Source organism: Alexandromys fortis, unplaced genomic scaffold (genome assembly GCF_014885135.2).
Source record: "Alexandromys fortis isolate MF-2015 unplaced genomic scaffold, M_Fortis_MF-2015_v1.1 scaffold_107, whole genome shotgun sequence".
NCBI lineage: Eukaryota > Metazoa > Chordata > Mammalia > Rodentia > Cricetidae > Alexandromys > Alexandromys fortis.
In genome coordinates, this window is record NW_026067987.1 from 612,233 (window position 1) to 684,321 (window position 72,089).

General features: G+C 40.2%; 1 protein-coding gene across 1 annotated transcript; it reads left to right on the plus strand.

Moving 5' to 3' along the window:
• The first annotated feature begins 567 nt into the window (after positions 1-567).
• Positions 568-40,240, plus strand: Txlnb (taxilin beta). The gene is made up of 10 exons (XM_050159514.1): positions 568-673; positions 3,341-3,783; positions 10,567-10,658; positions 16,351-16,521; positions 24,800-24,994; positions 27,572-27,691; positions 29,725-29,799; positions 35,369-35,461; positions 38,018-38,113; positions 39,312-40,240. The coding sequence occupies exons 2-10, from the start codon at positions 3,354-3,356 to the stop codon at positions 40,068-40,070; spliced, it is 2,031 nt and encodes a 676-aa protein (XP_050015471.1). The 5' UTR covers positions 568-673; positions 3,341-3,353; the 3' UTR covers positions 40,071-40,240.
• Positions 40,241-72,089: the final 31,849 nt, after the last annotated feature.

Here is a 72,089-nt window from a genome sequence, read left to right on the forward strand (position 1 = left end):
CAGAGAACCACCTACCTCTGCCTCCAGGCCTGAGCAAGGTGTTTTTAGGGTGAGTGGGCTCATGGAAATAACAGTGTTAGACACACTTGTGAAGTCTACCCGAATCACAGTTCCAAAACAGCCAGCCAAATGTGTGTTTCAAACTTTGCAAAAGCAATAGTAACAGCAAAAAAGCATCTTTCGGTGCTGGGCCGCATTTCATCTTCAGTGATTCTTAAAAGAAGTCCAGCCCACGGGACAGGGACTGAATCATAAACCACACTGGAGATAAACCAAGAAACAAAACAAACAAACAAACCCCAGTTTATCCGAAAGAAACAGTGGTGGGAAACCGCACCAGGAGGCCACTCATCTAGGCTTGGATTTTCAAGAGGACTGGCCAGGGAGAAGGTCACAGTCCGCCAGCTGCTTTTCTTTGAAAGGATATTTCCCTGGTGATGCCCACTGAAGCGTGGGCGGACTTCTGTCTTGCTGCGTCATGGGATGTTCCCTTCCCCACCCCCTCCTTTTGTGGGCGTGTGTGTGTGTGTGTGTGTGTGTGTGTGTGTGTGTGTGTGCAGTGTCTTGCTCCCTGTAAGAGCACAGCCCCGCTGCCTGCTCCTGCTGCCGCTGCCCTGACTCTCTGCCACTTTTTTCCTCTCTTTTCTCTTCCTGCTTAGCTCCCTTCCTTCTGGTAAGTGTGGCAAACACTCCCCCAAAGCCCTGCCAGGTGCAGCCTGTAGTTTGTAGAGAACGGTGGAAGGGTTTGCCATTGTTCAACTTCTAAAGACAACTTGTGGATCAGGAAGGGATGGTGTGTGTGAGCAGCTGTAAGGGGCCTAGGACAGGGGAAACATTCCTCCTCACAGGGAGGGCCCTAGAGCCAATAAAGCTAGTAAAAGACAGATTTCTTAGCTAGAAAACAAATTGCTATATAAAAGGGATCATTTAAAGCTCTTTGGTCTTATTTGTACTTGTTTTTCCTTCTTACTAATTTGCTCTGGAACTGTGTTTAGTCACTAAACTGTCCTGGGGTGGGGAAGGTTACTCTGAAAAGAAAGTTGGGGTTTGGGGATATAACACAATAGTTGAGCAGTTGAGGTCCTGGAATTGATTCTCAGTGCTACACACACACACACACACACACACACACACACACCAATCAACATAGAACAGGAATTTAAAAAACTATCCAGGGACCTAAGTATAACAAAAGAACAACCGATGGGTAATGGACCACGCAAACGCTTTCACGAAGCCTACTCACAGGAAAATGCCTAGGGACTGTTTGAAATAGCTGCCTTGACGTTGACTTGACTTTAGATGTCATCCAACAATAATCTCCCCTCCACGTACAAGCTCACGAACGGGTTCACACCAGCGAATGTTCCCTGTGCTCAGTCTGACTTAGTCACTACTGTTCTCTTGACTGCAGGGACGAGGGTAAATGTCAGGCTCATTTTAGAAGAGCCTAAAATAACTTCAGGCTGGACAGCAGGTGCCACGCGGCTTTCTCTGCGCTTGGGAGAGGCAGGAGTTATATATAGATAGGAGGATAGAAAGGAGAGGTCAGGATACAAACTGCCCGGCATGGCGGAGACGGTCCCACATTATGTGATAAGAAGTTGACGACGACGGAAAGCTAGTGAACTTCCGTCCAAGTCAGCGAAGGCTGGGTGAGCACCACAGGTGGGTGGCAGTGTCTGCACGCTGGCTTTGCCACTCTTGGCATTCAAGCATCCTGACACCTACTACCCTAAAAATGGGACAAGGAAGCTGGGCCGTTTGGAGAAGAGCATGCCTTTGTTTTCACTGTCATGCCAAGACAGCAAAACCTGCGAGGCCTGAGGGTTTTGCCATATTTTGGGGCTGCAAATTAGCAGCATCGCCATTAAATTCTATTTGCAAACAAAATGTACCAGAATTTAAAAAAAAAAAAAAACCTAAGCCAAATCTATACACCCCTCGAAGTGGTAAGAGCAAAGCCTGGGTTCTTTATTGCAATGTATTATATTGCTCCATATTTCCCAGAATCTGTATTCTATCTGGGTGTTGTTGTTGCTGCTCTGGGGGGGGGGGAGGAGGAGGAGGAGGAGGAGAAGGAGGAGGAGGAGGAGGAGGAGGAGGAGGAGGAGGAGGAGGACAGGCCTGAGGCAGGCCTGGGACTCACTATACAGCTGAGGATGGTCTTGAATGTCTGATCTTCCTCCATGTAGGATAACAGCCATAGCCCACTACGCCTGGTTTGAACCCACTTTGTATTTGAATTATTTCTCTAGTTGATCTTTCTGTTTATTATACATTGTTTTTTTTCTTAAAATTCTTACCATTTCCTAAAACTTTATGACTTAGAAAACTGTAATCTCTTTTCTTCTAGAATAAAGTCAATTTTAGGAGTAGAATAGTATAGAAATTTAAGGAACTAGTATTAAAAGTGGGTTGGAGAGATGGCTTAGTGGGTAAGAGTACTTACCCTACAAGCACAAGGATTTGGGTTCAGACCCTAACAACCATGTAAAAACCCAGATGTAGGCAGATGCACCTGTCGCGGGCCCAGTGCCGGGTTCAGTGAGAGACACTGTCTCAAAGGAAGAGGGTAGAGAATGGTATGGCAGGACACCTGACACCCTCCTCTGTCCTCCACCTGTGCACACACGTGTGTATGTATGCACCACACTCATGCACATATATACACATCAAAATACTTATAAGCACCAGCATTCTTCCATAGTATTGGCTTATTTATATAATCCCTCATTCCCTATTTTAATTAAAAAATAATGCTAGTCTGAAGCTCAAAAAAATGTTTTTGCTCCTTGATAATTGCATGGTGCTCATTATCAGGAAAATACAAGAAAAGTGATTTTTTACCTAATAATGTATTCATATTAAAGTATGCAAATTAAATTTGTACTTAAAGATTAAGAATAGCTTAGGAATATGACTAGTATGAATGATTTTAAGTAAACACAATGGTTCTTGTAGTAAATATTTTAGCTTTGAAAGAGAATGCCTATGTGCTATACACACACACACACACTTTTATAGAGAATGTCTATACTTCTGAGGACTGTAAAGTCTACACATGAAAATCTTGATTCAAATTAACAAATATATCCTTACAAAAAACAATACCATGAGTTAACTCAGATGATTTCAGCAATTAGAAATACTCCTAAAATGTGAAGATTACACTCAAAATATGGCAGTAACGTGACTTGATTTTTAGTGTCAGTGGTATATTAAAGTTCATTTTTTCCACGATAGATACTAAAATTAGTTGGTACCTATCTGAGAGATACCTTTATCATTAATCTGTAAGTGGGTTCATTACATAAAACCTAACTGTGCTCCCCACCAGATACCACTCCCATATGGAGACTAATCACCCTAAGCAGCTCTCAGCTGAAGAGCCAAAACCTGCAGGAGACAGCTCATCACTCAATCAAAATGGCCTGGAAAAGCAAGCTGGCCAGCAGCCCTCAATGTCACTCGGAGCACCCGAGGAGACAAGTGTCCACCCTGAGAAGGGAACCCACGACATCTCGGAAGAGTTGAACCAACAACTGGAAGACATCATAAGCATGTATGGGTCTGCTGCCAGTCCCACGGGGAAAGAGGGCACCCTGGAAACTAAGGAGCAGCCCGAAAACACAGAGGCACTGGACAATGAGGATGGGGACTACGAAGAAACCACTGAAGGGGCAGACAGGGAACCCACTGCTTCTGAAGAGGCAGCCACAGCCAAGGAGCCTGCCAGCAATAAAGAGCAAAAGCTGGAAAAGAAGGTCCTAAAAGGATTAGGCAAGTATTATCTTCTAATACATGGCTTTTCTCCTACTTATTCCATTTGCTTTAACTTCACTAAGATCTATATCTAATAAATTTGGATTCATAGAATACCCTCTTTGGGGGCAGTGTTTGTCCCTAGCCCATTCCTTTAAATAAAACTAAAGTAAAAGTTTACCATGATGCCTATCTACTCTACCCACATGGCTTCACATTGCTCTTAGAAATTGAAAATTCTTAAGACATTTTTAGTCCCTTAAACTGGTCTAGCCCTAAGCAGTTTAAGCTTCCCCTCATTTCACAGTATCCCCAGCATCTCTTTCTTTATCATTCTGTCCTGACCCCACCACTACTACAGCCATTCTATTTTGAACTTCTATCTTTGAACTTCCCTGTTCCCTTCTCCAAAGGCCTGTGCACATTCTATTTAGAAACTTCTGTCCACTTCGCATAGCCACCCTTCCAGAGCGTTTGGAGCATAGAACCCCTACTTACCACTCAGCTCATAACCAACAGGCAGTTCCTTAGTGCAGTTCTAAAGCTCTAACTTCTTCGGGTCTGCACTGTACCACGTGTCTTCTTTTCACAGTACTAACCAGCATCGTGAATTATACATTTTGGGGGACAGTATTTGGTTAATGTAGCTAATTCCTAGGTGAATTTTTTTTCAGTCTTAAGAACAATGTGTGTATGTGTTTCGAGCATCACTGGATGCCTGTGCTATAAGATGGGAGATGACATATGAAAGGCTCAATAGATACTTACTATAAGGATGAATAAATGGATGGAAAATTTAAAGCAAACCTAGTAAATAAGCAAAATATAATAAATAGGGATGTTTGTTGATAAAATAATTGTCAATTAGATCACTTATGATAAAATATTTTTGATTAAGCATAGATCACAAAAAATATGGTTACTTTTGCCAAGAATAGCAGAAGACACTTACCTGCGCTCAGCCATTCGTTAGTCTCATGACTATTTACTACCTGGTTATGACGCACTATGCTGGGGGCACAGACCGAGATGATTTGGTTAAGATTCTCTCGGTACAGAGAGAAAAGCATGCACGTGAACTGTTGTGCAGCAGAAACAGGCAGAGGTGAAATGTGTTTGAAGAGCATGAGAGATTGGTAGCACCAACAATAACTGTGGATGAAGGGAAAGAAGGCTAACTTTGTAGCTATGGCTGAAAACACATTCTTGTACAGAGGAAACTCCCTCAGTCTGTCCCCACCAGTGACTGTCTCTGTGGGTGGGTTCTCAAGAGTAGCAGGCACATCTCATTCATTTGTACATCACGATAGAGTGAAATACCAAGGGCACTGGGTCAGCACTTCGGTCACACGCCACACACTCCAGTAACAGAGTTCTAGCTGTAAACCCCCAGTATTCGACACTTGAGTAGGGAGCCACTGTGTACATAAAACTCACCATGAAAAGGGTTTCCGCAAGGGTTAAATGATACCTTCCAGTAATACACCTGACCCCCCATACACACAATAAACATCACAACAACATTTAATATATTTTCATATTCCAAAAATGCAAGACGGAATCATTCTAGAACACTGGGGATCATTCTAATGTCCTTCCGTGTTCAAGAGCAATTTTTTCACAGGTCATCGGGGATGTGCCTCTTGGCGCTGTCACACTAAGGACCCAGATTGTTCCTGAACCGTTGTGCATATCATCCTAAACCATTTGTACAGGGATTTATGTGTGTCTGCTATACGAAGGGGCAAAATATGAAGAAAATAAGGGAGAATTAAAGACCACCAGTGGGAGCGTCTACATTCTCTCCCATGAATTATTTTATAAGCCTGTATAATACTTATAATCACCAAATAATTAGGACAGTTTTTAAGTGTGAGAAAAAAAATTACACCTTTTTTTTTTTTCCATGCCACTCTCTACAAATTAGCAAACTCCAGCCCAGTGTATCTGGCTAGAGTTTCTGTTTGTGCATCCGAGGCCAACTCTCAGCGTGTGTGGGCTGACGGCCTCTCTGTGCTCTCCTACTCTGCATCATTAACATATTCTCCTGCACACAGTACAGTCTCGGCCATGCTCCTAGTGATAACAGCATTTTCAGACAAGCCTACACACAAAACCACGACTTCCTACTTAGCTGCCTGCGAGTGGCTACTGGTTAATTACGTGGCGCTGCAATATTGTCTACACACTTCGCTGTGTGTCTAAATCAAATTCAGAACCTGCCAAAACTCTGCCGTGCACAGCAGTTCAGAACTGGTGTGCATAAAGCCAGCCCAGGGCACCATGACAACTCGGCAGGAAGCAGGTTGTGGGAGAAAAGAGGGCTCTGGCCTCAGAAACTGTTTTTTCCAACCTTCAAGTAATAAACTTCTGGCTGTGGGCTTCTTCCTGGGAAAAAAAAAAAAAAAAAAAACCTCCCCTGGGCAGAAGGAGGTTGCCAGACAAGATAAGACTTTATCTGCATCTGCCATTTACCAAAGTAGACACTTGTAACTGTCTTTTTTTATAAAAGAAAACTTCTCAGAGGCATCCCCGTGACTGCAGAAGGTGGTCATTTCTCTGAGTAATAATCCTAAATAATGCCAGAGAAACAGGTTTGCTGTGGAATATTTCATTCACCTTCACCCTCTACAGGTAAGTTTCAATATGCACACTGGAAAACCCATAAGCAGGACACTGTTAATTCTGTACTGTAACATCTTCAGATACTCATTTACTTCTCCTCATCTTCCATAGAAGACACACACACACACACACACACGCACACGCACACGCACACGCACGCACACACACACCAGATGGTCTGATCCATTTCTGGTTGGTTTATATATAATCTGAGAGGACAACAACCAAACAACCATAGCTTTGTTATGAATTCTGAATGTTCTTGAGGGAAAGATGAGAGCCCAGTGGAATTCAAGGAGAAGAGGAATGGGTGGGACTCAGAGATGGATGAGCTGGTTCACAGAGAAACTTGGGTCAGAATTGAGTAGAGAGAGGAGTTGGAGAAACAGAGTCAGGGCTCCAGAAAGCAAGTCTCGAGTGAAACGACTCTGTCTTCTGAGCACAGGAGCCAGTGTGCATGTAACACCTTATTACTCTCTCTGAACTTTACCATGATTGGTAGTAGTGTGAGCATGTCACCAGATGACCCCATGAGAAATCCAGGTCTGTTCTCTGAGTGAGTGGAAGCGTGAAGTTCCCGGTGCAACTCCGACGCGGTCACTAAAATTCCAGAGGCACAAAATGTCAACGTAAGGGAAGATGGTGCGACTGGAAAACACAGGCAGAGTAGATCTGCCAAAATTGATTGGGGATTAAAACCCAGCTCAGCAATCAAACACTGTTACTATGAGAGGTGACAGTGGGGGTAAGGGTACTAATTTAAAATGCAGATCAACGTTCAAAGTCCTAGGATGACAAAATGGTTCAAACAATGCTGTCGTTTGGCCTTCGTTGCTATTTATACCAGAAGATAAATGGCAAAACCTATGTCATTTGTGGAGTCACCAAACCCTAAAGACTAGGTTCAGAATCCATTTAGTCAACTCATTAATTTAATTTGATATTCAGGGAAACTGAGGTCATAAAGTTGCTCAACTGGTTGATGGAAGTACGGTTCTAAAACTTAGGTCTCCTAGCTAGATGTGTACTTTCCTGAAGAGATCTCTATTAATGTTTAGAAATTCTCTAACACTCACTGATTTTTTAGTTGTATTAATAGGAGGGCAAAAATAACATTAAAATGTGGCTCTGGGTGTAACATTGAAAGAGGACACACTCATCCATAATAGATGGACAAGAAGGAAATACAGAATTGTACAAGCCAGTACACAAGAACAAATTTTATCCCCTCCACCAAAAATAAAGAAAACCCATTGGAAGAGGAAAAACATAAGTTTAGGGATACGTTAAATCTAGGCAAGCACTCATGACATTTAGTATAAGTGAGTATCACTGTAATTGAGAAAAGGCCTAGCTCACATTTCTACAGCTGCTTCAACTGTCTAAAAGTTAAGGTTTTACATTCCTTTTCCAAATGATTGACCAAAAATGATTTTTTTATAAATGTCCTTTTTGTAAAAATAGCCCCTTCACGCTCCAATACAACTGTGCCAGCGGTCACAGCCAAATGCCACAGCCGCAGCGCAGTTCTCAGTGCACAGGTGCTTCAGCTTCCATACAGCGTCCCAACAAAGAGCATTTTGCACTGCGGTAGTCATGTGCCCGTTGCATGCCTTCCTTTGCTTTTACAGGAAGAAATGAGGCTTCCGTCGGAATGGTATACTCAGGAGAAGGCAGACGATGCCCACCTGATAAAAGGTCCTGGAGTAAAACGAGGTTTTCCTCTTGTCTAATAAGTCAACATATGGCTCTGTTTCCACGAAAATGCAATAACAGCTCTCTTAGAGATTGAGTACGTCTGTTACTCTCCTCTATGAGTGTTCTACACAGCACTCTAGTCCCACAAAACCCATGCAAGTTTAAAATTGAACATCTCTGATGGGTTCTGCACACACCTCTCTCTTGTCACTTGAATTTTCTTTTGAGGCTGGGAACAATGTTTGAAAGTGTATAATAGATAGACATCTATACAAAATGATAGATTACTAGAGCAATGTGGTCACAGTTAACATGAAGATTATACAATAAGTACAACAAAATGCTCTGTGAACAGCTACAGAAATTATAACCTAAAGAGACAAACCCTTTGCTCTTCCAATAAGATATTCAATTGCTCCCTACGTTAATGCTCACCATGAGAAGTGTTCCCACACATTAAATCTCCAGGTAAAGGGAAAGGTTTACCTTCTACTTAATCAGGACAATGTCATTTGATTTATCTGATGCCTGTGTCTGCTGGCTGGCTTTATTTTGCTATACTATTAGTGTTATTGAGCATTTGCCATGGACCAAACACTATGCTGGGCTCTGGCCTTAACCCGAGAAACAGAGCATTTCCCTGCCTTTAGTAGGTAAAAATGGCCCAGGAGAGCCACCTTCGCATGCCTACATTCATGGCTCTGAAGCCAAGGGTGAAATGATGGTCTGACCAGGGCAGATCACCCAAGCTGCCAGAGGAGCAGCTGAAGTCCATGCCCGGCAGGGGCAAGCATCAGTGATCAGCAGCTGCAAAGGGCAGCATGATGTCCAGGGGCTTTGGAGAGCCAGGGGCTGAGTGCAGCCCCGCTCACAGCCACCTTCTCTCCTGTCTTCGGCCAGTCTCAGATCTGAACTGACTCCCTGAGCCAAGAGAGACTGAACATTAGGAATGAGGTCATTTTCTTCTAAAGACGTTCCTCTTTTTCACTAGATTTCTCTACCACCAAAACTCCGAGTGAAATCTTAGAGCAAGCCACCTTGGATTAAAGTCTTTGCAAGGCCAGGACTAATCATGGATTGTTGGTGTTTTCTGGGCCGTTGATATTTCATCTAGAAAATTAAATTGGCTAGCCTGGATGTCTTTGAAGATCCTTCTAGACCTAAAATTTTGTAACCGCATGTGAGCTTGCCATATTTAATGAATAAGAGTATAAGGTGTCCACTAGAATTGAGTCGTGAGTAAACAATGGACATATTTGTATACATGTGTTCTCATACCCTTTCTTTGGAAGGCCATCCTAATTCTCCAGGATGCAAACAAGGATTCTAGCCCAGGGGGAATATCAGTTCTTAGGGAAAAGTTTGCAGAGTTGCTCACATTCTTCAGCAGGTTTGTATCAGTAAACATGGGCTCTCCTCGGTGGCCTAACCTCCTTTACTGTGAGTAGACCGAGTGGCTGTCGCAGAGAGGGGAGGAAGGGAAAAATCCTATGCCTCAGCAGGATGGCTTACAAAAATGTGATTAGTAGTAAATGCGGGTCCAAGCATCCCAGACATCCCTCCTGATACTGGCCAGATGGTTAACTAGCACCACAGAGAGGCGAAGCTAAAGGAGACAGAAGGAAGAAGGCAGGGGAGAGCCTAAATCTCTCTGTTAAATAATCAGGAACATATGAGTTTTAAAATGTAGCTTGATGTCCAACTGGGGAGGAAAAAAAAATGAAGCTGCCAGCAGAGATTAAGGTCTGGGTAGAAGAAACGACTGCAGGGGAAGACTAAAGTCACAGACCACACATGCACACACACACACACACACACACACACACACACACACACACACACACCCCTGTGAAACATCTCTGAGGTTTGCTTCTTTCCCCCTTATATGTTGGTTTTTATTCTCTGGTAGGCAGTATGGCTAGAGTTATTCCCACCCAAGCCTGATGAATAGGCTTAGCAGGAAGGACTGGTTCAACGGGACGGACCAAGACAACAGAGGCTAAACAGACTCTGCTTGGACCGAAGTTCCCAACATCATGTACTGACACTGGCTGTTTCTTCTTCATCAGGAACTCTAATTAGCTTTACTGTTTCCTTTTTATTAGTTGACATAGGAAATGGGTAATTTATCATTTCCTAAAGTCAGTGTTGTTGCACACTTACCTTTAAAATATTAAGGATACATAAGGGGGAGTAATGGGGAATTTGAGGAATACTGTTTTGACAAACATATATTGAAGTTCTACCATGAATTTGACCCTGCATCACACGATCTAATCCTCACTCTGAAAAGCAGGGGTTATACTTTCTTATAGGAAGGGAAAATTGTATCGGAGGCTCAGGAAAGTTAGTGGTTTGGCTGAGATTGGTCCTAATTTGCAGAAGGTTGATCCTAATTTGCAAGTGATCAGTGGGAAATACCAACTCCTATCATCCTACTACAAGGTCAACACTGGTTCTTTACATTTTTTTTTCAAGGAAAAGAAGCTAACTTGCTAATGCAAAATCTGAACAAGCTGCAAACAGCCGAAGAAAAGCTTGATTTTTTATTCAAGAAGTATGCTGAGTTGGTAAGAGCTTTGATCTGTTCTTTCTGTCAGAAACTCCCAGCTCTAGTCAGTGCTGAGACAAGGAAACCGTAGCTTTTCATGGACATCATTATAGAACACAGCTAGTTACCACAAACAAGTCCAAACCTGATTCTCAGAATTCTAGAAGGAAAGTATTTTTAAGGAAAATGAAAAGCTGAGATGTAACAATAGAAAGGAAAAAGAAGGTCAGGCAGGAGGCCTATTTTCCCAGCATTCAGGAGGCAGAGGCAGGCAGATGGGTGAGTTCGAAGCCAGCCTGGTCTACAAGAGCTAGTTCCAGAACAACTAGGACTGTTACACAGAGAAATCCTGTCTTGAAAATCCAAAAAAAGGGGGGAGGGGAAGGTAATGGTCTCTGTTTAATTATGTGCATCATTTGGGGGGCAGGCAAGAAAGGGGAGTAGAGATCATTTAAATCTGTAGACATTTTAAAGCTCCTGTCAACTTCAAAGAAAAAAAATATTGTCTCTGTAGTGGCATTTCATTTGTATTTTAATAAATAAAGCTTGCCTGAAGATCAGAAAAGTATAACAGCCATACTAGCCAGCCTTACAGACCAGGCAGGAATGATACACACCTTGAATCCCAGTAGCCACTATGGCCTGGTTTCTATGGCAAGCTAGTGTGGCTACTGGGATTGAAGGCGTGTGTCACCCCTGCCTGGTCTGTAAGGCTGGCAAGTGTGGCTGTTTTACTTTTCTGATCTTCAGGCAAGCTTTCTTTATTAAAATGCAAATAAAATGCTACTACATGTCTCTATAAAGATAGATGAATATTAAGCTTTCATTCAGATTCTATAACCACGTTTCTCAAGGGCTACAAGGGAAAGTTCAGAGCAGAGTTAAGGCCACTTAACAGTTCATGGCGCTTTCTTGTCTGGCCTGAGCCATTTCTTCAGTTCTCTTCTGAAGAGTGCTCCCCATTCTTTCCCTTCCCTACAAAGACAAGGTCATCTATGGGGTTGCTTAGTGTCCAGCTCCATGTCCTCCACCGACTCCTCGCTCTCCGTACTCAGGGTCCTGGGAGCAAAGGAAGCCGCTTCAAACCATCCACAAATCCCAAAAGGTTGTCATCTTCTCTTCTGCGCTTTAATTGGCCTTTGGAGAAAAGGGAAGGGCTTGGTGAGGACAGTGCTCTGGTATCAAGGAAGCCTCACAGACACCTGCTGTGATGAGCAGGGTAGGGCAGCCAAATGGTACCATCTGAGGTCTGTACACCACTCTCCTCCTTTACTCCCAGAAACGAGACAGCAAGCTGCTTTTTAACTTATTATCATTGTTATTGAGTACTCTTTAAGAAAGTCACTGACCTGTCTCTTCTGGAGAAGCAGCAGCATACAAATGAGGCTCTACACAGTACAGAACTTTGTCGCCGCAGGAGTTGAACCACCTCCCCTCCCTGGGTAGATGTATTTTACATCTAAGGATGCTCCAGGTGGGGGCCTCCCACTAGTAGCATGTTCCCCCTGTCACCCTATCCCAGGAGGCCTCCCAAACTGAGTAAGCATCGAGTCCACAAACTCTGTGCCTGTTGATGGTTTGTCTTTCAATGACTCTCGTCCTGTAATCGCTATGTGTTCTTTCCTTTCTTCTGTCTTGACACATGCTGGTATGCTGAATCAGTGATGCCATCAACACAATACAATTCTAAACCCCCAAGTGCCAAGCTGATGGCCTAACTTTCAGTTATTTTCAATCATACCAACCACATCGCCATGGCGTAAGAGTTCCAAAGACACAACATGCTATCTCCAATCCACCATCTAAACACAAGTTCTGTTTTATGCCTGATGCTCTCCAGTTGAATGCATCAGCCGGTGATGGAGTCACTCCTGTCATGCGGTATGGACAAGCTGATATTTCGTTTTCTTGGCTCACGGGGTACCTTCCCATGTAGTTCAGTCTACATATACACATTTTGTTAAAGTTGGGTCATAATCCATTAAGTGACTCTATGTGCTGATCCACCCATGTGGCAGACAATGTCCTCCCACATCCAAAAACACTGCCACAGTGAACGCCATCATTTATTAGACTTGTTCCTTCTCCATTAAGATTTTAAGAAAAAGTTAGTTAGATCAAACAGGATGAATGTTTGTTTTTTCAGTTTTATGGCCATGTTGCTTGCCAAAAGAAGGGTTGAAATTTACAAAGCAATTTAACATTGGCTATTAGCAATTTAAATTTGCATGACTTAAGCTGGAAGCCAAAGATCTTTCTCCCCCAAATCTGGGCTGCATTCTCTCATGTACACCACACGTCTCTCACTTTTTATCATTGTTATGTTTTTCAGTACTGTCTGCCCATCCTCTCCTCAACTAAACTACTACACACCAAGGCCATTACTGTTCATTTTCTAGCACCATATGCTATGCTTGGCAGGACCAGGAAGTACTCCTGACTGGCACCCGACACCAGTTTACAACGCTACATTAGCACAGCAGTTCTTCTCCAGTCTGAGGGAGATTTCTCCAAGAGCCAGGGCTATTTATCCTGGTCCCCAGAAATCCCTGTACCTACCTGTTGTTCTAACCAGACCACCCCAACAGAGACAAGCCAGTTCAAGCCTTACAGCATTTGTCTTATGCCCTATAACAAACTTTAAGACCTAAAAGATAATTCTCAAAGACTGACCCAAGAGACCAATTATATTTTCTTTTCAGGGAAAAAAAATCATGAAAAATTCTAATTATTTACTCGAAGATAAAAGCTTATTTCCTTGCTCATTGATTAGCATATTAGTCTAGAAAATGTCTGAAATATAGTGGTTTAAATGGAGAAAATTGTCAACGCCAATTCTTCAAAGCAAGCTGCCACTTTACTTCACTCACGCTTACAGAGACTGAAGCCAGTAATATTATCTGCCATGTGTTCATCAATAAATAAGGACAAATTCATTAATAAGTAAGCATACTAAATGACTATATTCAGAAATGGCCTTAGAAAAATATTTTCTGGAAATTACCTCAACTTCTATATATTCAATTTTAATTTAGTCAATGGCACTAATGACCTATACCCAGTTCTGGGCTGAGGCTGACTTGGATGAATTATACTCACTTTCATTCATAAAAGCCCCTGCGTTCATATAAAAGCATAGAAGTCTGAACTATCTGGGAAAAAAATCACCTAGACACTAAAAAGTGCAGGAAGTTCAGTGTCTTTCATTTTAATAAATCTAAGGAAAATAGATCTGGCTAAAGTTTTAATGTGCATGATCCCATAACACAGTCAAAGATTAAATAAAGCAAAGGGTAAATCATCTGTCTTCTGACTTAGAAAGCACATAAAGTATATATTTGCTTCAGGACGCACACACACGCACACACACGCACACACACACACACTTTAGTCTTGTCTACCAAGGAGCAATAGGTGTCTCTGCCTGAAGATATTTCTGCATATCACAATTAGATACATTACTGTCACACAGTAGATGGAGGGGCCCAGGTTGGTGGTATCATAATAGTCTATAATACAGAGGATTTTGCACAATATAAAAATATGTCCCATTGTGTCAACAATGATGGAATTAAAAAGTTTTGACATGACTTAGCTCTCAAAACTAAATTCTAATGTATAATGGCAATAACAATACATCAGTTTCAAGGAAGAAAAATCTTGCTATAATCATGGGAAATTTTAACTTCTCTGATCACTATGGTACAAAATGAAATGACTACAGCTATTTTATAAACAAGAGTTCAGCATGAGAAATACACAGTGTAGGACCACAGGCTTTTCAAGAAGGATGATAATACAAATCATTATTTCTAGCAACATGGTTCACTTTTTACAAAATTAATTTCTAAAAAGTAGAAATTGCTCATAGGTATGAACTTAAAATATCAAATGTGCATACTCTTGGCTTCATCTGAAGAGGGTTTTTTAATGGTTATTCAACATGGTAGTAGAAAAAGAATAAAACAAGATATGAATTGAAGAAAGTGCAACAATTTTCAAATAGCTCAGAGGGGATAAAGACTTTTAAAATATGGAAACTAAGATGTGGTTAAGATCCACGTGGAATGTGCACCATTTCCATCAGGCTCTGTGAGGTACCAGGAACACCTGGCATCTAAAAGAACCCACAGACTCCCCAGGGATTTTCTTTGCTCTCAGCCAATATGGCTATTAATATAACAAGTTCCTTCCTGGCTTAAGCAATACCCAGGCACAAAAGAAACCCAAGTCCAATAGAGTGAGCAATTCTAGTCCAAAGTCTGCTGCTTGTATGTGATGGATCACACTAGTGTTCAGACTGACACTGGTACTCCTAGAGTCTACTGGTCTCTCTCTGGTGGCTTCTGGAGGCTGATTCCCATGCTTCTTCCATTAGAACTAAGATCTCATGATTAGGTTGCCAGATTTAGCAAATAAAGATAAAAGAACTTTACACTTTAGAGAATGAGCAATTTTTGGTAAAAATATGGCCCACTCAAGATCTGTATATTCTTATACTAAAATTATTCCTTGCTATCTGAAATTTCAGTTTATTTAGGCATCCTGTATTGTATCTGGCAACCCTACATTCATATTTTAGCATCCCGACACGGACAGTAGGGGAATAAAGTATATCTGGATGGTCAGAAACAAGGGTCATGATGTCTTTTCTGTAGTCACGAGAGGTTGGGGACAGAGTTGGATAGCAGGGAATGTTGTAAATCTTCGCCTTCTGTGCCACTCTCTTGTGCCATGGCTTTTTCAGAAAAAAAAAAAAAAATCAAGGCTCACAGGTTTAGGTGTTGTACTTTCTGTTGCTTTTCTCTACCCAACAAGTCCACATCTAAAGCCCCCAAATACAAAGACGATAACTGCGTTTTATGCTTTACCAGGGGGCTGTTTCTCTCACTGTTGGCTTATTTTGAGACAGAGTTATGAGAGTGATATGTGAGCCAAGCAAACAAATGGTTGGCTGTGCTCTGAATACAAGATAGTGCCATGAACTCCAGCAATTTCCAGATCCTCAAGCGTGTCTTTCTTTCAGAAACAAAGAAAACATTTCTAGACATCCAAAAATAAAATAAAACGGTCAAATAAAGAAGAGGCTAATAGAAGTAATAGTTATGAAAAATCACATATTATGATTTTTCATAAATCATAAAAATCATATTGTGCTCTACAAGCTTGTTATGGAACAATGCTCTTGTATATTATAAAGATTTGTCACTTGTATTGGCTTAATAAAAAGCTGATTGGCCAGTCAACCGGGCAGGAAATATAGGTGGGGCAACCAGACTAAGAGAATTCTGAGAAGAGGAAGGCAGATTCAGTCACCAGCCGGATGCAGAGGAAGCAAGATGAGAATGCCTCCCTGAGAAAAAGGTACCACGTCATGTGGCTAAACATAGACAAGAGCTTTGGGTTAATTTAAGTTGTAAGAGTTAGTTAATAATAAGCTGAGCTAATAGGCCAAACATTTTATAATTAATATAAGCCTCTGTGTGTTTCTTTGGGACTGATAGGCTGCGGGACTGGATGGACCAAAAGCTTCCATCTACACATTATACAGGAGTGGCACTTATGAAGTCATGAGATGCTAGAAAGGCAGATAATGACCAAAAAAAAATAGTTCAAATAACCACACAGAAAGTCCTTGGGCTTTGCCTCTTCCCTGTGAACCGTAAAGACATTCCTGGCAATTTCTTTGCTGCTTGCACCCCCATGTCTAGCTGGATGAACATCGCGCAGAGCAGAAGAAGCTAAAGCTCCTGCGGAAGCAGCAAGCACAGACCCAGAGAGAGAAGGACCAGCTGCAGAGTGAACACAACCGAGCCATCCTCGCTCGGAGCAAACTCGAGAGTCTGTGTCGGGAGCTGCAGAGGCACAACAAGACACTGAAGGTATGTGGTACCCTGGCTTGGGATGACACGTTTCTTAGCTAGTTGCATAGATACAGGCCTCGGCTACCTAGAGAAACGATGACTTACAACCAGAGAGCAGTGCAGTCAAATGCTGGATCTGACACTCGCTCATTTGTGATCTTCAAGTTTTTACCTCTGTAAATGGTTTCCCCCATCATCCGATTGTGTGGCTGGAAGGGAAAAACTAAATGAAATTCCACATGCAAGGGACCAACACACGACAGCAGTGCAGGCCCGGAGGAAAATAAGTGCCATTCCTCTCTTTCTTGCTAGGTTGAGTTTTTTTGTTTGTTTTGATTGACTGATTGTTTAGATAGCCCTTCATTTATTACTGAATTATTTTTATTTTTACTTTAAGCATTTGGTTATTTTCCCAGCATGAATGTCTGTGCATCACATGTGTTCCTGGTACCTGAGGACATCAGAAGAAGGCATAGAAACCAGCATCGTAGATAGTTGCACTCTGCCATGCGGGTGCTGGGAATTGAACACAGGTCCTTTGGGAGAGCAGCCAGGGCTCAGCCCTCGAACCATCTCTCCATCCTTCAATTACCTCTTAAAAAATGTAAAAATTCAGCATCTATAATTATTTACTGAATTCTACATAACGGGGCATAGACACAAAGCTAACTGACATGCTAAAGAGAGGTGGTGAGCCAAAAATATCAATAATTGTCTGAGATAAGAGGCTACTTTAACAAACACTGACTGGCTCTTTAAGATTTCATGACTCAATCTAAAAATAATAGACTAATCACCTCATTATGTCTGCATGGGTTTCATCAATTACAGCATGGGCCCCTAGAAGTGTATTTAATTTGATTACCAGCTCCATTCAAAAGTAAGACGTAGGGCTCTTCCAAATAAGTCAACTTGCCTCCACAGTCGTCTTTCCAGTGGTAGATCCCAAGGCGGCAGACACACAGTAATTAATCAGACAATATTCCTGCAGGGACATTATTACTATATCTGTTTACAAGGAGATTCTTTTAAAAAAAAACCCAGACATTAAGATCATTAACTATTTTTGACAAGCAGGAAAAAAATAGTGGTTCGTCATTGCTGAATTATCTTGTCATTTTGGGAAACGCGAAGTTCGTCATTGCTGAATTATCTTGTCATTTTGGGAAATGCGAAGCGAATGTGATGAACTGTGACTTTCACATTGCAAGGTCCAGAGGATGGACATCTGGGCTTTCTTCAATGATTGTGTTAAGACCCACCAGAAATCCAGGTTAGATGGAGGCCTGGAGACAGGTGCACCATCTTCAACTCACAGGATTGTGTTCTGTGTTTACAAAAGACCCCAGTCTTTCCACAATGTCATAGGGTGAAGAGATGGAAATTAGATCAGATAGGGTGGGGAATGTGTCCGTGAAAGGTTCCAAGGCAGAAGAAGAGTGTGGCTTTGACCCGTTAGGGCTTTGCATGTGACGTCACTTGGTCTGCACAAATGGCCTTCAGAGAGTTTGTATCTCTACTGACAAGGAAATGCAGTGATTCTAATCAATAATTTAAAGCCACAAATATTTGAAGTGTCAAAATAAGAATTTAAAAACAAAATACTAATCTATCTTGGATTATTTGTCCATGGGCTGGGACATGTTTAATTTGCATTGTTTATCGTGTATGGAGTAGATTTAATTAATAGTGCATTATAGGCGGAGACTGCTTGTTCATTCCCAGCTGCCCAGGCCCAAAATAATTACACAGAAACTATATTAATTACAGCACTGCTTGGCCTATTAGCTTAAGCTTCTCATGAACTAACTCTTACATCTTAAATTAACTCATTCCTATTATTTTGTATTTTACCATGAGGCTTATGGTTTACCAGTAAGGTTCCCGGGTATTTGTCTCCTTCAGTGGCTACATAGCATCTCCCTGACTCCACCTACTTTCTCTATATGTCTCTGCTTGGAATTCTCACCTTGCTCTATTCTGTGCTAGCGTAGGCTCAAAGAAGATTCTTTATTAACTAATGGTAACAAAGCACATTCACAGCATACAGAGGGGAATCCCACATCAGCCCCTCATGGATATTCTCTCTTGATGGACAACCAGTATATGTATTATTCCTTAAGCCACAACTAGCTTTGGAACTGTCAGTATAATCAACAGTCTACTTCTTTCAAATACATCATTACTTCTACTGACGTTAGTTTTATCATGGTCACCTTCTGTCTTTTTAAATAACTGATTGTTTTGTCATTAAGAACATTCCCGTAATAATCTTTATTTTGATATTTACATTATTTGATGTTAATACAGCCCCTTAAGTTTTCTTTTTTTGTTTGTTTGTTTGCACAGTATATCTCCTTTCATCTGCTCATTTTCTACCTGGGTCTATAAAATACATAACTCACAGAGACAGGATAAAGCTATATACTGATTCTTTTCATATGCACAGCATCTGCCTTTAACTGGGGTACCAGTACCTTAACAACAAACATGGTATTTACTATGTTTACTATGACTGATATGACTGAATTAAATAGTAAATACCATGTTTATTTGTTTACAACATACATAACCTCTCTCTAACCTCATAACCTTATAACCTCAACCTTTCTCTCTTCTGTTCTTTTATTCATTTCCTGCCTTCCAATTTGAAGAGTCTTTCTTTTTTAATTTATCTTTTGGATTTAAAAATTATACCTCTTTTCACTATTTACAGTGGTTAATCTATGGTTACAATCAACATTTTTAGTTAAATTCCTAGTCTAGAGTTAATATTAAACCACATCACATACATAGAAACACTAAAGCTAAGTAAGTGCAATTATTTCCATCTTTAAGCTAGAATCTTCCAAGTATATGTATTTATAAAGTCCACGAGACAACAATATCATTTTTTATCTTTACTATCATCTGTACTCCTTAAAAAATGAAAAAGAAAACTGACTTTTATCTGTTCCCAGATACTGGACTTTCCTGATGCCTTTTTTATTTGGTCTAAAACAACATTGCTCTGTCTGGCACCATTTCCTCTCAGCCTAAAGAGCTCCCCATTCGAGTTTGTTGGATTCTAGCTCAATCAATTCTCTTAGTTGTCCTTTATCTTTAAGATGTCTTTTATTTATTCGTTGCTCTTCCTATTGAGAACTGTAATTATTGGACATTGAAGCTGACCATTGATGGCATCTGTCTACGGATCTTCCCTTTTATTCTGGCCTCCATAATTCTGATGATGGCAGCAGCAGTAACTTGAGCTGTTACTCCTTCTCCTATGACATGTCATTTTTCTATGTCTGTTTTCAAAGTCTTTCTAGTAATTTTTTTACTTTAAGAAGCTTCATATCTACTAATGGTTTTATTTTTAATTAAAAAATGCTACGTGTATGAGTGTAAGTATACCATATATGTGTGGTACCTACGGAGGCCAGAAGAGGGTGATGGATTTCCTGAAGCTGCAATTAGATGGTTCTGAACTGCCCCATGGATACTGGGAATCAAACCCAAAAACTCTGCAAAAGCAGACAGTGCTCTTAACCACTGAGCCATCTCTCCAATACCTAAAGGTTTTCTTTACCTATATTCCACTTGGTATTTGCTGAGCTTTATGTATCTGTGTTTTTTTTTACCAAACTTGGAATTTTCTCATGTTATTTCTTCAAATATATTTGTTAATTCATGTTCTCCTCCTTCCCCTCTCCTGAAATTCCAATTGCATGCCTATCAACCATGTGACAGTGTCCCACAGCTCCCTTCTTGCCTTCTTCAAGTTTCTGATCAGGTCACTTCATTGTCCTTTCTCTGTTATCTCTACTATGCTCTAGGTCCACAGAATGATTTTTAAATTTCTAACTACAGAGTTTTAAGTTTCAGGACTCCGACTTGCTAAAGATTATTTTTCTTGTCTGAGATTTCCTGTTTTTAATTCATTAGAAACTATTTCCCTTAACATCACTGAAGAGAATTATAACACCAGTTTTATAATTCTTTCTTGTTCTTTTCACATTTGGACCATTGTAAAAAACAAGTTGTTTATTTGCTTGCTGTCTTTCTTTTGACAATGTGCCAATTTTTTTGGTAGGGCTTTCATATGTCAGCTCATTGCCAACTGTCCTAGATGTCATGGTCCTAGATGGTATGACAATATAAAGACTCCAGATTTTATTATCATGTTATTTGACCTTCTGATGCTATAATAGAACACCTTACAGAAATCAACTTAAAGAAGGACAAGTGTACTTTGGCTCACAGTTTCAGAGATTTCAGTCCATGGTCATTTGCTGCCTGATCCTGGGCCAAAATGAAGAAGAGCATCGTCATCAGGTGCACACAATAGAGAAAGTTGATCATTTTAAGGTGGAAAGGAGGCAGAAACTTCCAGAAAAGGGCTCCAGAGACAAGACAGAGCCGTCAAAAGAATGCACCAGAAGCCTACTTCCTCCAGCTAAGGCCCACTTCTCACCAATGATTCAGCTACAAAGGCATTAGTGGATTAATTCACGGTAGATGCAATTAGCATCGTCATGGTAGAATCACCTCTCAAAACCCAGCCATCTGAGGGACAGACTTCCAATACATGAGGTTTTGGAGTATACATTACATATATAAACCCCAACTATACTCTTCTGGAAAATATTGACGATTTTAATTCAGTTAGTATGGTTGCTTCAAATACAAACTTTTGTCTCTTGGACAGTGTAGTGCCTGCACTACGGGATGGTACACAAGCCAGGAACTAGGCTAGAGATTTAAAAACATACACACACAGACAGAGACACAGGGACACAGGTCATCCTTGAAACAAGAATGCCAACTTTATTGTGCTCCAGGGATCCTTAACTGATAACCACGCCCCAGCTCTGGGGATCTTTCAGCTGCAAAACCCACCAGAATTCACTTCTCTGCCACCAGGAACTCATGAGGATCTCATGCTCAGAGCAGCTTCAGGCACAGGAAAACAAGTTGTTTTGCCCAGTTCACTCCAGCAGGCAAAGGGTCTGAGGCAGGCAAAGAAAGTCAAGGGGCCAGGGGTCTGCAGCCCCCAACAGGACAGCAGTCCAAATGTCCGTTCAATTTTTTCCTTAGCTGGATTGCTTTGAGTCCATCCTGCAGAAGTGTAGATCAGTGTCACTCATGGATTGGAGAGTTTTCTTCATAGAATTCAGGTTTTTCTCCGTCTCTGACTCTTTTCTTTGAATTTCCTTCTCATCTTTCAGTGGTTATCCAGTTTCCCAGAATTTCGCACTCTTCTTCCTATCTGAAAGATGGTAGATGTTCTAGGGAAGGTGAACATATCCCAGTCTGTTTCCAAGACTTCCTACAAGCTCAAATCTGTTTAAAAGGGGAAAGGGCGAGAAACTTACATTATATCAAGTGCTAATTGGCCTCCAGAGTCCAAGACTGTTCTTTGTAGAAAACTGAACTTGGCATGGCCTTCTTTGGCCATGCTATTAGGGCAGTCTCAGAACCTGGCTTTAAAGTCCAAGCTTTAGAAGCTTGGGAAGGCATGGAAAAAGAATGCAGAGTCAGGTCTTTCAACCACCATACATTCCTTATAAAGTGTTGTCCCCCCTCCTTCCTCCCCAGTGAGCAAAACACAAATACAAACCTTAACAATTTGGGATAATTGGAAAAAGGCCAGTGAAGGGTCTTAGCCAGGTACTTGTTTCGGCAACTCCAACAAGTACTTAAAGGAGTACATTTTGAGCCTGGAACTATATTGAAAAAGAACATTTTGGTAAATTGTGGGTAGGTGGCTTAAGGAATATGATTTTGGTAAATAAATAAGTAGTATTTGTTAACAGACTATCAAGGTATTTTAATGTGGAAAGCACCATCGAAATCATCCCATCCAAGCTACTCATGTGTCTGCACACAAGTTAATAATGTATTAATCATTAAATAAACATTTACTGAATACCTATGGATTATGCGCCAGGCACGGCATCAGTTTTAAGATATGTGATGTTGCTTGCAAAGTCGTTTTCAGCTTTTGTCTCTTAGTCATAGTAATATCTACTTTGCATATACTCTTGATTATTTAAAAAATGATCTCAAACATTGTCCAAGTGACAGCAAGTTATTTATCAATGAAATCAATTTAATAACATTTGGCAACACTTTTTCATCTAGCTGCAAAAACAACATAGCTAGGAATGTTGTTATTTGGGAGGATGAGGAAGGAGGGGTCATAAGTTCAAAGATAGTCTGGGCTACCTCACAAGACCTTGTATTCCTCCTCCTATTAAAAGCGGGGGAGGCAATACAGTACAAGATTCAAGCTGACATTTAATAAAACAGAACCGAGTGGCTTGACACATGTTTAATAACTCGCTAACATCTGGAAAATCTCAAATGTTCTCAGGAGCATGACATGGCTTTTTCCACTCACACATGGAATCGTTATAAATAAAAATGAAATTAAGTACATGGTCTATAGTCCAATAATTCATAATTTTGGGACTTTTAAATATATCAGAAGCAATGAATGTCAAACGCTCTGACTTACTCTTTCACTGATAGTTGTAGTCATTTTTAGTGATATATGTAATAAGAATTGGTATACAAAGATAAATAGTATTTCAAATAGTCTTTAGATTAAGAAGTGTCGTTTTTCTTTTATTTTCTATTTATTTATTTATTTATTTATTTATTTATTTATTTATTTATTTGAGACAGGGTTTCTCTGAAGCTTTGGAGCCTGTCCTGGAACTAGCTCTTGTAGACCCATGCTAGCCTCAAACTCACAGATATCTGCCTGCCTTAGCCTCCTGAGTGCTGGGATTAAAGGCGTGCACCACCACTGCCCAGCTGCAGGAAGTGTCTTTTATAATATCTCTGAGAAGCTGCAGCATGAGGAAGTTACCATTCTGGTAGCCAACAAGTCAAGCAATATGCTAATATTATATAGAAAAGTTGGAGATGAGTGTTAAATGAAAATACTTCCAGAGCATATATTTTCCAGATCAGTTTCTGTTTTGATCACATTGTTCTATCCCAGTAAAGACTTGTGCAATTACTTTTGCTAAAATAATTTTCTCTTTTTAAATCCTGTTACATAATTTGAAGTTGGTAGGCAACTAAATGCAGTGTAATTTTACTTGCCAACAATGAAGCAAGCTTTCCTATTAACAATTAACCAGGACTGAAAGGAATCCGAAAAGTGCGTATCATCTGTCAGCAGTGAAAACGTGTCTATCTTGGGGATAATATAGCAAGAGCAAACCCTCTATTGTAAAGGGATGAAAGGAACAATTAATTACAATGCAGACAGTTCTTGGTATAGAGAGAGGAATCTGGGCACATTATTAATAGTCAGCAATGAATGTGGAGTTTTGATGTAAGAGGAAAAAAGAACAGAAATAACACAAAGCAAACTTCCAATTTCTTGATGGTAACAAGTGGTAAGAGGGGGGGGGCTGATAAACTGTTTCATTGTTACCATTTTAGAGTTAAAGAGATTTCAAACTTATTGCCTCCTAATTCAAAATTTACACCACAAGTATTTTAGTTATCCCAAATGACATCTAAAATGATAGTTCTGTTTAGAAATAAAACATCCATCATATGTGGGAAGATTCCCTTTTATATTTTTTTAATGCGTACCAAAGCTTCCTGATAATACTTTTTCTTATTAAGAACACTTGGTGCTCTTGCGAAGGGCCCAACTTCAGTCCCCAGCATCCATGTGCGACAACTCACAATCACCTGTAACTTCAGTTCCAGGGATCAACACCTTCTTCTGGCCTCTCCGGGTACCCGCATGTATGTGACACATACATATACAGAGACATACACATAAATAAAAATAAAAGCTAAAAGAAAGAAAAAAAGTTTATATTATGATCACTTATTCTTATATAATCTGGGTGGTACAATTATGTGGTCAGTATCCCATGGCTTTACACCATTTGCTTTCCGCCTCATAGCAACACAGCAGTCAAACAACTCATGATCTGTGACCATCGCTCGCCAAATCCCAGTGGTCTTTTTTCCAGGGCACAACTAAGAGATCAAAGTTTTGTGACTATGTGACTGTCTGTCAGAAGTCACTGCTGGCCGTCCACTCGGCAGGAGACTGCCATCTTTAAGGAAGCCTGTTCATCACTGAGCACAGCGGCTGCCTGTGACTGTACTGGGAGTGCCCTCATACATATATTTAGGGGTTGGGCAACTTTAGCTGCAGAGAACTAAAGAGAAACGCCCCACTTGCTCTGCTCACTGATTCTCTCTGAGACCTTACCCCGGAGGCCTCTAACCATGGGCGCTTCTAAACCCGCACAACTGTCCTATTCATCCACAGGAGGAAACCCTCCAACGGGCACGAGAGGAGGAAGAGAAGAGGAAGGAGATCACGAGTCATTTTCAGACTACCCTGACAGATATCCAGACTCAGATCGAGCAACAGAGTGAGCGAAATATGAAGCTCTGCCAGGAGAACACGGAGCTCGCAGAGAAGCTGAAAAGCATCATTGACCAGTATGAGCTCAGGGAGGAGGTGAGAACCACATCACATCACACAGCTCACAGAACTGTGCACAGGCCCAGGTCTGGGTTGTGAGAGGGAGGGCCTTGGCTAAGAGACAATTCATAGTCAGCCCTCTTGATTAATTAATAGTTAAGGTTGGGTTTCTTTTACTAACCAAAATAAAAGCAGGCAATCCTGCAAAAAACTTGGCTGAACTCACTTCAAAATTAAAGCAGTAAACCTAAAGTGATAGGCCGTGGGCACACTTATCCTGCACAGTACTTTGGCCCTTTAAAAATCCTTTCCATGTAGACAAAAGATAATTCTACTGTCTTCGTTAGGATCACCATGCCATATCAATTAACAAGCTGATACTAACATTAATAATGTAATAATTATAGTATCATTTATTTAGTGTTTAATTCATGTTAAGCAATGTATTAGGCAATATACTTTGTACACAATATGACATTTGTCTCAATTTTGCTATCAAACAGGAAACACTATCTATAGAAGTTACTTTACGTAACTTTTATTGTGTGACCAAATATCTAACAAAAAGCAGTAGAAGGAAGGCAAGGTAAATCCTGGCTTACAGTTTTGGAAGATTATTCCACCGTGGCATAGAAAACATGGGAGTAGGAAGGGAAGGAATGGTGACCAGAGCAGGTAGCCAGCTGGTTCCACTGGGTCCACAAATAGAAAATATAGAACAATGGTTTCCCATGCTCAGATCAGCCCAGGACTCCAGGCCATGAAATGGCACCATCCACAGTTAAAGTGGGTCTTCCCACCTCAATTAAGCTAACCAAGCTAGATAGTACCTCACAGGTGTACCCAGAAATTAACCAAATGTAGACAGTCCCTCATAGGCAAACCCAGAAGTTAACCAAACGTAGACAGTCCCTCATAGGCAAACCCAGAAGTTAACCAAATGTAGACAGTTCCTCACAGGCATGCCCAGAAGTTAAGTAAATAGAGACAGTCCCTCGAAGGGGGAGGCTTTTCTTTCCCAGTGAGTCGGGATCCCATCAAATTATCAAAATTAGCTACCACACTATCATTTCCACATTTTATGTATGAATTCAGCAGCCTGGAAACTAGATCACTTACGGTCACAAAGATGTTCATTTTCAGTATTTTACATTGAGACAACAAGCAGCTGGGTTGGTAATATGCTAGGATTTTATCCAGAAAATAATATTTGAGTCAGGACCGCATGATCACAGCAGTTAGGGAACCCCTCACAGCAAGCCATAATGTTTAGCTATCTTCTCTTGTCACAAGATTTGATTCCATCCAGGATAGAGGTGTAAAGGAGAAAGGAAGAACCAAAGGCAAAATGTCTATTCTCCTGAGAAAGGTCAGCTAGAAATGGCCTGGAATACTAGTTGTACATCCCCAGCACTGGTTATATGTAAAGCCCAATCCAATATTTCATATGTCCCCTTTCTGATGGGGGCATCCTAACAGTCAAGACAGCCTTCAAACAGTCTAGAGGTCAAGATGTGGAGGACAGAGACTGACTGCTTATTGGTTAATTAATAAGCCCAGGTCATGTCATCTCTCCGGGTTTCTCAGCTTTCCTTTATGGTAAGAAATGTTTGAGACACTCGGCTCACTGGAAGAGAGTTTGCTCTGGCTCACAGACTGAAAGGTTTCGGTCCAGAAGCAAGGAGCCCTGTCACCTTGGGGCCTATGGCAAGGCAGCGCATCACCATGGTGAGGGAAGTGGGGGTAGAGCCAAGCTGTTCACCTCATAGCAACTAGGAAGAGAGGGCACTAACTGCCTAAGACAAGAGGGTCTCCTAGCAAGCCCCTCCTCTTGAATTTTTACCACATCCCAAAGTGTCAAGCAGCTGGGCGGTGGTGGTGCACGCCTTTAATCCCAGCACTCGGGAGGCAGAGGCAGGCGGATCTCTGTGAGTTCGAGGCCAGCCTGGTCTACAAGAGCTAGTTCCAGGACAGGAACCAAAAAGCTACGGAGAAACTCTGTCTCGAAAATCAAAAAAAAAAAAAAAGTGTCAAGCATTTACTATTTGGGTCTTTGGGGGGACATTCAGACCCAAACTACATTAGCCTCAAACAAAGTAAGCAAAGCATTAAGGTGTCTGGGCCTCAGCCGCACACATCTAAGGACTACATGATGGTACTCCAAGGCTTTCTTACATCCCTTGAGACAAATACACAGAGAATTCACCATGATAAATTATGTTCATTTTATGGTTAAAAAAAAAAGGCTGTATAGTCACGAAAAGGAAAGGGCCATATTACCAAGCCAGAGAATAGTGGAGCACTGTCTGGGAGGACTAGCACAATAAATAGCATCATATCAACTGGTTATCAAACTGAGAAAAATCATGTTGTTACCTTTAGGCATTAATGCCTGTGACGTCTGTCACCTCCACCTTTTGAAGCTTCCTCTGAACAATGCAAAGAAGGGGGGGAGCTCCCACCAATTTAATATAAAGCCCTTAGTGAGGCCAGAGTGTTTATTCCTTAGAATGATAAAGACTAGGAAATTTGTATTCATGTGAGTTTATTTTCCATCTTTGCTTTTCTAAGCATTGCTCATAAGCCTGGCTTTTATGTGTTCTTTTCCCTTAGCATCTGGACAAAATATTTAAACACAGAGAACTGCAGCAGAAGCTGGTGGATGCGAAACTTGAACAGGCCCAAGAAATGATGCAGGAAGCAGAGGAGCGGCACAAACGGGAAAAGGAATATGTATTTATCCTTTTAGTCGGCGTTCATATGCAATTCATCTCATTGTCAGGGGCTCTCTAGGAAAGCTGTCTGACGATGGCAGATCTACACTCACTTAAAAGCCCAGGCATCTGTGGGGAAGTCAATGGGCTAGCCCAGTAGGAGACACTGGGCCTATCCCATTATTCACACAGAACAGTCATTCAGCATCCTCAACAAGTGTTTCTCAAGTGCTTATTATCTGCTGAGAGCATCTGAGGCGCTAGATGATAGCTGGGAAGAAGACAGAGGAGGGCCATCTCCTACCGGGCAGATTAGAGGCTGAGTGGGAAGAGACAAGCGGTAACAAGCAAAACAGGAAGGGTATTTAGATAATAGTAAGTTATTAGGCAAATAAGGAAGACCTGAGGTGGGGCTGAAGGGGGCCTTCCTTAGACTGAGTGATCAGGACAGGCGGGGAGGGTGTATGAGCCATGTCTTCTGAGGAACTGGCTCATGGGAGTCTTGTCACCAACAAGGTTTGATGTTAGACCTACCACGGCATCCCCTACACTCAGGGGAGGGCCAGAGAAGGTGGAGCAAGTGGAGAAATATTCAAGATGTGGGGGTAATCAGGGTACAACTGTGTAGCTTTGTAGGGTTTGGGGAAGCGGTTGGATCTTATTCCAAATATAATGGGAAATGACTGAGCGGTTCTAAAAAAGGAAGTGACATCATCGGCTCCCAAGTGTACAGGTTCATGTGTCTCCTGAATGAAAAGTGGACTAGAAAGAAAGAAGGCAGGGGTTCCCAGCACAGTCCATATGAGGTGTGATGATGGCCTGGATTAGGAAGGTGGCAGCTAGAAAGAAGAGATGGAGATGGCAGGGAAGTTCTGCTGAGAGATCAGTCCCAAACTGGAGGTTTCTCCATGCAAACAGAATAATCAGAGATAGCCAACAGACTGGCACTGTTGGCTCCAAGAGTGGGCACCAGCACTCCTCAACCACATCCTCAGATGTCCAGAGGGGCCTACAGGTCTTGTAACCAACAGTGTCTTGGGCTTCTCCTATGACCAATAGTGTATCCTTGACTAGTAGCTCTAGGTTATGGCACAATTATCTGGAAATCAACAACTAGCATTCTCATGGCATACTCTAGACATGACTTAAAAAAAATGAAAACCTTTTCTGAGCTCTGACCAGAAGATCCAAACCTAAACAAAGACTAAAGCTGTGCATCAAAACAGATAAACAAACATTACCTTAATTCAAAACAACATGCTTACCCATCTGCTCCCAGTTCCACCATGTCTAACCACAGTGGCTATATATGAAAGGCTTCCTCGTGGGAGAGAGATGGGGACTCTTTAGGGGACTCTTAGGTTCAGAATAACCCATTCAACTTCTCTGTTTATCAAATGTGCTGCATGGGTCACTGATAGCCAAACTGTCTTGGGTAATGGAAAAGCACAGATTTCAACCATGCCCTATACATCCTAGATTGTATTCTCCAAGGGGGGTCTACCCGTTAGTGATCCCCTGAGGAGAATCTTGACATGAAGGACTATGTCAAGAACCATGGATAAAAAAAAAAAAAAGAATGTGTATTTCTTAAGGCATCACGTGTGATGTGGTTGTGTTGGAGAATAACTAAGTGCTAATTTCATGGACCAGTTGCATGCAGTCAGGCCCAGGTGGGAGAGTCTGGAGATGCTCAAACTAAGGTTGATGGTGGTGGTGGGAGAGGATTGCTTGGGAAGCTCCTGCAATTTCTAGGGAATCTTTTCACCAATGAGACTGGAGAGAGGTTACATTTTGAGTGATTGATACTTGATTTGGATCCTTAATTTTTTTTTTTTTGTTAAAGACACTAGTTTCCTTGGGAAATCAAACATATTAAACTAATTGTTTTCTTAGCTTTAACTTTGTTAACTTATATTTGCAAAAGTCTCTCTCCTCAAAAAAAAATACTTAAGGGACAAAGCGTAAGAAGAAAGTTTTATACATATATGGTAAACAAATGGCAATTTGAAACAATTAGACTTTCTTCCCATGCATTCTCTTTTCTCCTAGTTGCTGAACCAGGCAGCAGAGTGGAAACTTCAGGCCAAAGTGCTGAAGGAACAAGAGACAGTGCTGCAGGCTCAGGTGAAGTGAGGAGACCAACATAAGGAGGGTTGGGGTAGTTCTCCTTCTGGTACCAAGGGGCTGGGACCCAAGATCCCTGTGCAAAGCTTACAGGTGGCAGGGCACGGGGAGTGGGGATGAGACACGAACAACCTCACATTTATTATATTTAAGAAAGTAGAGTATTATGTCTACGCAACAGAAATGATGCGGCCAACATTACATAGGCCAGAGGTCTGCAGACAAATGATGTCACTGAAGAGGTCAGCCCCAGCAAGCTAATGTCCAGCTTCCCACTTCTCTCTCCTATTTCTTTTCTGTCACCTGATCCACTGCACAGCTAAGGTGAGAAGAAATGTAAACCTGTTCAGAAGCATCATTTATAACTGTCTATCCTAAACAGTCATCACATTGGGATACTGTCTATAACACCAAGAAAATGAGAAAAATGGAGGCCAAGTTTCTGTGTCATCAGAGACTGACCTTGTCAATGGTGAATGGCTAGGAGGGGTGGGAAATCAGGAATCCTTCTGATTTGGCTTCAGGTGTCATTGGCCCTTTTGTCAGATTACTAGAATTCCCACTTTGGGCTCAAAACTATAACCTCCTGGGACAACTGGCTCTGTGCAGAAGCCAGGGCAATCCCTCTTCCCTACTGGCATGGGGCTCTGGCCCTCCTGGAAAATATTCTCTGTCACAGTCCACAGAGGGACTCTGTTGGGAGAAATGCCCAAGTCCTAAAGGGATGGGGAGTTCACAGAGAAAATGGATGGAAGGTGAGGGCATCAGAAGTTAGAACTTTATCTTGGCATTAAGACTGTAAATGTTTATGCACTGACTTTAAAATTCTACTATTTGTAAATAAGTAAATAAACAAACAAAAGGTGCATACTTACTGCATAAATGAGCAAATTCAACAAATGCCATTTACTGTAAAATACATCAAGAATAAACTTAAAATAACAAATTGCAGCAAACATACAGGTGACTTTGCCCGGGATAGCCTTCCTAAAGCATATTTATGAGATGTGTACAGAGAATATGATGGGAAACTATTGTCCCCTATAAAATACATCCTTTGAAAACATTCAAGAAAAGTTTTCAAACTAATTGAGGTTTGAAAGATAATGTTTCTGGATTTTCATAGAACCACAGGGTTCAGAGTTACAAGCTCAGGGCTACCTTTGAGTCAGTTGTAGAACTCATCAAATCATGGTGTTGAGAGTGGCAAACAGTGGTGGGCCTCTAACCCGTGGACAGTGGTAAAAAAAGGTGTGACTCTACTGTGTGAGATAGAGAAAACCCAGAGAGTCAAGCCGGAGCCTCTGGTCCATCTCTGCTCACTAAACACTGAGCTTGAGAGAAACATTGGGCAGTACTTTATGCAAGGCATTGCTCACATTGTCTACAACAAGAAATCACTTCGCTAAAGACCAATAATTAACTTGAATGAGTAGATTAATATTAATTTCTAGACTACAGAGAGACTTATTCAGCTGCCAACAGAGTCCAGGGTGTGTGTATGTGGCTGCCAACACTGTGTCTATGTGTAGATATGTGTCATGTCCATGTCCTTGTGTCATTGTACACATCTGCACATGTGTATGTGGAGGCCAAAAGTCAGCATCATGTATCTTCCTCAGTCACCGTCCACCTTATGTTTTGAGACTTGTCTTGAAATGAATCTGGAGTTACGCCATTTGGTCAGACTAGCTGGCCAGCGAGCCCTACCCATGGCTGCCTATTTCCATTTCTTTAGTGCTTTGATCACACTGCTGTGCCTGGCTTCTTTAAGGTGGGTGCTGGGGATTTGAAGTCAGATTCCCATGCTAGCATAGCAAGCATTTTACTAACTGACCCATTTCAATAGAACCAAGGATCTGGGAGTTTAATGGTGTGGGAAATGAAAACATAGAGATACAGCACAATTTCTCAGCTCTATCCATTCAAACTTGAGAAGTATTTACCAGGCAGGCATTCCTGATCCCCCACCCACCTGCTGATCCTGAATGAGTCCAGGTATTAAGATCAGGGTACTGGCTCTTTCCACAAAAGTGCCGTGCGACCTGGCCAACTTACATAACCGAATTCTATTACAGGCTTCCCTTGTTTCTAATGGTCCTTAAAGGAGTAGGAACAGCAGGAAGTCAAGGGCTTGAGGCCCACTTTTAAGAGCTGAGCGAGAAAAAATACCAAAGGACAGTTTACTTGTTTTCCTAGATTGGAAGTCACTTTCAATCACGAGGCAGCACTGGTGAGCAGGGAATGTGTTTCTCACTTAGGAGAGTGGTGTCTGGCTCTCAATTGTATAAACCGAGGCAAGAGCAGCTGTCATAGATGATCAGTTAGATACAACAGGTCATGACTAATGGGGTGTCGTCAGATCAGTAAGGATGAAGAGAGTAGCAAATGTGGAATGCCGGCAGTATCTGACAGCACAGACACAAACAGCTAGCACCCAAAGGGAAAGATCAGGGAAAAGGTATAATCATAGTCTCTAGACTGAGATAGCCTCTCCTTAGCTTGAGACAAGGGGAAAGCCCTCTGCAACAGCTCTGGGGACAGGACTTGTTTTCATGTCAAGTCTCATTTTAGAAGGAGCAGCGGGCTGCATTCCTGCTGCCCAGCTCACGGCCGCCTGGCTAGCTTATGCCCCGAAATAACAACACACAAAAAAAACTGTATTCATTTAAACACTGCCTGGCCCATTGTATCTAGCCTCTTCTTGGCTAACTCTCCTATCTTGCTTAACCCATATTTAGTAATCTGTGTAGCACCACGAGGTGGTGTCTTACCAGGAAGATTCTAGTGTATGTCCACCTTGAGCTGGAGCTTCATTGCGTCTGTCTGAGGCGTCTAACCTCACTTCCTTCTACCCAGCATTCTGTTCTGTCTACTCCACCCACCTAAGGGCTAGCCTATCAAATGGGCCAAGGCAGTTTCTTTATTAACCAATGACCTTCCTCCATCATCTCATAGTCTTACTAACACAACTTTTAGGCATAGTCCTATTCATTTCCTCCTCTAACTAGAACTTGGTGTTCAGGTAAAGCAATGCATGAGGACCAGCTCGATATCATTCAGTGCGTACAGGCACTGACTGCCAAGCTTGGTGATTCCCCAGATCCCATATGTAGAGAGAGCTGACTCTCAACCCTGGAAAGTTATACTCTATGCTCCACTGATCCACGTGGCATTCATGAACCCCCCAAACACAAATAACTGAATACAAAAACAAAAAAGTGAATAAAAAAAATAAAAGTGAGCCTTTTGGTCCATTTTAAGGTGATATTTTGCAGCAATTTTTGTAACTTTTAACCATGAAGTACTTGTTTATATTTCTGTCCCTGGCGTGTTCCTGGCATGACTTCTCGATTTCCTTTCCACATTTCTCTGAAACCCCACAGTGAAATTGGAAATAGCTCCTGTCAAATGAAACACACATTGTGTCAACATGATAATAGAAGGCCAACTCTATGGTATAAATATCTACCAAGGAAATAAGAAGTACAAAATTTTAGTTAGAATAAAATAACACTGGTTCTGGTTACCTAAGCAGTTGATAAGCTACATAAATGGTGCTGTCTGTGATAAAGAGGTCCAATAGAAAGGAAAGGAGAATATTAAAACATGACCACTTAAAGGAGTATATGAGAAGTTGTTTGATGTCTGTGGAATTGTTTAATGTGGCATTGTTTCTATTTTGCAACATGAAAACATTGTGGAGATGGCTGTACAACAATTCGAGCATAACAATATTGATCTGCATACTTCAAGTGGTTAGGGTGATTAATTTTGTGTGTATTTTTACACAATTTACTTTTTAAACAAAGCAAAACAAAAATGGCCAATTGGAATAATCTAGTAAAAACTAAAGATGATGAAGAAATACCCAATTCTTGGCAAAAATGTGACAACCTGAGTCTGCTCCATAGCACAACCCCGCAAGGTGCCTGGAGAAAAACAACTCCTCCACATGCATGCTGTGGCACACATGCATGCTCGTGTGCACACACACACACACTCACCACATACTAAATACATATATTTAAAATATTTGTTTTACTATTGTCGGTGCATCGACTTGAACACAGTAATAAATTCAGTCAATAATAAATCTGCATTGGTGTCACATGAAGGAAAGAAATCAAAGCACTGACCCTTGTTATTGTCTAATCAAGAGTGAGTCCAGATCTGACATTTCAGTTGTAACCCTAAGTGTTTAACCTCTGAGCTAGCATTTCAGCCCCGTGAGCTCAGGTTTGAATTCTCTACTTCACTCTTCCTGTGCCTTCTGTCATCCTGATTTACCTGTTGTATGAGCCTGAATCTGCTGCCTGCCTGAAAACTGTCTTGTGAGTCTCTTCCTGTCCCTTTGTCTGTACCCAATGAAGGGCTTTGCTGGATAATCATTGAACAGCACAGAAAACATCACATGGGAGAGGAATGGAAAGGAATTTTACAGAAATTATTAACAGTCTTCTAAGGGATTGGGTCATTGACTCCAGCTGATCCCGATGACCCCAACTGACCCAGATAACAAACAAACAAACACTGTCAAGTAATATCCAAAGGCCCCTTTCAATATTTCTGGGAGATAGTCATGTATAAGATAGACTTTGATCTCTATTTGCTGTTTTCAGCAAATGATTATCATATTCATTCTTGGGTCAGGATAGCTTAAGATTACAGCTATTTATTAGCTTAGGTATAAAAGCTGATCACATGGAAAATCCAAGGCAAATAAAGCTCTGACTTGGTAATTTGTATTGGAACATCTCATAGTCAAGTTGTCATTGAGTTTGTTTTCCCATTAGGAGTGCAAGTACCTCAAAAACAAGACCCATGTGCTAAATAAATATCTTTATGTATGCGGTACTTATGTATGTTCAGTGATCAATAGATGTCTGTAAAAATTAAGAGGTAATTAAAACTGTAATGATATATGTTATTTTATTCTTTAAAAACATTGTAGACAACAATAAGAGGATTCAATAGATTCTTCAAAAGATAGAGCCCAAGAAATTGGAAGAAAAAAGTTGTGGAGGGGGATAAGGGGAAAACTGGAGGGGGGGGGGAACGGCGGTGAGTTTGGAAAGATGGCTGAGTGAGTAGAGCACTTGCTGCAAAAGAATAAGAACCTGAGTTTGAACCTCAAGTACTCATGTAAAAGCCTGGTGACACATGCCTATAACTGCAGCACTGATGGGTAGAAGGGACAGAAAGATTCCTGGGCCTTTCTGGCCGGCCAGTGCAGTTGAAATGGCAAGCTCTAGACTCACTGAGAGACCTTCTTACAAATGGTAAGGTGGAGAGCTATAGAAGACACCTACAGACAGAGAGACAACAGACACACACACACACACACACACACACACACACACAATTTTTAAATGAAAATTTTCAGTCATGCTTACCAAGCTACACTGACCTTGTAGTAAACATAGTAAGTGAACATATGACTAACCCTGTATTGAGAATGCCTTTAAATCATTTTTCTTCTCAAATAATGAACAATGACATGTTTTTCCCCCCTGGAAGCATTCTGAAAGCAGCCCTAAAATAGATGTACTCTTTCCTCTGTTTATAGCTCACTCTCTACTCAGGAAGGTTTGAGGAGTTCCAGAGTACACTGTCAAAAAGCAACGAAGTGTTTGCCACTTTCAAGCAGGAAATGGATAAAGTGAGTACTGCGTATCCACAAAGATTGACATTTTTTTTGTTTTGACAGGCAATTCTTTGCATTCATTTTTCTTTGGCTAAGGTATTTTAATGCATTTCACGATGCAATGAAATTTTTATAAGCAGAAAAGAGACTTTCAGTGGGTGGGTTTTTTTTTTTTTTGTCTTTAAAAATTTTTCCAGTAAATCAATCTAATCAACAGTCTCAAAATGCTAGGATTCGTTTTTTTTTTTCTGGAATGAGCAATATTTATTCATCTTGATAGCTAGCTTTAAAAAGGACATAATTAGCATTAAGTTTAAAAATCTCACCTTTTAATGGTTAAAAACAAATGTTTAAGTACCTAAAAATACAACACTAGTGTTGATAGATTCCTTCCCATAATTGTAATATAACTGATGAATCAAAATATGAATAAGAAGATGGAAGAGTAAGTTCAAATACTGAATTTGTAACTATTCTCTAAGTACTGTTAGGCTATTTACTTACCTCTCTTAACTTTTATTTTTCTTATCTAGAAACTGAGATGTTATTTTTTTCTGCATAACTCACAAAGCTGTGAAGTCCAACTAAATCAATCTATTAAAAGTTTTTGCAAACCTTTTATAAATATAAGGTACAAATATTACCAACAGACGTGACATTAACATTCTATTTAGAACAGTATCTTTGCAACAGGAAGTCAGCGTCAGCATCCTGTCTCTGACGACAGAGGGTGAACACACATGCTGTACAAGTCTGATGACGAGTTTAGATCCCTGGAACCATGTTCAAAGCTGGGTGAGGTGGTGATACACCTGTGATCCTACGACTCCTCCAGCAACATGGGAAGCAGAAACAGAAAAATAGTCTGGAAGCTCATGGGCCAGCTGGCCTAGCACAGGGAGGCACAGCAGCAGACCAAGAGAGACCCTGACTCAAAACAAGGTGGATGACGATAACTAACTGATCCCTAAAAGTTGTCCTCTGACTTATACAAATAAAGCCTTGTGCACGCACACATGCTCACACGAGACACACACACACACACACATTGTGTTTCTGAACAGGCACTGGCATTAATTATAAGTGCAAGAAGTATCTTTCAAAATCTATTTTAGTGAAAAAAATGTAGCCTTTACACTAATATTTGTTGCTAGTTTTCTTGGTTCTAAGTAGATCTATCCATTAGTTATTTTTTTTTAATTCTAGAGTGGTAAGATTAAAATTTTATTTCAAGATTGACTATTTTGAGAGCAGAATATTAAATCAAGTTTTCTTAATCTGAAATTCATTTATGGACATTAGTTAATCCAATAATTCCCAGATAATAAACAACAAAGACCCTGGTATGCATGTTTGTGTAACTCTCAATATGGCCCTATATCTTTTATCAAATTATTAAAGTTACCCTCTTAAATTTACAAATGCCTAATCTGGCTGACATATGATCCAAACAAAAAAATCCACTCAAGACCCATCTACCTTTTCTTAGAGCAAGAGCTGATAGTCTGGGCTCAGCCTCTGGCCTCAGTGGGTGCCTAAGACAACTTGCTCAAGAAGGAAGCATATAGTCAGACATGGATGCACACACCTTTAATCCTAGCACTTGCCCAAGAGGCAGAGGCAGGCAGACCTCGGTGTGTTCCAGGTTAGCCTGGTCTACAGAACAAGCTTAGGCCAGCCAGGACTACAGAATGAAATCTGGTCTCAAAAATAACTGAAGTAAAAATTAAAAAAAAGCAAGCACCCAGGTATAGCTCGTGAAAGGGAATGATACTGACCATCACCCTTCAATTTATACAAGCAGAGAGGAGATTCTACAATAAATAATATCCAGTAATCTTATACTCAAAAAAAGAATCTTATACTCAAAAAAAGAATCTTATACTCAAAAAAAAGATTTGATCACTTCTATATCACCCACATTCATACACAGTGACTTCATTTGTTGCAGAAAATGAGGGATTTCTTTTGCTAACTCACTTAGATATTAATACATGTCCCTGAGCCTCAGTTTCCCCATTTATTAAATAGGGAGGAAAATGGAGCCTTTCTCATAGGACTGTTTCAAAGATGAAATAAATGTGTAATAATCGTTCTGTGAGCTTACCTAAATTTACCCTATAGGCATAAATAAAGAGAAGATGAAAAGCAGCTTTTTGTGAATATGCAAATTATCTACAATTTAATACCTAAAAGCAACCCCAGCTTTCTCACCGTGATAGCTTCTACTCAATAAAGTCACTGATTCAAATTGCAAGCTTATTCATGGGTCTCACGAAGGAAATTTTTTTTTAATTTTAAATGAAAGAGAAGTCAACAACAACAATGTGTTCCTAAGTAGTTTCCTTCCTCCTGAATTGGCTCCCGTGCAGATAAGTTTATTCATTACTGATCTCGAGGACTCAGAAATAAGTCACTCCTCTTCCACAATCTTCATTGTTGACATTGAACATTTGTTTGCTTCGCCAGCTGGTAGCAAAAAGACTGCCCTTGGTGTCACAAGTGGAACTAATTGCTTCCTCGAGACATTAGCTCCTCAGGATTAACACTAAAACACTCTAATTTCTGTAGACAACTAAAAAAATGAAGAAGCTGGAGAAGGATACAGCCACGTGGAAAGCCCGATTTGAGAACTGTAACAAAGCTCTGCTGGACATGATTGAAGAGGTAAGGCAATTCTTTTCTTAGCTTCTATCTCCATTCCCCCAATCCTATTGAAACAGTCAATGTAACCTGCTAATGCAAATGATTATGTTTGAATACAGTCTGAATTCCAAGGGAGATGTGACACATTAAAATATAGTGAAAATAAGATTAAGGGTCATTTAGAAATCTAAGGAAGAGTCAAAGACCTTTGTCAACCTTAGTCACAGGATTATTGAGTAGAAAGCTCTGGCACCAGGCCTGCTGGACTGTAAAGGTTTTGATGAAGGTTTTACTTGACCTTGAATTTCTACCGTTTAGCACCCAGCAAGTACAATGAAATAGATTGGTGTGACCAGACTGAGAGAAGACACCAACCCAGATATCCCATATGTAGATTATTTTATAGACAGATATGAAGAAAGCTTTTTAAAAACTCCTCCAACAGGTATTAGATTGCTGATATTACGCTGGACCCTGCGGTGTTTTTTCAACTCTAAAAGCAAAGATATATAAGCTCTGACATGAATGACAGGGCTTACATGGGAAGACCCTTCGTGTTAACAAGTAAAAAAGGTAACCGGGGTGGTAGTAAGTAGTAAGACGATTAGAATCACACCCATGCTCACACACACGCCACTGTTACCAGAGAAAAGAAGAACTGAACAGCTGAAGCAGCCAACATCATGAATAAGCATGTGGTGAGTGTCTGTGGTTATAATTAACACTTCAACTATTCATTCCAAGTTGCAACTCATTCCCAAGACACGTGTTCATGATTCATCAACACGAGTCAAATGGCCGCTGCAGTTAGCATATAGCAGTCTGTCTATGAAGAAGGCATATTCCCTAGAACACATACAAGAGTCCTGAGGGTGAAGTCCCTCCGTCTCATTCATTTCGTGCAAACGCTTGCTTCTACCCTCCAGTTCTTAGAAGCAGAAGATTCATGTAGGTTAAGATTTGACAGACTTTTCACTGAAGCAGAAAGAAGGTTTGCCATGTTCCTTTTTCAAAGAACAGGCAATGGTGATTAAAATTCTATTAGTCTAACAATCAGTGCAAAAAAAAAAAAAAACCAGAAAAACAAAGTGATTTCCATAAATGTCTGTTCAAACCTAGTAGACAAATTCTGGGACGAATAGTTTTATGTCTGGAGAGCATTCTAGGGAATTCACTGCTCATGCCATTTTGTGTGTGTATGTGTGTGTTTATGTCACAGAAAGCCCTGAGAGCCAAGGAATACGAGTGTTTCGTGATGAAAATCCAGAGGCTGGAGAACCTGTGTCGTGCTTTACAAGAAGAAAGAAAGGAGCTCTACAAAAAAATCAGAGAAGCAAAAATGTCTGAAAAGGAAGAGCAGGGTCAGCACACCTCTGACGAAGAGCCAGAGTCAAATGTCTCTGAAGACAAAGAGATAGATGCAGAGGAAGCCAACAGTGTTCAAAACGCCATTAAAAACCTGAGCACAGCCTTTACCATTCTTCATCATCCAGAGTCCACCCTGGACCAACCAGAGGAAAGACAACCAGCAGAGATGGGTCCTCAGGATGGAAGTGACATCACCCCCCAGGAGCCCGAACTAGCCCTTCCGAATCCTCCTGCTGCTTCGGGGAGTCCTGAACCTCCTGTGGGCTCTCAGGCTGGAGCCAATGTGGTCTGTGAGGCTGCACCTGTCTCTACAGCCAGCTGTACCCCTGCAGGGGCAGAGCTCCAAAGCCAGGGGTTCCCTGCTGGGAATCTCCTGGACCAGAAGCTCCAGAAGCCAGAGGCAAAAGCTTCTGATCAGACCCCAGGTCAGGGCTCCCTAGATGTAGTGAAGACAACAGGCACTGCTCCACCATCTCCAGAGTGTGAGGGAGTCCCTGCTGTGGTGCCTGGCTGTGAGCCAGGCAAGCAACCCCCACCAGCAGCCACGGAGATCCCTCCAGGCCCTTCCACCGGGCTCCCCATAGAGGCCAGTCTGGATGGAGTGGACTAAGCCTCACGCACCCTTCAGGCTGTTCGCCCTGCTGCGTCTTCCTCACAGCAGAATGTCTGTGGAAGGAACTCCAAGGACTAGGACGAAAGTTGAGTCTTTGCTGCTGTTCGCAATTTCTAAGTAACGTGAAAATTTTCTGTAATTGTATAATGTTTCCATTGGCAGCCAGACATATCAGTGGCAAATACACATTTCATTTCCATTAAGCTGGTACCTTAATTCAGTTTATTAACAACAGTAAGATTGTTATTTAAGGTCTCCCATTACAATATGTAAATATTCTGAGTGTTACGTTTTATTTCCACAAATAATAAGAGCTATAATGAATACTCAGGTTCCATTTAAATAGCATAATATACACTGTGCTTATGTGTGTATATAATATACATGTACATGTGTGGATAAATAGTACATTCATGTGTATATATACACAAGTATTTCCATACGTGAATATAAAGTCATCATACATTACAAGTATATTTCACTCCTTACAGATTGTTCCCTATTGCAAGATATTTATATGCTCATCAAAAGTTCTCTTACTGTGCCAGGTGGTGGTGGCGCACACCTTTAATCCAAGCACTTGGGAGGCAGAGGCAGGCAGATCTCTGTGAGTTCGAGGCCAGCCTGGTCTACAAGAGCAAGTTGCAGGACAGGCTCCAAACCACAGAAAAAAAAAGTTCTCTTACTTCCACTCTGAACTATAGTAGACTAATGCTTTATGAATCTGAAATGGGTTCATAAAGCAAATATTTAGGCCATCGCTACTTTGGCTGAAAAAAGTAACCTAATCTAAGATAAAGAAACTTAACCAACTGATCAAATGACAGAAATAGCAAGCATGTTAGAATTCCTGTAGAGATGTCATTTATACACAAAGAGGCTTGCAAGAGGCCCTAAACAGTAAAGGGGAAAAATCACAAGGGGGTAGTACCCTTCACATGTTTCTTCTCATCTTCTGAGCCAGCTTCCTCCCAGGTTCCTAGCATCACTTACCTGTGATGAAGCACCCTACTCCTGACTACCTGTGAGCAAATGGCTAGAAACGGGAAAAGAATCTAGGACTTGGGGGGTTGAATGTCCTCAGGCTACAGATTCTGGCCCTCATCCCTACCTCTTTGGCTACTGATATCTCAAGAAAATACCCACTTCTTGCTATCTCTTTGTCTTTATCTCAAAACATCTGTTCTTCTGAATTCCCTCCTCTGTATCAATGCTTGGCCCACATCTCAATTAATGCTAAGTAAAATGTTCTTTTTCCAAAACAGAAATCCACACACGTTTTCAATAGGAGTGATGAGGCTTACAAAGACAACACATTTTCTTCTCTAAGAATTTTTTGTACAGACAGACATACAAAAATTTTTAAAAAGGAAAGGAGTCTACTCATAATTCAAACACAACAGGACTCCATAGATGTCAAAGCCAGAGCACTAGGGATTGTCCACACGAGTTTTACACTCTCATTGTTGACAAGAACCTCTAATAACACTAACAGCATAAATTACTCAGCCTGGGCTAAAATAAACTATACTAACAAAACAGAAGAGCTGGGAAGACGGAAGACAGAAGGAGCTCCAAGAGAGGAATGTCTAATCTAACACTACTTTAAGAAGTTGAACTTTCTAGGTAGTGTGGTGCACACATTTAATCCCAACGTTCAGGAGGCAGAGGCAGGTGGATCTTTGTAAATTCGACCAACCTGGTCTACGGAGAGAGTTCCAAAATAGCCAGGGCTACATAGAGAAGCCCTGTCTCAAAAACAAAACAAAACAAAAAACAAACAAAAAGTTGAACTCAGGTAGGAAAATGGATAAAGGAAGATTCCTGACTACTCCTCCGGGAAGTCATTCTTCAGAGGAGCTTGTGGCTGTTTGCCAAGGCACACAAGAAGCTGGTAGGCAATGACCATGTGGTAAAAGAATTATAAAACTGTATAAAATTTGTTTGAAATAGACAGTAATGGAAATAACAAAAATACCATTTGAGAAAAAAATCAGAGGAAAAAAGGATGCCATTATTTGAGAATCCATGTGTTTTTGGAGGCTTCACATATTATAATCATAATGATATCCAGCCAAGTTCTACACTACTGAAAATTAAACATTCAATTAACTCAAAGCCAAATATTCACCATAATAATCCCTTCTGTTTACAAGCGTTGAGCTTCAAAGAATAGAGTAAGATCATCACAAATAGGTCTTGGTCCTAAAGCTTAGGAAGACAAACAAACAGGAGGTGCTGATGTCCAATAAATTAAGTATTCTGACACCCAAAGTTTAGTATTTGCATCCAAAAGGGGTTCACAGCAACGCATCACTCACAAAAATGTGTGTAACTTTGGCACAGTTTCAGAGGCTATAACTTCCCTCAAATCTGTAAGGCCTTAATATAGGCTTTGGGAGAATTATTTTAACAGTAAAGAATGTTTTATTGAGTTCTTTGTGTTCAAAATTGGCCTTACAACAACTCATACATTCTGAAAGCAGAAAATTTATCTCTTTATCAAGTCCATGCAACTATTTTTAGAGATGCCGAGTCTTTCTAGAAACACTAGAATTATTGTTTTCTAAATGTAATAAGATAATGTTTGTACCACTTAAAAAGGCTTCTCTCCCCAAGTTTTCTGGTGGTTTTTAATTTTTTTTTCTGTTTTATTCTTCCATGAGTCAACAATACCGAGTAAAAATCTGGCATTATTCTATTGTTGGTTGAGTTCGGGCTTTTTAAATAAAATGCATATGTAGGAAGACTTTGGGAGGCATAAAGGGAGAGGGGTGAAGAGGGGAGAGAGAGAGAGAGAGAGAGAGAGACAGAGAGAGACAGAGAGAGACAGAGAGAGACAGAGAGAGACAGAGACAGAGAGAGAGACAGAGAGACAGAGAGAGACAGAGAGAATAGCAATAAGGCTATAGTCAAAACACTGAGCTCTGTGAAAGAAGCTATAAATAGGATGCCCACGGAAAATGAACGCCATGCCTACAGGAACATCATGCTTTGCATTTAAACATTGCAGCAGCACACACACAAATCCCCACTCCACACACTTCAGGTTTACTTACTGGACACTGGATAGCTGAGAAAGTTAAACTTGACACAGCTGATCTGAGTGTGGTGGCACACGCCTTTAATCCCAGAACCTGGGAGGCAGAGACAGGGGGGATCTCTGTGAGTTCAAGACCAGCCTGGTCTACATACTGTGTTCTAGGACAGCTAAGACCATATGGAGAAAAAACCTTGTCTCAAAATATCAAACAAAAATAAAACTTGACACAGCACAAAAAATAAAAATGAAAAGGCCAATTCTCGAAACATACATACAAATGTAATTAAGAAAAGAAAAAAATCTGGGGCTGGAGAGATGGCTCAGAGGTTAAGAGCACTGGCTACTCTTCCAGAGGTTCTGAGTTCGATTCCCAGCAACCACATGGTGGCTCACAACCATCTGTGATGAGATCTGGTGCCCTCTTCTGGCCTGCAGACATACATACAAAGAGAACACTGTATACATAATAAATAAAAAAAGAAAAGAAAAAATCAAACTCCTCTTTATGAAATGATAAGAATGATAATTCCAAAAATTATAGTATTGACTACTTAGTCAATGTTCTTACAAGTCACAGTTCTTAAACAACAACAACAAAAGCCTATATATCCTCCAAAATTTGTGGAACAAAGTAGTAGGTTTGTGCTCTACTAAAGTGATTGTTAAGAATGACCAAGCTAGCAACCATTGTGATCACAGGAGTGTGCTAATATATCAACCAGAAGATGAAAGAGTCCAGAGACTCAGAGCCTTTATGTACTAAAGAAAATTGAGAATCCAAGTATGTTCAGATCACTTAGCATTTTAATCAAGGAGTTACCCTAGCATAGCATTGCCCAAGTCTAATAGAGGACACTACTCCAAGGGTCACTATTGAATTCCTAGTGTTCAGTCTGCTACCAGCTAGCTGGGTTACTTTGGAGAAAAGTCTAATATTTCTGGGCATCCGTCCACCTATCCATAAAATGACAACCTTGGGGTTATGGTTTAAAGAAGTATCTTTATATCAAGTTTACTTTCAAAGAGGAGGGTTTATAATGGTCAGTCTTGACTGTCAACTTGATGGGATCAAGAAGTGTTGGATGGGTTAGTGAAGCATGCCACTGCCTGAGACTGGAAGAGCACTTCCGGGGAGAACTACAACAGGAGGACCAGATATAGACACGTGCAGCCCTATCTCACAGCTGAGGGGTCTGGATGGAATAAAGAGGGAAAAGAAAAGGAAAAGAAAGAGCAAGGCAGTGAAGGCATTTTCTCTCTGCCTGCTTCCTGACCACCGTGATCCGAGTTCTTGTCCATCATCCTGGTCCTGCTGGGATGGATGGACACCTCTACAACCACAGAAAAGTAAGTTCTCATTCCCCTAAGTTCACACCACAGGTGTCTGGACACGGCAGTGTTGGCTAATACACTCGCACTGGATGATCTTCGAGAATTTGGGCATTTCTGATTGCATCTTCAAGACCATGAAAGTAGGTCAAGTTCCATTCTCTTTGATGAGTGTTTCCTTTTAAGAGATGAATGTGCGACCTTGATACTTCTATTACAGGCCTAAAAGGGAAAAGGAGACAAGAAATATCCAACCTTTTAATTTAAAAGTTACACAACAGAAGGATTAAACATTTTTCTAACATATATGGAGGTCCTCCTACATGTGAATGCAATACAAAGTGGAGGACTTGGAAAGACTAGTCAGCCCTCCTCATACTACGGTGTTCATCCGCGAAAAATACAAAAATGAACATTCTAAACATTTTTATTACAAATGGGATACCCAAACCTCCAAATGGAGAACACTCTCCTGAGAATGAATGCTTTCTAATAGTACATGGCTATTTGTGTGTCTATGTAAGGCTATGTATGAGTGTGTGTGTATATTATGTTCTGGAGTATATGTGTATTCTTGTGCAAGTATATGCATATAGTTATTTGTGAATGTTTATGGCCAGATATGGCCCTATATATGCATTATAAATTAAGATGAACTTATGTTAAGTATGTGTAGTTATATTTTTGTATACCCCTCTCTGTCTCTCTCTGTCTCTCTCTCTGTCTCTCTCTGTCTCTCTCTCTGTCTCTCTCTCTCTGTCTCTGTCTCTGTCTCTGTCTGTCTCTCTCTCTCTCTCTCTCTCTCTCTGTGTGTATGTGTTAGGGAGTGGGGACTAAAAGCTCACTCTGAAGATGTGATTTTGGTGATGCAGTTAACAGGTTTTTCATAGGATCACATCTTGCCACACTTTGCTCAATAAATCCTTCTCAGTTTACAATTTCACAAAGCTTACTGGTTTGGTTTGGTTGCTTCTGTTGTTTCGCTTTGCTGGCTGCCTATCTGCCTTCTGAACAAACAGGCAGGCGGGTGAGGCTGCAAGTGCACTGGCAGCTGTTCATCAGATAACTGCATCTGCCACCAGTCCAAGGTGACAGCTACCACTGACTGGCAGCTCTCATGCCAGGGAGCCAAAGAATGTGTCTTGAGAAATTCTCTATGCCATTCCTCATGGAGACCTACAGCTGGAGTAAGGAGCAGCACCCTGCTGGAAAGCAAGCTGTCTTCATTCCTGTCTTCCTTGGGGAGAGAGAAGTTCCCCCTCGGTCACTGTTTCTTACCATGGCGACAAGGTGAAGGGCTGAATTACATCTTCTCAGTCTCCGCTTCACTGCCTACAGCTAAAACTGAACCCCTGAGTATTAAGGATGTTTCCCTAAACCAAGAGCCGAAGAGAAATGTTTTAATCCATCTACGCTTTAATCATGAGTCAGAAGGTAGTAAGCCAGAGTTTATTGCAAATAGTACCAGCCAATCTGTCATGGCCATGACTCATTCTTTCTGCGGGGAGTTTTTTCCCCTGTGATACAATCCATCTCCTAAAAATATCCAGTATTGACTGGCTGTGCTATCACAGCTGGACCATCTGGCGGCTCGTCTGACATTATTAGGGAACAGATACAAGAATCTTCTAATTCAATCGGGGAGTAGATTGAAGCAATGTCTATTGCCTGCCGTTCAAGGAATTAATAATCTTCAGAGGTTAATGTGAGAGAGCTAAACAAACCATAAGCAAAATTAAATGGTGATAACAAAGACAATCACACACATACAAAAAAAATCATGACAAGGTACCAGTGTCCCAAATACAAAGAGTCCTATGACAGAGCAAAATAAACAAGTCAGAAGTATGTAGACAGTGATCCAGGTACACAGGTAGCTGATGCATTGTCTGGAGATAATGAAAACAATAATAAAAACAGACTACCAGCCAGCCTGCTTTTTATTCCTCATCATATCAACCCCAAATAACTACGGTGGTAAAGCTGCCCTCCTTACCAGAGGCATCCTGTTTGCTGTGCCCTCATCAGCACTTGTGAGCTTCCTGCCGTGTTGGATAAGGTGTAGGAGAAATACAGATGAGTAACATGCATCAGACACTATCGCCTTTGCTCATCCGGCCAACCTAACTTGAAATGTTTATCACATCTAGTATCAGCAAGGATGACAGCACATGGGCACACTCATACATTGCTGTTAAGGGCTGCATCTTCTCCCTGTTGCTTGTCCATTTCATTCAGGCAGTGGGCTAATTGGCCATATTCCTAAGCGGTTTCTAATGTGCAAAACTGAAAATAACTTTGCATACAGTGCATATATGGTATTTGCATTCCATCCTCAAAGGAATTCTTAACCTAGGATATATTCAGTTTGAGTAGGGCAGGCAATCACAAAGTCCCTCCCTCTCACCCATTCCTGGGAACAAGCAATGACTCGCTCAGCCTCAGGGCCCTTGCTACTGCAGCAGAAACACCTGACAGGGTATTTCATTCAGAAATAGTGATGACTGAATTCCTACAGAAAAGGTTCTTAAAAAGTTGTTAAGAGCACTTGCTGATCTTGCAGAGGGCCAGGGTTTGGTTCCTAGCACCCATATGGTGACTTACAACTGGCGGTAACTCCAGTTACAAGGAATCTGGTACCTCGTTAGGCCTGCCACCCTGGCCCTTACATATACGCAGACAAAACACTCATAACTATATAATAAAAATAAATCAATCTTTTTTAAAAGCTCAACACCACTGAAAAAGAAGCAGAAGGCTATTTGATAATGCATTTGCTTTCAGATAACACATTGTTTTCCTATAATCATATGTGACCTGGGGTTTGCAGGCACCGGAGCACCTAAATAGGCCAAGATTTCCATCTATGCTACCTGTTATTTCTTTCTGCAAAAAAAAAAAAAAAAAAAAAAAAAAAAATCTACCTGGCACTGGGTTAGCCTGCACGCAACATAAAATTGAAGAGGGGGTGAGTGGACCTCTGAGACCAGAGGAAGAGAAATGCAAAGGAGCCAGAGACAGGCCCCTTCTCCCACCGTTAGCAGTTCCACAAGAACACCAAGCTACACACCATCACATGTATGCAGAGGACCTAACACAGACCCATGAAGGCTGATTGTTGCCTCAGCCTCTGTGAGCCCGTGTGAGCCCCACTTAGTTGATTCTAATGGTCGTGATCTTGTGGAACTCCTAACCCCTCTGACTCCTACAATCAACCCTTCCATCTTCTGTTGGGTTCCCTGCCTCTTCTTAACTTTTAAAACTTGTCTTGTCTAAGATAAGAATTTTTGATGGGAGTCTGATAACATAGGTGACGACAGGCCTCTGTTTATTCCTAATTTTAAGTGAAATTTTATATTTTGTTATTAGATGGAATGTTTGCTGTATAATTTCCATAAATATTTTCTCTAAGATGAAGGATATAACTTCCTGTTCCTACTTTTTTTCTAGTATTTTTCATGATTAGATATGGTTTTTAAATCAAATATCTTCCTGCTTCTCTTCAGTTATAATTGTTTTCATTTGTCTTCTGTGATATAGTCTAGTGACTGATTTCCAATTATTCATCTAATTTTACTTTACATCTTTGGAATGACATCAACTTGGTTATAAAGTAATACCTTTTTTATTCAACTAGTTTGCTATTATTTTGCTTAGCAACCTTGTATCTATGATCATAGGAGATTATCTATAATTTTCTTTTCTTAGAATGCCTTTGTTATTACAAGTTAGAAAGCATGCCTGGTTTTTGCGTTTTAGAGGGAAAGTTTGTGTGTGTTATGTGTTCCTTTATTCCTAAATATTTGGAGGAATTCTTTTTTTATCCTTTAAAATCTATTGATTTTATTGTTTGATATTGTAGCATAATTACATCATGTTTTTCTTCCTTTAAAGCACTCCTATATACTCTATTTTCTTTAAAATTCATGACTTTTAAATTTTTTTATTGAAAATTTCCACCTCCTCCCCTCTTCCCATTTCCCTCCCCCTCTCCCCACCCCTCCCCCTCCCTTTCCAGTCCAAAGAGCAGTCAGGGTTCACTGCCCTGTGGGCAGTCCAAGGTCCTCCCCCCTCCATCCAGGTCTAGGAAGGTGAACATCCAAACAGACTAGGCTCCCACAAAGTCAGTACAGGCAGCAGAATCAAAACCCCGTGCCATTATCCTTGGCTTCTCAGTCAGCCCTCATTGTCAGCCACATTCAGAGTCTGGTTTGATCACATGCTTGTTCAGTCCCAGTCCAGCTGGCCTTGGTGAGCTCCCATTAGATCAGCCCCACCAATCTCAGTGCACCCCTTACGGTCCTGACTTCCTTGCTCATGTTCTCCCTCCTTCTGCTCCTCATTTGGACCTTGGGAGCTCAGTCCAATGTTCCAATGTTGGTCTCTGTCTCTGTCTCCATCCATCGCCAGATGAAGGTTCTATGGTGATATGCAAGATATTCATCAGTGTGCCTATAGGATAGGGCCATTTCAGGTGCCCTCTTTTCATCTGCCCAAGGAACTAGCTGGGGACATCTCCTTGGACACCTGGGAACCCCTCTAGAGTCAAGTCTCTTGCCAACCCTAAAATGGCTCCCTTAATTAAGATATATACTTCCCTGCTTCCATATCCACCCTTCCTCCATCCCAAGTATTGTAGAAAGGATTCAAATAAGAGATTTAGACTTCTAAAGGAAGCTTTCCAATTTTTTTTTGTGTGTGTGACCCTTGTTATTTGTTGTATTTCTAAGGAAATTAATCCATTGCATTTCAAAGTTCATGTTTATTAGCACAAATGGTTTATTCTATGCTTTTAATTTTTTAAATTCTGTATACGTACACTTGCCTCATTTTATGCAGTAATGTTTGCCTCCTCCTCGTCTCTTATCACTATCAGATGATCATCAGCCATAGTACATTGTTCCTCCAAACAACCATTAACTGTTAGTTTTCTGATTTTCATTTCCTCTGGTGTACATTTGCTTTCTATCTCATCAACTGTGTCTTATCTTGATGTGTAGCTTGTTTGGTTTTGTTTCTCAGTGCTAGGGAGTGAACCCAACATCTTATACAAGATAGATGCAGGCTAGATGATAAGACACTATGACTAAGTCAGCTTACAGAAGAAAATAATTTATTGGGCGTATACAGTTTCAGAGGGCAAATCCATGACTCCGGCAGCAGGCAGGCAGCCATGGAGCTGTAGCACTAGCTAAGAGCTTACAATTTAACCCACAGGCACAAGCCAGAGAAAGCCACGATGGGAATGGTGCGGGATTTTTAATCTCTGCCCCTAGCGATACACCTCTCCAGCAAGGACACACTTTCTGGCCATTTCCAAACAGTTTCGACAGGGGGACTAAGCGGTCAAACCTATACGCCTATGGAGCCAGTCTCATTCCAAGCACCACACTAGGGAAGTCTTTTCCTGCTGCACTAAATCCTCACTTCTGGTTTTTCCCCTTTCTTCTTCTTTCTTCTAGACTCCTAAAGAATGGTTTTAAGTATAGCCCACCACTTCTAATCAATGTTATCACATCACTTCAAAACATTTTCACTTTTCCTTAACATATGTTAAGAATTAGCACATAAACATCGGAAATGTTTATATTAGCTTTTCATTATGTATTACTGCTGCTATACTTATCAATCATGGTTGAAATCATGTGAAATATCTTGAAGCTTCATAGTCCAGCACATGGTCAGTTTGGGCAGCTGTGCCATATGCAATGCTGCATGGATAGGACTCTCTGAGCCAGTGGTTCTCAGTCTTCCTAATCCCGTGACCCCTTACTACAGCTCCTCATGTCATGATGACCCCAACCATAAAATTATTTTCATTGCTACTTCATAACTGTAATTTTGCTACTGTTATGAATTATAGTGTAATATCTGATATGCAGTATATCTGATATGTAAAGGGACATTCAACACCCCCCAAAGGGGTCAGGACCCACAGGTTGAGAACCACTGCTCTAAATAAACTATGTGGCTCAAAATTTCAGCCCCATTAATTCATCTGGCCACTTGTTCTATGAGTCAGAGTTCCTATTGTTATTTCAGATTTTCATAGTTATTCATTTTGTTCTATCAAATATTATCTTACAGATTACTATATATATTTATAGCTGCAACTATTTTGCATTGAAATGATTATTTTATTATGTAACATCCTTTCTTAATATTAGTAATGTTTGTTGCCTTAATGTCTACTTCATCTGATATAAATGTAAATAATGAGTTTCTCATAGTTAATACTTGCATGTGTTAATACTTTCTACTCTTCTGCTTTCAATTTTCTGAATTATTTCAAGTTACAATGTAGAGTTCTATAAAACACAGAATTGAGTTTTATCCTTTTTTGTTTTACCTTTATACAATCCAATAATCTTTGTCTACCTGAATTTTTATCCATTTATGCATAATATTATATGTGTAAATTATTAGCTTACTTGTTTTATAGCTGTCCCACCTATTTTGTGTTTCAAGTTTATGTTCTTTTAAAACACCTTCCTATGCTGTTTTTATTGTCTCGTTCCTTCTCTGTTAACTATTTTTAGCATTAGATTTCCATTATGCTTTTGGGGTTACCATAGGGATTTCAACGTTCATCTTTGACTTACTAATTGGCACACACCTTTAACCCCAGCACTTGTGGCAGAGGCAGATGAATCTCTGTGAGTCTGAGGCCAGCCTGGTCTACAGAGTGTGAGGCTGGCCAGGGCTACACAGGGAAACCCTGTCTTCAAGTCTAATGACCAGTGTCACCTTTGCAACTTCCTGTTCCAAATAAGGCCTTAGGGCATTTAAACTCTACTTAATACCTTTCTTCTACCTTCTGATTCATCATCCAATTAACTTAGGGCCCCTCATTCTTTAACTATTATCTAAGTCATTGTTATATAATCCTTTGAGCTCTTGATTTCATTGATCATAGTTTCCAGTTGTAGATATTCCACTTGACGAATGTTCTAGGTTTCTTGTTTAACTATCTGATCGAATGCACTAAGCACAATTATTTAAAAGCCATGACTAATTATTATATCCTCTGATTGCTTGAGAAATTTTATCTTGGTTTTCAACAATTTTGCCTATAAGTATACCAGAAAAAAATTATTTGATTTCAGAGCTTTTTCCATAAAAAAAATATCTTGGGGAGTGTGAACCAACAGACAACTAAGGTGAGCAGCTTAACCTGCCCAGTCATAAATCCCTGAAGCTGGGATCCAGCCATCTCAGAGCTCCTGTCTCCTGTGGTGAAGCCATTTTGGGATCCCAATTAAAAACCCGGAATGTTGTTGTCTGGACCCTAAACTGGCTGTGTCAGAACTCCATTATTTCGTCCTTGGTGCTGCATGAAGATGTAGGAATCTTTGACAAGCTCCTTGGCATCTCAGTCCAGCGAGGTAGAGGACTGGTCTGAAAATCATTTCATTTCTCTTTCTTCATCAACCACTTCCATCCATGCAAGAAGTAACCTCAGAATTCCAAGTCAATATGTCTCTTTCTTTCTCTCCCTTCCTTCCTTCCTTCCTTCCTTCCTTCCTTCCTTCCTTCCTTCCTCCCTCCCTCCCTCCCTCCCTCCCTCCCTCCCTCCCTTCCTTCCTTCCTTCCTTCCTTCCTTCCTTCCTTCCTTCCTAAGACAGTGTTACTGTGTGGTCTAAACTGGATTGGACCTAGCTGTGGAGACCAGGCTGTCTTCAGATTTATAGTTATCTCTCCAGTTCTGTCTTCCCAAGTGCTAAGATTACATGTGAGCACCACCAAGCCTGTCTTTTGAATAGCCATTCCATCCGCCTAAAATTCTGATACTTCATCATGTTTTCTTTGAACTCAAATTAAATGGCTCCTCATTACACTGGCATGAATTCCTATTTCTCTAAGAACCAACCAGGGCACATGTATTTCACTAATTTAGCTAAGATTTTGATCTTTATCAGGACCTATTACAATGGAAATAATGTGATTACTGAAATCAAGCAATGAATCTGAAGACCCAGGTGGTTTAGAAGGAATGTGTACCATGATAAGTTAATACTGCCTACGATAAGAAGAAAAGTTGCAACAACACACATGCCAAGAATTTGTCAAACTCAATTGCACTAATTGACAAGTAGAGCACCTCAGCAATTCCTTTGTATTCACTTAAGTTTAAAGAAACATTTGCCAACAAGGCAGATAATTATTCCAGAAACTAAGTTACTAGCAAAACCCAGATTCCACTTATACTTTTCCATTAATTTACATATGAGTTTGATAGAAGTTTGAGTCAGAAAAAAAGAAAGCAGACTGTTGATTGTTTTTGTCCTTTGGGGTACTGTAACGAAAATACCAGAGACTGTGTGTGGTTTATAAACAAAAAAATATTGCTCACAGTTCTGAGGGCCAGAAAGTCCACAGCTGATGTTCTGGAAGATTCATTGTCTGGTCAGGGTTACTTCACCAATAGCCTTCTTCTTATTGTGACATCACACAGAAGAAAGGACAAGGGAGCTCATAGGGGTCTCTTCAATAAGGATACTAGCCCCATGTATTAGGGCTCTGTCTTCATGATCTAACGCCTTCCCAAATGTTCCATCCTCCTATACCATTATCTTGGAATAATATATTCCAATAATATAATATAATATTCCAATAATAATAATAAAATTAACAGTGAATCAAGCATTTAGTGTATAACATTGAGACGTGGCTGTCAGGAAACACAGGATCTTAGTGATTACATGCCAAGCAGAGACACTGACTTACAAGGCTTAATACTCTTATATCAGAAAGAAAAATAAACACTAGAAATTAAAGTGACCAACAAGACAGAATTCTGAACTGATTCAAGACATTCTAAAAGATTTTTACTAGCTTGGTTCCAAGATGAGTCATAAGTAAACCGGCATTTTGATAAGATTTTTAAACTGAGGAGCCTGTCTGCTAGATCAGCTTCCCATCGGCTCCCCACCTGTCTGCAGGAAACCAGACATCTGATTTGTAACCTGCTTATTTTAGTCCCTTCGGGTCCCTTCCTGTTTTGACATCTCCAACCTCACTATAGGACTCCAAGGCCCATCCTCTAAACCATCTTACAAGCCGGGGCAGATAACAGGGGTTGCTGTCATCATATTGATAGTGGGTTTTTGCTGCCGCTTGCCTTAAAAGGCTATTCTGAGTTGCTTGCTTGCATTCATGCCTGCCCAAACACAGCCTCTGCAAGGCGGCCACCTTCAGCACACAGAGAGAGCAGCAGTGCCACCTACTGAACCACTAGAGGCAGAACTGGGTTTGCAGCCAGCTCCAGAAAGATTGTCACTTAATCTGGCAGGACAGCTGTACCTAGCAACAGGATTGAAAAACACCTTTGTACAGCAATTAAGTAGGTCTTCTCTTCTGCCTGCATCATGAATTGTTTGATGCTGCCACACTGAAGAGGCCTGCAGGAAGGGTGTTCCGCTCTGAACAAATGAAACCCGGTCACAGTTAGAATCTAGGGTGTTTCCCAGAGAGCTTGTGGGCAAGTCAGCCAGTGCAGTGTCAAACAGTGAATGTCCGGACTCATTAAGTACCTGCCCTGTGCCCAGCACTGTGTAAGGCAAAAAGCACACATATAAATGCCTGTACCAGAAAGGCTAGAGAAAGTTAACTAACATAGACATCTGTGACCCACACTGACAGTTATACTCACAGAACTCAGCTACATGCAGGCATGTCCAAACTTTTGACATTGTAATAAATATTGTACAATCTCTCTCTCTCTCTCTCTCTCTCTCTCTCTCTCTCTCTCTCTGTCTTGTCTGTCTGTCTCAGTCTCTCTCAATGTTTTAAGGAAGATTGCAGCTATCCTGGAGCCAAAACATATGCTCCAAAGGATGGAATGTGGAGTATCTGGATTTTCTATATTTCCCAGGGTTATACCGATCCTGCTGCCAAGTTTACATTAAGAAGTTGTGTTTTTTTTTCAATGGTTTGTTACATTTTGTTTTGTTTTAAATAATCAATTAATGAATAATGTATTTTAGAGTTTTATTCTCAAAATAGCAGACCCTTGGTGTGATTTTTGGAAAGTTCTACTAGGGTGATGTTCAAAGTACTAAAAGCTTTCCCTGTATTCCCAAACTCCCAGTAGCTAGTTTCTAGCAATGGTTAACAGAATATATTTCACTATTTTGAGTGTAATGTAAACGAACACCTTACCTGAATATGTACAAATCTATGTACCTGTATACTTCCACAAGGAAGTAAATGCTCAGCTAAGCCAAGGGGTTACTGCACGATGACTGTTCGTATTTGCAGCTCAACAGCAGAATTGGAATGCACTGAGACACCACCACCACCACCCGCCATCCTGATACCAGAGCTTCCAGCCACTCTGCACAGCTGTCATTCAAACAGACAAATAACCTTCCTGCGTGGGATTTCCCTCTATGAGAAGACCAGGCGAAGCCACATGGTGAGAAAACAGCAAAGCAACGCGGCCTCGGAATGCAGGCGCCCGGATTTAAAGAGGATTGCGGCACGGAGAAACCAGAAGTACTATGAGAATTAGACAGGGGCAGGATAAGGCTACATTACTCCTGCTAAAGTTTCGCTTCCATTTTACTTTAAAATCGTGTGGTGATGAGTGAGAAATGTCCCCCATAGGCTCAGGTGTTTTCACTTGGGGTCCTCAGGGGGTGGCACTGTTTAAGGAGGTTTAGGAGATACAGTTTTGCTGGAGGAAGTATATTACACTGGGAGCAGGCCTGAGTCAGTGACTGCTACCAGAGCAGTCTCGAGGCAGTGACCTCCATAGGAGTAGATACAAGGGAGCAACCACTGACAGAGCAGACCTTAATCAGAGACCTCTATAGGACTGGGCTTGAGCCAGGAATATCTTCAGGAACAGGCCTGAGCCAGTGACCTCTGCTGAAGCAAGCCAGACCTAGCAATCTCCACAGGAGCAGGTTCAAGCAAATGACCGCCACAGGAACAGGTATAAGGAAGCAACAGCCAAGAAAGCAGGTCTGAGACAAAGAGCTCCACTGAACTGGGTCCAAGCCAGGGACATCTGAGGGACTAGGCCTGAGACAGGGACATCTGCAGGAACAGGCCTGAGCCAGCAACCTCGGCCAGAGCAGGCCTGAGCCAGCCACTTCCATGGGACCAGGCCTGAGCCAGTGACCTCAGTGAGAGCAAGGGACCTCTGTGGGAGCAGGCCTGAATGATCTCCATAATTGAAGAGCAACACACAAGAGGACGGAGTGACCTCTAGGGTGACTGGAACACCAAGTGACCTCTGGAAACCCAAGTGACCTCCGTGGCCCCGACTGCACCATGAGGAGCAACAATCTGAGCCTGGGATCCACTGGCACCTAGAAGATTGATCGCCAGAGACACAGTGTGAACTACACCAGTTAGAGATAAAGATGGTGTAGACAAGGTAAGAACAAAGAGCAACATGACACCAATAAAAACTGGTGGCTCTATAACAGCAAGACCTGAACACCACAATATAAATTAAGCAGAAGAAAATGACCTAAGAATTACTTTAAGAGACTGTTTCAGACCCTTAAAGAGGAAATGAAAATTTCCCTCAAAGAAATAGAGGAAAAGACAAATAAAAAATGGAAGAAATCAACAAATTCCTTAAAGAAAACCAAGAAAAAGCAAACAAACAGATGAAAGAAATGATTCAAGACTTGAAAACAAAAATAGAGACAATGAAGAAAATACAACCTGAAGGAATTATGAAAACAGAAAATATGGGAAAAGGATCAGGAACCACAAAGGCAAGCATAAACAACAGAATACAAGAGATGGAAGAAAGAATTTAAGCACTGAAGATACAATAGAGGAAATAGACTCATCAGTCAAAGAAAACATTAAATCTAACAAAAGCTTAACCCAAAGTATCCAGGAAATATAGGACACCATGAGAAGTCCAAACCTAAGAATAATAGGGATAGAAGGAAAAGTTCAACTCAAAATACAGAAAATATATTCAACAAAATCATAGAACAAACTTTCCCAACCTAAAGAAAAATATGCATTGAAGATATAGGAAGCTTACAGAACACCAACAAGACTGGATTTTAAAAAAGTCCCCTTACCACATGATGATCAAAACACTAAGAATACAAAATAAAGAAAGAATATTATGAGCTGCAAAAGAAAAAGGCCAAGAACATATAAAGGCAGAACTATCAGAATTACAACTGAATTATCGACAGAAACAATAAAATCCAGAAGGCCTTAATCAAGTGTTATACAGACATGAAGAGACCATGGATGGCAGCCCAGACTACTATATCCAGCAAAACTTTCAAACACCATAGATGATCAGAACAAGATATTTCATGACAGAACCAGATTTATCCAATACATAGCCCAATACCCAGCCCTACACAAAGTACTAGAAGGAAAACTCCAACCCAAGGATTTAGTTACATCCACAAAAACACAGACAACTGATGATCTCACAGCAGCAAATCCCAAAGGGAAAAAACACACAAAATAACATCAACAACAATAACAACAAAAGTTAAAATAACAGGAACTAGCAATCACTGGTCATTAATATGCCTTAATATAAATGGACTCAGCTCACCTATAAAAACACACAGGCTAACAGATTGGATACAAAAACAGAATCCATCCTTCTGCTGAATACAAGAAACATACCTCAACCTCAAAGACAGACATTGCCAGAGTAAATGTTGGGAAAAGATTTTCTAATTAAATGGATCTAAGAAACAAGCTAGTGTAGCTATCCTAATATCAAAAAATAGACTTAAAACTAAAATTAATCAAAAGAGACAAAGAAGGACATTTCATATTAGTCACAGGAAAAAACCCATCAAGAGAAAATCTCAATACTGAACATTTATGCTCCAAGTAAAAGAAACACTACTAAAGTTTAAATCACACATTAAAACCCACACACTAATACTTGGAGACTTAACTCCCACTACTGGACAGGTCTGCCAGACAGAAACTTAACAGAGAAATAAGGGAACTAACAGATAGTAGGGCTCAAATGTATTAACAGATATCTACAGAATATTACATCAAAACAAAAGAATATACCTTCTTCTCAGCACCACATGGAACCTTCTCAAAAGCTGACAACATACTAGGTAACAGAGCAAACCTCAGCAGAAACAAAAAAAAAATGGGAATAACCCCATGTATCTTATCAGATCACGATGAATTAAAATTAGAATTCAATAGCAACACGAATTTCAGAAAGGCCTCAAATACATGGAAATTAAACAATGCTCACCAGAACCATCAATAGGACAAGGAAGAAATTAAAGACTTTCTAAAATTTAATGAAAATGACCACACAACATACCCAAATTTATGGGACATAATGAAAGCAGTGCTAAATGCTAAATGTAAGCACTGAATGCTTACATAAAGAACATATGAGTTAACAGAATACTCTAGAACTAAAAGAAACAAACTCATTAGAAGAACTAGACAGCAGGAAATACTCAACTTGAGAGCTTAAATCAACAAAATATAAACAAAGAAAACAATACAAAGAATCAATGACACAAGGAGTTGGTTCTTTAAGAAAAATCAACAAAAGAGACATATCCAAACTAACCAAAAAACAGAGAGAGAATATCCAAATTAACAAAATCAGAAATGAAAAATGGTACACAGCAACAGAACAGAGAAAATCCAGAGAATCATCAGGTCATACTTTGAAAACCTGTACTCCACAAAATTAGAAAACAAAGGGAATAGAAATTTTTTAAATAAATATCACTTACCAAAATTAAATGAAGACCAGATAAGCAAATTAAATAGAACTATAACTGCTAAAAAAAAATAGAAACCATCATCAAAAGTCTCCCCCCCAAAAAAAACAGAAACAGGACCAGATGGTTTCATCACAGAATTCTGTGAGATTTTCAAAGAAGAACTAATTCCAAGACTCCTCAAATTATTTCATACAATGTAAACAGAAGGAACATTGCCAAACTCTTTTTACAAGGCTACAATTACCCTAATATGCAAACCACAGAAAGACATTACTAAAAAAGAGAATTATAGACCAATCTCACTCATGAACATTGATGCAAAAATACTCAATAAAATATTGGCAAACCAATCCAAGAACACATGAGAAAAATTATCCACCCTGACCAAGGAAACTTCATCCCAGGGATGTAGAGATAGTTCAACATCTGAAAATCTGTCAATGCAATTCACCATATAATCAAACTGAAAGAAGAAAACCACATGATCATCTCATTAGATGCTGAAAAAGCCTTTGACAAAATACAACATCCCTTCATGATGAAGGTCTTGGAGAGAGTAAGGGATACAAGGAACATACCTAAACACAATGAAGGCAGTATACAACAAGTCCAATCAAACTAAATGGAAAGAAACTCAAAGCAATTCCACTGAAATCTGAAACAACACAAGTTTTCCACTCTCTTCCTATCTATTCAACATAGTGCTTGAGGTTCTAGCTAGAGCAATAAGACAACAAATGGAGATCAAGGGGATATACATCAGAAAAGTCAAACTCTCGCTATTTGCAGATAATATGATAGTTTACATAAGTGACTGCAGAAAATTCTATCAAGGAACTTCTACAACTAATAAACACCTTCGATAATGTAGCAGGATACAAGATTAACTCAAAAAAAAAAAAAACCCAGCAGCCCTCATTTACACAGATGACAAATGCGCTGAGAAAGAAATCAGAGGAATATCACCCTTCACAATAGCCACCATTAACATAAAATATCTTGGAGTAACTCTAACCAAACAAGTGGAACACCTGTATGACAAGAAATTTCAGAAAACGGAAAGATTTCCCATGGGCTTGGATAAGTAGAAGTAACATAATAAAAATGGCAGTCTTACCAAAAGCAATCTACAGATTCAATGCAAATCCCAGCAAAATTCTTCCCAGACCTCAAAAGTACAATACTCAACTTCATATAAAAAAAAAAAAGCAAAAAAAAAAAAAAAAAAAACCCAGGATAGCCAAAACAGTCCTGTACAATAAAGGAACTTCTGGAGGCAACAAAATCCTGACTTTAAACTCTACTACAGAGCTATAGTGCTGAAAACATCCTGGTATTGGTATAAAAACAGACAGGAGGACCAATGGAACCAAATAGAAGACCTAGATATCAATCCACACGCCTACAAACACCTGAAATACCTGAGACTTAAAAATACTAACAAATTTAGTTAATTACGTAAGAGCAGCACATTCGCATATGGAGGTTTGAGTTAGCGGAATATCAAGGACCGTAGAGTGTGTAGGCTGTCACGAGGTTACTGGCCTAAGCTTGAAGCAGGCATTTGCAGATCTGAACTGGGAACACAAGCCTGTGTCCCAGGTGCAAGATTAAAGCCCCTGCTCCTGGAGTCAGAGCTCAGCCTGCTCAGAGCAGACCTGGCAAAACCCCGGAGAAGTCGTGGAGGAATTGCAGCCTAAAGTAGCAGGCTGCAGTAACAGACTGGACCAAGCCACGCGAGCGCAGACCCCGGTCGGCAGTAGGCAAGACCAAGCCGCATAGTTGTGGGCAAGCAGAAAATTGCTAAAACACTGCTGCAGGCCAGCCAAGCCAAACCTTGTACAGCTACTCAGAGAGGAAGTTCAGCTGAGGAGAGGTAGTTCAGCTGTTTGATGGGATGGGAGAAGGCATCGAGTACTAGCGTGGATTCAGATCGCATTGGTGCCAATTTGTTGGCGTACAAAAGAGTACCACAATATCCTGGAATAGAGTATAACAAAGGTTTGTTTATCTGGGGATAAACATGGAAAGAGTAGCCATCTGCAGTCCTCTGAGTTTGCTGGAAACTGGAACCAAATCCAGCAGCCAAGAGGCCCACACATGCTTTTCTTCTGCATTTATATAGTACATGAGACAATGCCCAAAGTGAGCCTGTATCTTAAGTGCTATTGGCTGAAGGAGTTCCCACAGCATGTGTCTATCATCTCCCTTTGATTTCTCAGAAGCTCAAACAGTTTCCACGTAGTAACTTGGAGTTCAAGGATGAGTGACTCCATTTAGTTTGATCTACTCTATTAGGACGTATTGTGAATGTCAAGTCCAAAACAATGACCTCCCTAAATTTCACTAACAGAAGAAGTTGAACAATTCTTCAAAAATAAAAAAGACAGAATTAAGTTCTAGATACTATGGCATGTAGTAATTTGTGGCAATGAGTCACAAGATGTTTATTTACTGAAAGTTATCGCCAGTGAGTGGGTGAAGGGACTGGTGGGTTATATTTAAAGTGAATAGAAGGGAGTTAAAAACAAAGATAAAACATGCTATGAAGACTAAGAGAAGTCAATGAATAAAAAAGAGTATGAATGAAGGAAAATGTGGTACAAACACAAAAATTTTGTTCAGTTATTAATAAAAATGAAATAATGACATCTGCAAGAAAATGGAATCGATTGAAGGTCATTATGTTAAATGAAATAAGCTAGACTCAAAGACAAATGACATTTTCTTTCATATACGGACACTAGATTTAAATCTATGTCAAGGTGTTCATGCATAAGTGTGCATGTATGTATATGCATGTGCGGATCATAAAAATAGAAGGACCATGAGAGAGGAGGAGGATATCTCAAGGGAGAGGGAACCAGAAGGAGAATAATGGAACATCTGTGACATGAAAGCAAAACGGGTATATATTTGAGTGGATGTAGAAGACCAGCAAGAGAATAATAGTGAGAAAGGACAAACACCCAACACCACCAAATCCATTACTTTGTAAGTTAACTTAAACCAATTTTTATAAAAAAAAAAAAAAAAAAAAAAAAAAAAGCATGAGGTTGTAGACCAATTGAGACTGGACAGAGACAGGGAAAGTATTGTGGTCCCAAGAATCACAGTGTGGTGCATTTCTCCTGCAGCCTACTCATGTCTATGTAGGCAACAAGACAGTGGCCTAGGAATACAGCACTGACCCTTGTGTTACAATGAGTATTGTTAAGATAACAATTGAAGAACCAAGGCCATGTGGTCTAGGTAAGATTAGATTAGAAGCCACTCAAGACATCCTTTTGAACAAAGAAATCAAACAAAATCAGAAACTAGGAACTCAATAGAAACCCCACCAATCTGCTCCCCGGGCCTTAATGACTGACTTATATCTTAAATATCTCTTCTCTCTGTCTCTCTCATTTCTCTTATCTGGTCATCAGCATTCCTTTACTTCTAACAGATCTTCCTACAATTGTTCATTTGCCTCTGATGCTTTTGCTTGCTTTCAATCTTTCCATGCTGTGCCAGCCTGTTAGCTAAGCATGGAAGTCTTTCAAATACACTGCACAGGATATGCTTCTTCCTTCCCTTATTATTCTGGACCACTTATCTAACATGCCCTAGGTAAAATGCCACTCTTAAAATACATTAGCCAGATCCTAGACACCAAAACATGATTAAATATCCAAGGATACTGCTAGAAAAAAATCTCAGTGAGAGAACATGAAGAGGGTGTCACAAGAGACCAGAAGAGCTGTCAGCCTATTGCCATCATCCCATGGCATAAGACTAGTTCTAAGTGAAGGAGAGGGTGAAGGAAGGTGAGTAAAAGTACCAAGATTTCACTAGGTCAAAGGAAAGGAGGATGAGGCCATAAGGAAGTCCTTGCAATAAAGATGACCGTCCAGTGAGTTCTTTGTCTTGTCTCTGCGGGATGAGCCTCCTTGGTAATGTCACTGACTGCAGCTGCTGTGCAAGCCTTACTTCAAACAGTTTGATTCTGAGAAGCTACTTGGCTCTGCGATGATTAATTTCATTCCTTCTCACTAGATACCTAAATGGTACAGCCCCAGAGTTGTCAAACATCAGTTCTCATAACACCTTAGCTAAAGTCTAAACTCCTTTAAAAAGTCTTACCAACCCTATACATCTGGCCTCTAGATATACCCCAGCCTTATATTGTAGCCCTTTTTCTGTTTCAAAATTGTCAGAGTTCTTCTAAAATCAAAAAACATATGACAGTTTCTCCTACCAAGGCTTTTTTGTGCTTTATCCCCTGCCAGGAAAACTCATCCAGATCCCATCTTTATCTTGACCTGTTATTAAACTCAGCCTTTAACTCGTGTGTACATGTTTGCTCAGTGCCTCTTCCAAGTTCCCTATCTATATTTTCCACCGCGGGTTATACTTTCTGGTCATTTCTTCATTTGGCACAAGGTCACACAAGTAAAGGTCTGCCTGGTGCCTGACTTCCTTAGCAAATGAGTTAGTGCCCTGACAGTACAGACTCTTTTATTTTTTCTGAACTCTGGGGTCTAACACAGGCTGATGAGAGTAACAAAGAGTGGTAAATTTCACCAAACAAACTATATTATATGCATGTACAGAAACATCAGAATGAAACTCATTACACCTTAGACTCTACTGTTAATATATACTATCACTGCTATTTTATGGTCATTTAATGTTCAATAGGCTATTTTGACTGAGTCGTCGTAAAACGATATCAGATAGAAGAGGGTTGCTGACAAGAAATTAGGCTCTTAAGTTTAGAAATTAATAAAAAAAACTCCGAGAGACAGCTAGAACAAGAGAGTTGAGCCTTTTTATAAAAAAAAAAAATAGTTTGCAGAAAAAAAGTTAAGGCAAAGATCATACTCAAAACGTGATCCTTCTGTGAACTACATGTAAATCTAAAGTCTAAATATAGTTATTTTTCAAATCATTTGACTCCTGTAGTCTGTCACAGTTGAGATTAAATTTAGCACATAGCACAGAGAACCTAAATACAAAGATCTATTGGTAGGGGATCCCAGCATGAAACATATGACACATTCAAAGGGATTTAACTAGAACAAAGTTTGAAGAGGCCACTATTTATAGATGTAGATGTAGGAAAGAAAGCAAGGCAGAGTGGTGAAGCTCCCTGGAGCTAACCAGCAGGAAGCCGTCGCCTCTCCTACCCAGACTGAAGGAACAGAAGAATAGCTTTACTGGAAAACCCATCATGACCTAAAGACTGGGAGAAGGGGCCTCTGGGAAAGTACTGTAGTCACCAGAGGAACCGGGCACCTGGTAGGCCAGAAATAATGCAACCAGAAAAAGTAGGGGGAAATAATCATTCTCTCTTCCCATACTGATCCCTGTCTGGTACCTCATTTGGCCAAATCCAACTGAATGCCAGACAGAAAGCCTAGGATATAGGTCACAAAAGACAGGATGAGAATGGATCTGTGGGAGAGGAGTACAAAAGGAAATTAAGGCAGTGGGTTATTTAGCTCACATTATAGCAAGTCTAGAGGTAGGCACCCCAGAACTGAGACATTGCACCTATGCATTTTATTATTTAGTTATCTTTCATCTCAGGATGACCTCTGGAGCCCAGGACATCTTATTCTAAGACAAAGGGAGTAAAGGGAAAATCCCAAAGGGGCACCTTCCAGTTGAGGAAGCCCCTTTAAAGAACTATACAGTATGCATGTACTTGACTAGTTCCCAAGAGTTGCAAGTCAGAAAAGGGCTTCCTTTATGCTATTTTCATGAGTATGGTGCTTCCCAGAATCAAATCATATAGATATGGGTTTTGTTTATTTTGTAAACAAAGTTTAGAATGTATAGTGAGTGGGCCTTCCTGAAACAAAAGCTTAATGAAATATGAAAAGTGAGGGCCTCAATGAAAAATGACATACATTTTTCCCAGGGAAATTTTGTTTTTATCATACACCAACTGCATGATTGGAATGTCTAACTCCTTAAAAACTGATGCTGAGTGCCAGCAAGATGCTTCAGAGTCACACATCATAGATGTCTCATTCATCAGATACAAAATACCTGGTATATTCACTTTAGATTTCCTGGCCCACAACTAAGAACTAATTTCTATTTGTTATAAGTAACCCAGCATCATGTATTCTATTATAACAAAGCAAATGGACCAAAATATTATTGCTATTATAACCTAGTGTCTATTTATATTGCACAGGTTCCTGTGATGCCTTTGGGAGGCCTTCTTAACCTCCAACAGTCCACTTGCTTTTTATTCTTAGAAACATACTTTTCAATGAAGAACTGCCAATCGAGATTAACTGCTTTCTTGGGTTAATTTCTTGGGTTAATTATCTTCAACTGATGAAAATTATTAATATTCATCACAAATACAAACTGAGCACCTCCTTTGTGGCAAGTATGGAAAGTCACACAAAAGTGATTTAAAAAGATTGTATATAACTTGCACTTTAGTAGAGAAAACAGTAACATGACATATAAATACAACATATTGTATGGTAGTTGGTCCCAAGTGCCTTGAGAAAACCTGGGGTTCTACAGAGGTGGCTGAGTTGGTAGAGCAATTGCCTATAATGAATGAGGCCCTGGGTTTGATCCCAAGCATGACATTAACTAGGTATGATGACACATACCTGTAATCCCAGAAGTATAGGTAAAGGCTGGAGAATCAAAAATTTGGGGCCATCCTCAACATCACTACAAACTTGAGGCCAGCCCTTTCTCAAAGAAAGAAAAAGAAAGGAAAAGGAAAGAAGGAAGGAAGGAAGGAAGGAAGGAAGGAAGGAAGGAAGGAAGGAAGGAAGGAAGGGAGGGAGGAGAAAACTGCAATAGTAAGTTAGTTGTTTTGACTTTAAATAGAAATTAGATCTTTCTCCTTATTGAAGTCTTTGAGTATAAAGCTTGAGTAATTTACTATAGAAATGACTGAGGAAGGGTGGTCCTTGCAAAGAACTAGGGTAAGTGTTCTGAAGCAGTATAAAAGACAGAATATTCCCTTTACACACACACAAAGGTTACTATGCCTTAACCCTAGCATATGTGAAAGTTACTGACACAAACAGAGATATCTCCTCACCAAAAAGGCTTCCCCAGGTGCTACTTAGATAAATGAGAAGCAAACAAACATCAAGCGTAAGTCTTCATTTATTTGATTGTTATATTGAGAATGATCCAATAAGCATTTTAATCTATCAGAATCACTCAACAAGATAAAATGACCTTGGATTAAGAAAGGTACAAAAAAGACAATTTTAAAAAGACAATAACATTATATTATTAAAAGTTGGATTAGTGGTATGCTCAAATCTTTGTAGAAGAAGACAGATTGAGCAGTTATGTTTAAAATACCATATAGCACTAGGCGATGGTGACACATGCCTTTAATCCCAGCACTCAGGAGGCAGAGATAGGCAGATTTCTGTGAGTTTGAGTCCAGCCTGTTCTACAAAGTTAGTTCCAGGACAGGCTATAAAACTACAGAGAAATCCTGTCTCAAAAAAAAAAAAATACTATATAGCATGAGTTACTTTTGCTTATCACAGATATGAAATTAACTTTGCATTTCTCATAAGGTTGATAAGTTCTTTCTCATTTTCTAGTAATAATTTAGTATTATTATTGCTCACTAAAGGTCATTAATGTCTGAAACAACTGGACACCTTCGTAAGTGTTCTGGGACAACCATGATCTGTGTGTGTTTGCTTTCTCTATAGTATAGTAATGGGATTGACAAAGGTGTTTTCTGATATCCCATAGTTCCTTTAATCTTAACTAAGATTGATATTGGAGTTCCCTCTGTGTACTGTGATTACCATTAATGAATAAAGAAACTGCTTTGGACCTATAGCAAGGCAGAACTTAGGTAGGCAGGGAAAGCTAGGCTGAATGCTAGGAAAAAGAAGGGCGGAGTCAGAGAGAAGCCGGATCTGCCACCAGAGTCAGACATGCTGAAACTTTACTGGTAAGCCACTGCCACATGGCGATACACAAATTAATGGAGATGGGTTAAATTACTATGTAAGAGTTATCCAATAAGAAGCTAGAGCTAATGGGCCAAGCAGTGATTTAAATAATCCAGTTTCTGCATGATTATTTGGTTCTGGGCAGCTGGGACAAATAAGTGGCCTCCTCCAACACAAGATAACCCTCTACAGAATTAAATGATTGTGTGCTCCTCAGATTCATATTTTGGAATCTGAACTCTATGGTGATGGTATTAAGAGACCTTCAGAATATTAGAAAACAGAGGCAGAAAAGACTGGAAGTAGAGCCTTCATATTGAGGTTCATGGAAACTTGTGTACTTCTGCTATCTGTGAAGAAATGGTCCCTACCAAACATCACATTTGATGGCAACTTGATCCTAGATTTAAGCTCTAGAATGTAAGCAATAACTTTTGTTTATAGATCACACAATCTGAGTATGGAGAGATGGCTTGGCAGTTAAAAAAAAAAAAACAGTAGTGAAAAGCATTTACTGTCATTCCAGAAGAGCCATGTTCAGTACCCAGCATCCACACAGCAACATACAACTATCTGTAACTCCAATTCTAGGGACTCTGACACCCTCTTCTGGGCTTCATGAGCAGCAGGCATGCCCAAAGTGCACATATATACATACAGGCAAGCACTCTTACAGATAAAACAATAAACAATTAAAATTACAAAAGATCTTGTCTAGTACTTAATGCACAAAAAACAATCCCACACCAGTTTGGATTCAAAGGGTTATTTATTTGAGGGGGAAAAACTTACAGAACACCGCCCTACATGACAGCCAGGAAAGGAGTCTAGTCACTGGAGCAAGAGAGCGAATGGAGGGCTGCTGCTGCTTTTTAAAGAGAAAGAGATCAGATACCTGTGGGCTGGTATTTCAGCAGCTAATGCCTGAAGGAGCAAAAGGAGCTCCTGCAGCACCTCCCCCTTTTGTTTAAGTAAGAGAGTTCTAAACCTACTACAAAATTATTTACAGTAAGAACAAATATCCTATCCTAACTAGCTTAAGTCTTGTATAATAAATAACTTGGCCAAGTCATGAGTGGAAAGTAACTACATTTATCTAGTCTTCAATCCCATCGAAGATCTGAGAAGGGAAATGTTACCTGAGTAATTAGGAAGTGCAATCAAACAAGTGCCAAAACATGCAACAAATCACAGAGACAACTAGCTACCTGGGCAATCACCCAAAGTCACGTCTGCAGCATTGAAGCAACCAACTTTGGCTAAAGCCTAGAATAACTGACAGATTATTTTTAACAGGCAAGAAAAATTTCAAAACCATCTTACTCTGTCTTGGCAAGATTTGACACTTCTGCTTATCCATTTCTGGATACTATGTATTTTGTCAGTAGTTGAGGTATGAGCAATTTCTTGCCTAGAGGCCATTTTTGCCAAGAAGAAGACAAGCTCCAAGTGGAGTGTCTTTGGTGCTCAACAATCTCTCAGGAATAGATCGGTGTTGTCAGGAGTGATTGTGTCTCACTACCACAGAACTCTAAGTTAGATTAAATGCCATTTTCTATAGCTCTTTGAAGAGGTTGAAGATTATTTATACAGAATATAATCTCTATGTATCTAAAGAAACTGATTAGTCTAACTATGAATATGACAAACACAGATGACTATTAATCTATAATTTTTAATACCAATATAGCTTAAACAATAAACAACTGTGCAATAAATGAGGACAACGATCTCCAAATGTAAACAATGTACAAGTATACATTGCAATATGGTAAATATATATATCGATACATAAACAATATATAAGTATCTTAATCAGAGGTAGAAATGTACACTGAAATATGGCAAATATATATCAATACAATATATATCAATACATAAAAATGTTTTAAACAGAGGTAGAAGCATGCATGCATACAATATTCAATATAATTTAATTTTGTATCCATATACAAAAATCTATGCCAATGTAACTATCTATGAACAATAACTCACAAATACCAATCTATTATCCCATCATCCAATTTTCCCTCTTTGTTTTCCAAAAAGATCTCTGTGCTTAGAAAATTCTTCCCCCAACCCTCAAACATACACTAATTATAATCGACCCCTAAATGGTATCCCTAAACCCAAGGACAAACTTTACTGGGAGAAGGGATGTCATCCTCTAGACTGTCCAGGCATGTGGATCCCTGGAGGCGTGGAATTTCCACGGGCTGAGGGAGGGCTCATGCCAAGCCGAGCTGACCAAGCTGGGCTGGCAGCAGGCAGCTGAGCCGGGGAATGCGGGGGGGGGGGGTGCAGGGTGGTTCTAAAATCAAACATTGGGCACCAGATAATGCATGAAACAATCCCACACCAGTTTGGATTCAAAGGGTTATTTATTTGAGGAAAAAAACTTACAGAACACCACCCTACACGACAGCCAGGTAAGGAGTCTAGTCACTAGAGCAAGAGAGCAAGTGGAGTGCTGCTGCTGCTTTTTAAAGAGAAAGAGACCAGGCCCCAGTAGGCTGGTATCTCAGCGGCTATTGGCTAAAGGAATGAAAGGAGTTCCCACAGCAATTACTTTGTGTAATACCCACATAATCACCCACTTCAACCGGGTAAGAGAAGAAAGGATCTTTATCAATCTCCAAGAATAGTAGTTATTTTATTATGATTCAGATATTTTCTTTCCTGTTTGTAACATTTTGACACTGGGTTTTCTAAAAGAGATCCTGAAAGGAGATTCTAAAGGCACTGTTTCCCACAGCTGTGGGAAAGAATTGCCCTCAGTGGAGCAATTTGACTCCAGAAGAGTCAAACCACTCCTAGAAAGGATGCTCCACCCCCTGAAGGTAGAATGGGCCTTGCCTCTAGTAATGGTTGTGGTTGAAGACTGGGGCTGCTGAAAGTTTCCTGGTGGATCCCCTTCAAGCAATTGCATATAACCATTTAAGCCTCAGGTACTTCGATGAGACAAGGTGAAAAAAGGCCTATCCAAGCCAGACTGAAAGAATTCACAAAGAATGCATGAATTTGGATGCAGCAGTGTAGCAAATAGTCTGCATGCTAAATGTAAGTGGCCTCAGCCCCCACAAAATTGCAAAGACAGTACAGTTAGCCATCTATATCCATATATTTTTACATCCATGGATTTGACCAATCACATATTGAATATATTCAGGACAAAAATGTTCTGTACTAAACTCATATTGTCCCTTGTTATTATTACCTCAGTAATAAAGAATGACTTCTATTTTCACAGCAGTTGTATTGAGCATGCTAAGTAACCAAGAAATAGTTTAAAATATGCTCAGCAGTTGAGTGCTTGTTGCTCCTTCAGAGGACCAGTTAGTTTCCAGATGTTCACAAAACCCTTCAACTCCAGCTACATAGGATCTTATGCCCTGCTCTGGCCTTGACAGGCAATCAAAGCCCTGAGCAAATGTGTATTGCAATGACGCCAATCCCTGAGACTCATTGTTATTGGTGTGTGAATATTGACAGCATATATAAAGCTAGCAACTACAGATTCTTCCTCCAAGATGACTATAACCTAAGATTGCTCCTCACACAGATTTCCTATGGGTCTAGCTAATTCCTTCTTGCATGTAAGTAATAAACATGCTGTTTCCAGGTTACATGCTGTTGTGTCTACATAAGAACACATAAAGTCCACCCAATTCCAGCTTTTCTGTACATGACTGTATATCTATCCTTTCTTCATTTCTTCATCACTCCAGTCCAGTTCCATGACCAAGCCATGTTAAACACTGCATACTTGGTGTGGGAGAATGGTCTGTATTCTGTAAATTATGTTTTAAATAAATGTTGATTGGTCAGTATCCAGGCAGGAAGTATAGTTGGGACAACCATACAGGAAGTAGAGATGGGTCAATGAGAACAGGAGAATTCTGAGAAGAAGGAAGTCCATTCCCCTGGAGTCCTGGCCCAGCCACAGAGGAAGCAAGATGTGACTGCCTTACTGAAAAAGGTACCGAGCCATGTGGCTAACATAGACAAGAATAATGGACTAATATATGTTATAAGAGTTAATAAGAAGCCTGAGCTAATGGGCCAATCAGTTTATAACTAATGTAGAACTCTATGTGATTTTTTGGGGACTTAATGACTGCAGGAACTGGGCAGGACAGAAAATCTCAGACAACACATACTCATACACTAACACGTAATTTACATAATAAATATGTAAAGCAAGCAGGAGCATGTGGATCACAGGCACATACTATGTGGTTTAATAAGAACTTGAGCTTCTGTGGGTTTGGGTATTTACAAGGAGTTCTGGAGCAATTCACAATGATACAGAACAAGGATGGTATTGTCTTTGAAGCAGTGAAATATACTTCTTTGAGCTAAAAAGAAATTTGATCTAGATGTCTGTACTTTCCAGAGGCAACTCTAAACAAGCTGAGAATTACATTTCTTTCAAGACTTTTCTGATTTCCTTTCTTTGATGTCTAAAAGAAAAGTTACACAATATTCAGATTTTATTTAAAAATTGTATATAAACCAAAACTTGTTGCTAAAGTACTTGCTCCAACTTTAAAATAGAAGCAATGTTAAAAAAAATCAATTTGACTATCTTAAGCATTATTCTTCTTAGAAAAAATAGTCACTTTTGAATTTTAATGCTAAGCAATTTTGAATATACATTCTCACAGCCTAAGATAACTTGTTAGTGTTATTTACTTAAAACTTTTAATCAATGCAACTCAAATGCACATTAAACATATTAGGTTTAAAATAGATGATAGGTGTTAGCAGCATGTCTATCACCACCACTGCAACATTTTCACTGTGAAACCTGAAGTAAAACATTAACATTTCTTACATGAAATATCACATGAATGCTTAATGTTCAAACCTCAATTTCAGAAGAGTATTTGGATATTCTTCATGGCTTATGTTCCACCAACATAGAAGACCAGATTAAAGACATCTGGAAAATAATTGAGATTCCAGCATCACTCTTCACAAAGCTCTTACTTCGCTGCACAGAAAGCACTATACATGCAACAATAAACCTAACACAGGTAATTTAGAGACATGTCAGAAACAAAATATTTTTCAGAATTTTTTTCTTCTAAGAAAATTCTTAACCTAGAAGTACAAATCTTATAAGTGAAATTTTGGTGAGATTTCAAATAGTTTTTTTTTAATGGTTCTAAGGAAAATTTTCTTTCAGCATGGAAAAATCACACATGCGCACAGCAATTGACAGCAATAAATATGTTAACTCCACCTAAATACCTCTGGGAATCTTGACATCTTTTTTTAAAAGAATTCAGCCATGTCAAGACTAAAATCCAGTGAACATTCGGGAAATGTTTTTAAAGACATTGAACATGACAAACTTTTTGAAAAAAGTCATAATGATGTATTTTAAGTCTTACAACTGCAATAGTATGTATATAATGAACTGAAATGCTAAGTTGAACACCATTTGGATTGCTGAGTGTGACATGTGAAAAGAATAATTGGGAAGAAAATCACAGTTATCTAAATGCAAAGACCAGAGGTCTCTGAGCCATATGCTACTAAAAGACAAATAAGGGGAGCAACTAAATTATTTGTTTTTTATAAATCCACAGGTCTATTTCTCATAACAAGTTAATCAATTATTTTTGCCCATGTTTTATGACTCTACCTAGGAAGACATAAGCAGATATCTATTCATCTCAAGATAGGGTAGCAACAACCTACCAAAGAAACAATTCTACCCAAGCCTAGCTTATTGAACTAGAGAGGTTCTTTTATTGATACTTTCAGGAGCACTAGTGAGGAAATCATTAATTAGAGATGACATGAGCAATTCAAAAGCAGATGCATCACTGAACTAGCACGGGTGACAACCCATGAGAGTTGCATCCTTGAAGCTGCATCTTTGGAACTCCTTGTATCACCTGCAGGTAGTTTAGCTGGTCTTAACATTTCCTCTTTTCAGCAACTGTATTTCATAATCTTG

What these genes read in the sequence shown, in the direction of transcription:
- Txlnb (XM_050159514.1), top strand. Translation starts at nt 3,354, where the DNA reads ATGGAGACTAATCACCCTAAGCAGCTCTCAGCTGAAGAGCCAAAACCT. An exon ending in AGTATGAGCTCAGGGAGGAG is followed by an intron (nt 24,995 to 27,571) that starts GTGAGAACCACA and finishes CTTTTCCCTTAG; the next exon opens with CATCTGGACAAAATATTTAA. An exon ending in TCAAGCAGGAAATGGATAAA is followed by an intron (nt 35,462 to 38,017) that starts GTGAGTACTGCG and finishes TAATTTCTGTAG; the next exon opens with ACAACTAAAAAAATGAAGAA.